The following is a 72,089-nucleotide window of genomic DNA, read 5'->3' on the forward strand; positions in this document are numbered from 1 at the left end:
CCATACTCACTTTGTTGCCCATACTTTGTAAAAAATGTAAGCCTGGACAGACCTGCCATTTGGGGCAAAAAACGATCTGAGCCAGAAAGCTCTGACAGACAACAGTCTCTGCTCCTGTCATTTGATTTCCAAGAAAACATGTTGTGTGAGCACTGTGAAATATGAGGTTTTTCTATAGAAAAAAATCAATCCATGCCTACAGCCTTTTCTTAATTATCATTCTTGTTTTATAACGTGATAGATAACATGGGGCAACTGGGCTGCCAGGCATGTTCACTATTTCTGTGAAGAGCGACATACCCCTGAGTTGATCCTTCAAGCCTTCCTTTTCAACATAATATTGACATCAAATGCTTCAATTTTGAGGATAGCTCAATTAAGAAGGTACCTCCTTGAAGCTCGGTGGAAGTTTTAGTACCTGAGTTTAAAGGTTTAACATTCCATTGAATCAGGAAAACAGACTCCAATGTATTGAAGAGTGAGCTTAGCACTGCATTATACTAAGGTGTCTGTGCACATTGAACTTCAGAATGCAACATAAGCAAAAGCTGAAAACACTCATGAATAATTCAGATCACATCATGTATGCTGGACTAGAGAAAAAAAAAGTATTTTATCTCAAACATTAAAGATTATTTAGCATAAAAGGTCATTATGTGCACCCAGCACTGAACAAAAAGCATTTTAGAACACAGGCCCTGTGCTCAGACACCTGAAAGAACTTCTTTAATAATTTAAATTGACATGGCATGTGAATTAATGTCCCTTGCTCACTCCTTGTTCAAGAGGAGTAACACTGAGTCTCCAGTAAAACAACTGTACCAGACTTACCTGCATGTGTCAGATACACAAATGCTATAAAGCATGACCCCAAATCTCCACAGTGTTTGAAAAATGGTACAGATGAGCCGATTTGCAGGGTAGCAACAGAGACACAGATGTAGAGAGTAGACGTGTTGACACAGCAGGGAAATAGGTGGAGAAGGGGTCTGTGCTAAGTCACTTCAGTCACGTCCAACTCTTTGTGACCCCATGGACTGTAGCCCACCAGGTTCCTATGTTCCATGGGATTCTCTAGGCAAGAATACTGGAGTGGGTTGCCATGCCCTCCTCCAGAGGATCTTTCCAACCCAGGGATTGAACCTGCCTCTTTTATGACTCCTGCACGGATAGGTGGGTTCTTTACCACTGGCACCACCTGGGAAGGGGAGGTGGGACAAGTCAGGAGAATAGGATTGACGTATATACATCACCATGTGTAAAATAGATAGCTAGTGGGAACATGCTGCATAGCTCAGGGAGTTCAGCTCAGTGCTTGTGATGGCCTAGAGGTGTGGCGTGGAAGGAGGCAAGGAAGTCCAAGAGGGAAGGGATATGCATATACATATAGCTGATTCATGCTTCCCTTGGTGGCTCAGCTGGTAAAGAAGCCACCTGCAATGCAGGAGACTCCAGTTTGATTCCTGGATCAGAAAGATCCTCTGGAGATGGGATAGGCTACCCACTCGAGTATTCTTGGGCTTCCCTGGTGGCTCAGATGATAAAGAATCTGCCTGCAATGCAGGAGGCCTGGGTTCTATCCCTGGGTTGAGAAGATCCCCCGGAGGAGGGCATGGCAACCCACTCCAGTATGCTTGCCTGGAGAATCCCATGGACAGAGGAGCCTGGTGACTTACAGACCACGGGGTCACAGAGAGTCAGACACGACTGAGCACAGCAGATAACTGATACACCTCACCGTACAGCAGAGACTGACTCAACAGTGTAAAGCAATTATAATCCAATAAAAAAACCAAAAAACGGAGAACACAAGATGTTGTTAATCATGTAGTGCAGACCGCAAGAACTACTGGAGATGCAGAGTTTCCTGTGCCTCCAAGGGACCTGAGGGAACACTGATTTCTTGATCCTCACTTCTTTCTGCTTCAATAGGTCTTTCTGCCAGATCCGTTGTCCCAAAGTACAGCTCCAATCACATCACTCTTTCACTCAAAAACTTGAGTCTCTCCTGCATGACTCTCTGACATAAATCACAGCAGGATCCTCTATGACCCAGCTCCCAGAGTAATGGAAATAAAAGCAAAAATAAACAAATGGGACCTAATGAAACTTAAAAGATTTTGCACAACAAAGGAAACTATAAGCAAGGTGAAAAGACAGCCTTCAGAATGGGAAAAAATAATAGCAAATGAAGCAACAGACAAAGGATTAATCTCAAAAATATACAAGCAACTCCTGTAGCTCAATTCCAGAAAAATAAACAACCTAATCAAAAACTGGGCCAAAGAACTAAATAGACATTTCTCCAAAGAAGACAGACAGATGGCTAACAAACACATGAAAAGATACTCAACACCCTCATTGTCAGAAAAATGCAAATCCAAACCACAATGAGGCACCATTTCATGCCAGTCAGAATGGCTGCTATCCAAAGTCTACAAACAATAAATGCTGGAGAGGGTGTGGAGAAAAGGGAATCCTTTTACACTGTTGGTGGGAATGCAAACTAGTACAGCCACTATGCAGAACAGTGTGGAGATTCCTTAAAAAACTGGAAATAGAACTGCCACATGACCCAGCAATCCCACTACTGGGCATACACACTGAGGAAACCAGAATCGAAAGAGACACGTGTACCCCAATGTTCATCGCAGTACTTTTTATAATAGCCAGGACATGGAAGCAACCTAGATGTCCCTCAGCAGATGAGTGGATAAGAAAGCTGTGGTACATATACACAATGGAATATTACTCAGCCATTAAAATGAATACATTTGAATCAGTTCTAATGAGGTGGGTGAAACTGGAGCCTATTATACAGAGTGAAGCAAGCCAGAAAGAAAAGCATCAATACAGCATACTAAGGCATATATATGGAATTTAGAAAGATAGTAATGATAACCCTATAGGCGAGACAGCAAAAGAGACGCAGATGTATAGAACAGCCTTTTGGACTCTGTGGGAGAGGGCGAGGGTGGGATAATTTGGGAGAATGGCATCAAAACATGTATATTAGCATATGTGAAATGGATCTCCAGTCCAGGTTCAATGCATGGGACAGGGTACTTGGGGCTGGTGTACTGGGATGACCCTAAGGGATGGGATCGTGGTTCAGGATAGGGAACACATGTACACCCATGGCTGATTCATGGCAATGTATGGAAAAACCACTACAATATTGTAAAGTAATTAGCCTCCAATTAAAATGAATAAATTTATTAAAAAAAAAAAAAAGAAAATCTTTACACTGACATAACATTGGGCTCCCAGCCACCTTACCAGCACACTCCCATTGCTTGACTTACTCAGAAGCCTTCAGGGTCTAGGGAAGAAAGGAGAAAAGATATCTAGGCAAGATCCATCTATAAGCATTAAGATTATAACTGGAAAAAAATAATCTTATGCTGGTCAAACAAAATAAAACTGTGATCCACAGTCAACCTGCTGGGTCACACACCATACCCAAGGGAGATCACAGTAAGCTCTGCACCCGAATGCTGTTTGCTTGCCTTTCTCTTTGCTGTTTCTTGCTTTTCCCTCTTTTCCCTTGGGCTTCATGCTCATAAATCCCCATCTTCACCTATAAGGTCTGTCTTAAGTATGCTTCCTCTAAGAAGTCTCCCAAATCCCCTCAAACCAGATGCAATCCGTTCTTTAAAATTTCACAGCTATAGCATTTGTACAACTTGTTCTCTTAGCAATAAAATCTGCACACTTAAATTATGTTCTTTACTAAGTAGAAAGAAAGTTCCTTGAGATTAGGAATTGTTTTACTCATCCCTAGGTACATCATGTTAGGTGCTCAACACATTTTTTAAGCCATTTTTATTATTCTTTTCAAGTATATACCACTTTCTTGAAAAGTAAGTGTAAAGATCAGCTGGGTCTGTGCAGCCACCATGGCTGCAGAGAGGAATGTCAGGCAGTTTTGTTTCGGTCACTAGGAGGGCTGCAGTTACACATAGAATATTATTAGGCCAGTTTTTTAAAACTGAGAGTAAACAAAACAGGAAACTGTATGATCTTCATCAAGACTCCATTGGCATGTCTGAGCCCCTACTCCCAAAAGAGCCACTCATTGATAACTGGCAACTGAATTAAATTGCAACATGAGGGAAAATTTTTTAAATTAATACTCATGTTAGTATTGTCACTAACTATGTAAAGGAGGAAGTCATGTGCATATGAAATGATCTTTTAAATTAGTTACATGGCAACTAAGGAAATGCTAAAACTGTGTATATGGAAGTGTTGAGTGCGTGGTTGAGGAAGTGGTACATGTTTCAGAAGAAAGTGAGACCATCAAGGCCTGGGCTGGACAGGAAAGGCTTTGGGAGGTGGGATGGGGTGGAACTGGAAGTAGGTGTTAAAGGCCACCTAGGGTTTAGATATGGCTGCGGTGGTTGAGTTGCTAAGTCGTGAACGACCCTCACAACCCCATGGACTGCAGCCCGCCAGGCTCCTCTGTCCATGGAGTTCTCCAGGCAAGAATACTGGAGTGGGTTGCCATTTCCTTCTCCAGGGGGATCTTCTCCACCCAGGGATAGAACCTGCGTCTCCTGCATTGTAGGGGGATTCTTTACTGACTGAGACACCAGGGAAGCCCAGAGTTTGGATACAGAGAGTAACAAAAGCGTTTGAGGAAAGTTATGCTGTGTGACCTTGACAAATTTGCCTGCCCTCTAAGGGAAGGTTCTCCTCTGCATGATGGAAATATCTAATTAGATACTCTCTCAAGTCCAATTTCAACAACAGGAGTAAAGGCTTAGTTCATGGAACTATGTGTTTGTATCAATATGTCACACAGATTAAAGTCAGAAAGTCCTGTTTCCCAGTCCTGCTACTGCTGCTTCCCATATGCGTGACCCAAGAACTAAAACTGACTTAAGCCTCAATTGCTTTCATCTATAAAATGACTATAATACTAATAATGCATCCTCTATTGGATTGTCAGAGAAGTGAATGAAATTAAAGTGTTTGGTACAGTACCTAGGATCATTATATTTAGCTATTTTTATTAGGAGAAATACACCTATCTGAGAATTTATTTAAAAAATAGACTTTTCCTGTTTTCCCACAATTGGAACTAGAACTTAAAGTTAAGAACTAACAGTTGATAAGGATATTCTGAAAACTCTTGGAAGAGCTGATACGTCTTTAAAGCTTTTTGGAAGTATGTAATAACTAAGTCATCTCATCTACCTTACAGCTGGCACCTCATAATAACTGTCCCATCAACCTACACAAGCAGTGGAATGTGCAACGTGGGGGAAGGACACCCGAGAATGTGTCAGACATGTGAGTTATGGGCCAGGGCAAGAGTTTCATACTGTTTTTCCCCTCAGTTCCCCAAGATGGGGATACAGGGAAGCACAATTCTCCCTACAGCCCAGTGAGATTCCGCTTCATGAGATTCAGTCAGCCAGAAGGGTGAATGCTGTTCACTGCATGACTACACTTTGAGTCAAGTGTAGCCATTCTGCAGGCATCACAGGACGGCACTCCAGCCCCAAAGGCTACAGGGATGCTGCTTCATCAGAGACTGAGACAGGGTGGGCAAAGCAAGACCCAGAAAGGACTTCCCAAGAAGCCCCCCTCCACAGGGAAGCCCCGACACTCACAGCTCCCTCTCCCCAGAGCTAACACTAAGTGGCCTGAAACAAGGGATAGTGTTGATGGTGAGTTGGTAATATAGTAACAGGAATGACCCAGAGGGAAGGTCACACACAGGAAAAGGGGGACTCATCCTTGACCCCCTCCCTGGTCCTTAACACCAGAGGATTCCAAGTCAGGGGAGAAAGGGAAAGAGGACAGCAGGAACAGGCGGTGTCCCACCCTCCTCAAGATCCTGCAGGACAGAAATGGAGCCTGTGTTATGTGGAAGGGAGGAGATAAGACGAGAGTTTAAATTTGCACTAGATGGGACTTTTTGAGAACTAGAGGGGACAAGAAGTCATGGAACCTAATGGAACTGCCATTTACAGAGCTTTAGCTTGCTGAGGAAAGTGACCAAAGAACAAATTACGATTTCACATGTGTGCTCTCAATAAGGTCAGTTACAGGTATAGTCAGCCTAGAGGAATAATGAGAAAGACATCAGAAAGGTAAACTGCAACAAGATTGTGAGAATTTTGACTTATTTGCATTTGAAATTTATCTTGAAGGTAACAGGGAACATTCAGTGTTTGGGACCAGGTCTATACAGCCCTTTATGAGGTCTGAATGAGCTGGGGTGTGTAGTGTCGCTTAGAAGATGCTCCACCTAGAGATGTGGAGACTGGAAAGGAAGTTGTTATAATAATCCTGATGACTCTTGAGTCTCTGGAACCTGCACCAGTGATGCCTGTAAAAATGGACTATAAGAGACAGACAGTAATGGTGTTTTACATACAGAACTTAAAAGATCTTAGCAACCATCTAAATCTAAGGGGTAAGAACAAAGGATAACTAGCCTGATTTGAAGTTCTTGAACCTAGATCATGGTTACCATTGGCCATTACTCCCTCACACCAAACTTTATTGAAAAGAAAGAATAAGCTATGAATGGTGGTCACTTTAAGACAAAATATTGGGTTGGCCAAAAAGTTCAAGTTTTCCATAAGATGTTACAGAAAAACCCAAACAAACTTTTTGACCAACTCAATATGAAGCACTCAGTGTGGCCTAGAGTCATTTCCCCTTCCAACTCATCAAAAGCTTCACTCCTTATCCCACCACTTCCTCCCAAAAATGTTGTTCCTATCACCACTAGTCTTCCCCTCCTCTGAGAAGGGAGTTGGTGCATCGTAGCTGGTCCTACTGAATGTTGAGTTAGATGCCTGGCTCTCTGAGAGATCTGGCTGTGAGTCTAGAAGCATAAACAATAATCCAGATTTCCTGACTCAGATCAGAGGACACTGGAGCACATTCCAATAGTTGCTCTGTGGGTTCATCCTGAAAGTGGGATATTTGCGTCTCATCCACCCCACACACCCACTGCATGAACACTCCCAATATCACCAGCTGCAGAAACCAGCAGCAGAGAAATTTGTTTCCTTCATACTTTTTTGGTGGGAGGCTGGGGGGAGGGGAGGGGAGGCAAATTGAAGAGTTAAAGTAGAAGCACTCATAACCCTAACAATCACTGTCCTAACCTGAATGCCTTCCACTGGTAACAGGCTTGATGTATCATCTTGTTTCAATCAAGACGCTGGGTGAGCATGAAGAAGCCACAAGTCATCAATATTTCCAGTTTCTGAAGTTCAAAACTTCAGACCTGAACCAAAGCCATAGGCTCAGCCCTAGAGAATCTCATCAACTGCTGCCCCTCCCAATTTCATCCACAGATTTAGCCATTCAAAACATATGTATTAAAGACCTCCTCTGTGCTCTTAACTGGAATACAGTCATAAATAACATAGACCAAGGGGCTCATAGCCTTTTCAGGGATACATAAAAGACATAAAAGAAGACCGTTACGCTGAATGTAAATGAGCAGAGGTTGCTATGGAATTGATCAGTCAGCACAGACTTGGAGAGTCAGGGCATGCATCCCAAAATTCAGACATAAGCTGAAGCTGAAGAAGTCAACTAGGGGATATCAAGAAGTAAGATTCCCAGCAAGAAAAAAAGCTCCAAAGCAATAATAAACATGGCTGAGCGCAGATTCAGCATGGAAGGTCAATTAAGTATCACTGGAACCTAGAGAATGGAGGGAAGGGAGGGGTTGGCAGCAGTAGTGGGGCAAAAAACAAATAATACAAATGAATGTGTGTGCGTAACAGAAACAGACTGACAAAGAAAAACTGGTGGTTAACCGTGAGGATAGAAAATACGGGAGGGGCAAGTTAGGGGTAAGAGATACAAACTACTACGTGTAAAACAGACAAGAAACAAGGATATATTGTACAGCACAGAGAACTTTAGCCATTATCTTAGAATCACTTTTAAAGGAGTAAATTCTGTAAAAATATTGAATCACTATGCTGTATGCCTGAAACAAAAATAATACTGTAACTAAACTATACCTCAATTGAAAAATAAGAAAATAACTGATTGTAAAATTATATTTTGTGTGTGTGTGTTAGTCACTCAGTCATGTCTGACTTTTTGAAACCCCATGAACTGTAGCCCACCAGGCTCCCCATCCATGGAATTCTCCAGGCAAGAATACTGGAGTAGGTTGCCATTCCCTTCTCTAGGGGATCTTCCCAAACCCAGGGATCAAACCCAAGTCTCCTGCAATGCAGGCAGATTCTTTCCTATCTGAGCCATCTGGGAAGCTATATTTACTTTACCAGGGAAGTTATATTTTACAACTGCACAAAGGAAAAAGAAAAGATATTCCAGGACCCATACCACAAATGAAGATTTTTGTAAAATAATTTGACAAGGAATTCAAAGGCAACACGCAACAGCCAAGTTTATTTGGGGTCAGGTAACTTTATAGGCTAAATGAGAACGAATCAGAATTAGAGGAGAATATGACTGGCAGCTGGGGAAAAAAATAGGGAGAATAAGGATGGCTGGTGGTAGTAGGAATGAAGAGAAAGGAAAGGAACAGATTATGAAATTATTGTCAAGCATGATTCTCAGGCCCTGGTCTTAATTATAGGTGAGAAATGAAAGAAGGGGTGGAGCTACGGCATGCTAGTTCAGAGCAGAGGCTTTAGTTCTCTCATCCATTAGCTATGTGACCTTGGCCAAACTTCTTAATCCTCTGCCCCTTAGTTTACTCATTTGTAAAACAGAAGTAAGGATAAGACCCACCTTCTAGAGTGATTGTGCAAATTAAGTAAAAGTGTTCAACTATTTCCAGGCACCTATCAGAGGCTTGTATTAATTCAACATATGCTCCCTCACTATAACAGAATCCCCAAATTACAGTGTCTTAAAAAAGGCGGGGTATATTTTCTTTTAAATATCCAGATACAAACATTCCAATAAAGCAAACTAGATGGCCAAGGACTCTCTAAACTTGTCGCTTTACCATCAGTGAGATGATATATTTATCCACATGACTCAGGCCATCTCCATTAAAGCTACTGGGGAAAAGAAGAGAGGTGAAAAGTATGTAGAGCTAAAACTCAGGAGTTGTCATTGCAGAAAAGGAGAGGATGCATATCAGGAGATAACAGCTAGCAACATTTGATGTATGTTAGTATTATATAAAGAGAGCAATTAGCTGCTTGAGTGACAGAAGAAAAGCAGGAAAAAGATATATTTGGTGGGTGAGACTTGGTAAACTTAAAATATAAAATATTTCCATTGTTTTACTGAGGGAGAAGAATTTAGATGAAACTATATTATGAAATTAAAAGACATTTGCTCCTTCGAAGGAAAACTATGAAAAATCTATACAGCTTATTAGAAAGCAAAGACAACATTTTGCAGAAAAAGATCCATATAGTCAGAGCTATGGTTTTTCTAGGAGTCATATACGGATGTCAGCATTGGACCATAAAGAAGGCTGAGCACTGAAGAAATGTGCATTAGAACTGTGGTATTGGAAAAGACTCTTGAGAGTGCCTTGGATATTAAACCAAAGATATTAAACAGTTGATCCTAAAGGAAATCAGCCCTGAATACTCATTTGAAAGACTGATGCTGAAGCTGAAGCTCCAATACTTTGGCCATCTGATGTGAAGAGCTGACTCAATGAAAAAGACCCTGATGTTAGGAAAGATTGAAGTCAAAAGGAGAACGTGGCAGCGAAGACGAGATGGTTAGACAGCATCACCGACTCAATGGACATGAATTTGAGTAAACTCTGGGAAATAGTGAAGGACAGGGAAGGCTGGTGTGCCACAGTCCAGTCCATGCAAAATGTTAGACAACTCAGTGACTAAACAAAAATAACAAAAAAGAACCCAAAGGATTTGTTCTCCACATAATAGGGATATTGAGAGAATTAAAGTATCTGGAACAAAGCTACAATAACCCCCAAACATTACTCATGAGCTGTTTTCAAGGAGAGGGGAAAGTGAAAGTGAAAGTCGCTCCATTGTGTCTGACTCTCTGCGATCCCATGAACTGTAGCCCACCGGGCTCCTCTGTTCACGGAATTCTCCAGGCAAGAATAATGGAGTGGGTTTGCATTCCCTTCTCCAGGATATATTCCCAACCCAGGGACTGAACCCAGGTCTCCTGCATTGCAGGTGGATTCTTTACTGTCTGAACCACCAGGAAGTCCTGCAAGAGAGGAGACATGTATTCTAATATTGAGAGAACCTGAGAAGCTCACAATGGAGTTTCAGTGGAAAATGCTTGCTCCTTGGAAGAAAAGTTATGACAAACCTAGACAGCATTTTTTTTTTTTTTTTTCTTTTCTAGAAGACAGGCGCGGCAGGAGGATGGGAAGCATATTAAAAACCAGAGACATTACTTTGCCAACAAAGGTCCGTCTAGCCAAAGCTATGGTCGTTCCAGTGGTCACGTATGGATGTGAGAGTTGGACTATGAAGAAAGCTGAGTGCTGAAGAATTGATGCTTTTGAACTGTGGTGTTGGAGCAGACTGTTGAGAGTCCCTTGGAGCACACAGAGATCAAACCAGACAATCCTAAAGGAAATCAACCCTGAATATTCATTGGAAGGACTGATGCTGAAGCTGAAGTTACAATACATTGGCCACCTGATGTGAAGAGCTGACTCATCAGAAAAGACCCTGATGCTGGGCAAGATTGAAGGCAGGAGGAGAAGGGGATGACAGAGGATGAGATGGTTGGATGGCATCACTGACTCAATGGACATGAGTGAACAGGCTCCAGGAGTTGGTGATGGACAGGGAAGCCCGGCATGCTGTCTGTAGTCCATGGGGTCGCAAAGAGTCAGACATGGGTGAGTAACTGAACAACAACAAATGTGTGAAATTGTGGAGGGAAATAGTAATGATTTTCTTCTACTCCTAGGATGCCATCTAAAGAAAAAAGTCATGAGTGTTCATGCCAGTGTAGGAAAACTTGCTTTTAGGTAGTTCATTAGATATGTTGCTATCTCATCTGAGAGTCACAGGCCCTTGAAGCAAGTAGCAAAGGTTTGCTGCCCCCGTGTGGCAGTGCTTTGTAACTGCAGGGGTCGCTGGTCTTAGTTCACTTCAGTTGCTCAGTCGTGTCAGACTGTGACCCCACGGACTGTGGCACGCCAGGCTTCCCCGTCCTTCAGGCTTCGCTGGTTTTACACTGCCCTAAACTTTGTATCTTCAAACCCCAGACCCTGATCCAAGATCTCTGCCCATCTCTCATGCAAAATGGTGAACCATCAGTTTAGCTTTCTGACCTTACGGTTATTTGTTTTTAAATCTGACCCTCAGTGAAGTCTCTATAGAAAACCTCAAAAAAGATTTCCCACTCCTCTGAGTAATGGAATGGAGTCTCTAGCTCAGAATTTAGCTAATTTTCATCTCTCCACACCACATGGGTCACTTTTAGCTCTTTATGGTTTGGCCAAAAGCAGTCAACAATGCTAACTTCCTATAGTTTAAACAGTAGGAGATGTATGGCTTTTGGGGGACCGGGCACTTTCCCAAGCAAGAATACTTTGCATATCAAGCACAGATAAAAGCCCTGGTGGAGCAGGGTATGCGGGCTATTCCGACCCCTGCAGCAGGGTTAACACAAGCCCAGCATTCAGCCTTCAGATCTAAGAAAGATAAGCCAGCAGCTGATTTTCAGATGGATTCTTCTACCTACTTTCTTTCCTTTTTTAAAAAATAACAAGCCCTCTTGTTATTAAAGAACCATAGGCTACCAGTTCGAGTGGATCCTGGCTTCAGTTTTCTGTTGATCAGTTCAAGCATATGATATAATTGCTCTTCCAATGGATCCTGAGGTGGGAGTGCATTGAAATGTCCTCCACCCGACCCTGCCTGCCTGCAAATACAGCCAAGTGGTCAGTGGAAATCTCTGGGTATCAGAGAGCAGCAACTCGGTCACTTTCTATTCCTAGACAGATTAATGTGATAAAGATGTGTAATTTAACCTTCAACAAGGAGGGAAAGAGTACACTTTCACAAAATAACGTAAGGGCTATTATTTTACAGAAAATAGGATACACATCATGTTAATGGGCAGAAAGGAAATCAGTCTTCACAGTGCCAAGGTGTGTTTTTTTCTTAAGATATTTCAGGGAAAAAACAGCCATCATCCACAGGACCAGAGTGCTCCCCCACACCACCCCCACTCAATTACTCAAATTCATCTGAGAGTTTTTTCCAGAAGATAAGTCCACTCACTTTCAGCAGATGTCTTGATGCTTTGAAATTATAAAGAATTAGTTGTAAAGTCCTTTTCACTAATCCATAGAGAAGGGGGGGCACAAAGAAAGAGAGGGCAGGATATGGTCACCGCTGAAGGTGTAAGAAGGGCATAGGTAATGGGAGCAATTTCATCAAAATCAAACATCATCCATGTTGGACCTAATATGTAAAAATTGTATTTTATGGCAGCTTTAGCTTTCATTCCTATTAGTATGAGAGACAAGCACATTTTCTCATGTTTACTGTTCATTGTTAATTTGCATTTCCTCTTCTGTAACTCCAGTCTGAAGACAAATAATAGTAATGAGAGTGGACATCTTTCTCTGTTTCCTAAATTTACTGGAAATTCCTCCAGCATTTCCCCATGAGGATAGTTTCTACTGTTAACTGCTATAAAAGAAAGTGAAAGTCACTCAGTAGTGGCCACTGTATAGTCCATGGAATTCTCCAGGCCAGAATACTGGAGTGAGAACACTTTCCCTTCTCCAGGGATCTTCCCAACCCAAGAATCGAGCCCAGGTCTCCCACATTGCAGGCAGATTCTCCAGCTGAGCCACAAGGAAAACTCAAGAATACTGGAGTGGGTAGCCTATCCCTTCTCCAGTGGATCTTCCCGACCTGGGAACTGAACCAGAGTCTCCTACATTGCAGGCAGATTCTTTATCAACTGAGCTAACAGGGAATTCTGATAGCTATAAAAACAAACACCTTTCAAAGTAAGCATATTTCCTTTAATTTCAAAGTTACTAAAGATATTGCCCAGAAACCGATGTTGAACTTCATCAAATGCCTTCTAGCATCTATCATATACTTTCTCTCCTTAATGACTAATGCAGTGAATTACCAGTGGATTTCTTAATGCTAAACCACCTCTGCATTTATGAAATATGGTATAGCATTATTTTAATATTCCTCTAGATTAGATGCTTATTTTTAATATTTTTGCTTCTATGTTCATTTATGAAATAAGTTTGCAAATTTCTTTTTTTGTGGAACTACTAGCATACCACTTTCATAGCATGAATTGCTAATTTGTATATCTTTATCTATGCTTTATAATAGCTTAAAAATCTCAGTTTCTTATGCTTTGAAGTTTGTATTGGATTTACTTAGCAAACATTTTAATCTTGTGCCTACAAATCAGAGTGGAGGTGGGGGAGAGAGCCCTTTGACTATCTTTCTTTATAGTTTCTACCTATTCTTGACTCCAAATTGCTATTTTTTCAGGAAGTTTATTTATATCTTTTATATTTTCAAATTCATTGGTACAAATGTAGAGCTAGTATTCATTTTAAATGGTGAAATTATCTCAGTAAATGCCTCATTACTGAGGTTGTATATTTGTATTATCTTAGACTTTTCAAATAAAAAGCTCTGATAATATTTTTTATTTCCATTTCATTAATTTCTGCTCTTACCTTCATTAGTTTCTTTATTCTTACTTCTTTAGTATTTCAATTTATCTGCCCTCTCAGAATGTACAGCTTGTATATTTTGATTTTTCTTTCAAAAAATAATATAAAGTTTTAAAATGTTTTGTCTTTACTATCATTTATTAATAAATATTACTCTACTATTATAACTGTAATATCCTAATTTCAGAATAACTAAAAATGACAACTGAAAAGTGTGTTTTTTTTTAATTACCCTTGTCTACCACATAGTTTTTAACTTGCCATTTTAACCTGAGCTTTAAGAAGAGTTTATTAAAAAAAAATAGTTTCCTTGTGATTATTTTACTGTTCACTTGCGCTTTGCTGTTTCATTTTTACCATCTTTCAGTCATTGATTTTTGCCCTATTGCTTAGTAGGTTCAGGATTTACACTTTGGGGAATTTACTCACATTTTCCCTTTGCCCTAATATGTAAACAGCTTTCTTGTGTGAATGTTTCATAGTCAACTTACTTTTAAGTGGATCCAATTTTTAGCAAATTTCTATATTTACAATTCAAAAGAAAACAGACAGGTAAATAGAAACATAACATTAGATATATATTTTTAAAGCTATATCAAGAAAAACACAAAGTAAGATTCAAAATAGATTTTAATGGATCATTAAATTACAGAGTTCAGTGTTTCTCAAAACCTGAGACTTTATCATTCCCTGACTTTCCTCTAGAAGGAGGAAAGACACCAGGGACCTGTGCACAGAGAAACAGTGGGAGGTGGCCATCTGCAAGACAAGGAGAGAGAATGAAGGAGAATCACACCTGCTGAAGCCCTGATCTTGGGCTTCCAGTCTGAAGAACTGGGAGAAAATAGTTTCTGTTGTTTATGTCTGTGATATTTTATTGTGGCAACCCTAGCAAACTATTAACATTAATAGCACAATCACCCATAGCCCACAGTTCCCACCACACCTTCACAACTGAGGCCAAGTGTATTTGTTACCCATCAGTCACACCTCCTCCACCTTTCCCGAGGTAAAGACATCTTTCTCAAATATCTTTTTTAAATGTGGAAAAACAAAAAGTCCAAGTCTGATCACTTTGCTTGTTTTGTAACTTGTCTGTTCCTAGTAGACATGAATTCATTTCTTTCATTTACTTAACGTTTTCTCTCTGCTTGAATTTTACCACACTCACATCTGAACAATTAGTTAGCTGGTCCAAGGTTACGAAATCAGGTCTCCTGATTCTTGGGTCAATGACTTTTCCTACTCTTTACACTTCTCATTTCACAGGTTCAAAGATTTGCCTGGAGAATTTACTTTTCCCTCCATCTCTACAAATAGAATTACATGATAGTTAAATAACTGCCCTTCAGCTTTTGTGAAAATGGCCATTTCTGAAGTTCATCCTAGGGGCTGATACCTTTTCATCTGGAAGGAATTAGGATTGCTTCATGGTAAATAATATAATCTAGGAGGAAAGTATTCTTCATGAATATCTATACCTAAAATTCTGCAGGTCAAACCCTCTTTTGGTGAAAAAGAGAATTTCCTAGCTCTGAAATATTTAAAGATGTAGTCAAGGCAGAGAGAATACTGAAAGTTTAAAATTGAAATTGAGTTGCTGAAGGAACTGCTTGAAGTCTGTATTACCTTTAATATTTCTTTGAGTGAAAACCATTATATAATTATGCAGTAAGTTTTTGCACTATATATCAGTGAAACTCATATTAAGAGCTTTCCTTTGAAAGGACTAAAATGAGGATGGGACTGAGAAAAAGTGAACAGGGGAGAAAGTATTTGTTAATTTTTCTTCTTTAAAATAGCTTTTATTTTTTCCCTTCTTCTAGGTTCATTAAAGATAGCATAAAAAAGTAAAAAGGAAGAAAAGACCCATCTATCATCTCAGCATCCCCAGTAATAATATTGCTAATTCAATCTACATATTTCCAATCAGATTTATATAGATACACAATTTTCAATTTAAATTCTGTTTGAATTTGTTTTTAGGTTGGATTTCCCTACAAGAAGACCTTCAGATAAGGATTTGAGTGGTAGTGGTTCATTTGAATGATGTCAGGAAACCCACATAGGAGCGTAGAAGAGTGAGACAGAAAAGGAAAAGCAGCCAGTTCAGAGGATGTTACCAGGAAGTGACCACTGTGGGCAACAGGAGCTGATTCCAGGAAGGAACTCGGACTCCCACGGTCAGTATATATAGGACAAGGGCCTCAAAGTTATCTCAGCAGAGGGGTGTGACCTGAGCTATTTATACATGAACTCCGTCAATGCTTGCCAGGGCTCACCCAGGGGCATCATTCTTCAGCATCTCTGGCCTGATAAGCACATGGAAGAAGAAAACTCAAGCAGAGAGAAGCAGATGCTGGCAACTGGAAGTATATCAAGCATACACCAAAAATAGTGAGGGTAAAGTTATACAGCTGTGGTACTCATAGCATCTACCATAATTGGAATATTATTTGGTAACTGCCTCATTGATTTATTTTACGTTGAATCTTTTTCAGGGTATTAAATTATCTAAGTATGCTATCGTCACTCCTTTTGGCTGCATTCTAATCTACTGAATGACTACATCAATCTTGGGTTTTTTTGGGGGTTTATACATTTTTTTCATTATAATATACAAACTGTGATACACATTCTTATATTGAAATATTTTGTACAATTAAAGTGAAAGTCACTCAGTTATGTCCAAAACCTTATGAGAGTTCATGGAATTTTCCTGGCCAGAATACTGGAGTGTGGAGCCTTTCCCTTCTCCAGGGGAATCATCCCAACCCAGGGATTGAACCCAGGTCTCCCACTTTGCAGGTGGATTCTTTACCAACTGAGCCACAAGAGAAGCCCAAAGAAGTATCATTATTAAAAATAGCCAGAATTTGAACTACTGAATCAAAGGATATGCAAAGTTTTATGGCTTTTGATTTGCATTGCAAAGCGGCTCTTTCAAAAGACTGCACTGATTACACAATTAGCAATGTGTATTATTTTTATTGTTTCCTGCTGAATTTTGGTCAGAGGAACAGGGCTGCCCTAAAGAGCCATGGGGGTGATGTTGCCACTTCACTGGGCTTGATGGGCAGAGCATCAAACCACAGAGAATTATTCTTGAGATTTATAGTCTAAAGGAATTCGCCTTGCTAGATTTGGGACTTGGTTGGGACCTGTCACCTCATTCTTTCTTCCAATTTTTTCATTTTTGGATGAGAATATTTATCCTATTCCTGTCCTCATTGTATTTTTGATGCACATAACTTGTCTGGCTTCACAGGTTCATAGTTGGAGAAGAATTTTGCCTCAGGATGAACTGTATATTGATTCTCATCCCTACCTGATTTAGATGATATTCAGATGAAACTCTGAACCTGAATTTTGAGTAGATTGCTAGAACAAGTTAAAAGTTTGGGGGATGTTGGGATGAAATGGAAGTATCTTAAATGAGGGGAGAACATGAACGTGGGTGGTGAGCACGTGTCGATGCAGTAAAATGAACTGTGTCTCCCCCAAACTCATACGCTGAAGCCTTAAGCCCTGATGTAACTGGAGATGGGGCTTTGAGAGGTAATTAGATACAGATGGGGTGCTGAGGGTGGCCCTTCACAATGGGATTATTGCCCTTAACAGAAGAAACACCAGAGACCTAGCTCAAGCTCTCTATCTGCCAGGTAAAGACACAGCAAGAAGGCAGCCATCTGTAATCCATAAAGAGAGCCCTCACCAGAACACGACCGTGCTGATACCCTGACCTTGGAATTCCCAGCCTTCAAAACTGTGAGAAACAAATTTCTGTCCTGTAACCCACTCTTTCAGGCTTCCCAGGTCTCTAGTGGTAAAGAATCTCTCCGCCAATACAGGAGACGCAAAAGACACAGGTTTGATCCCTGGTCTGGGCTGATCCCCTGGAGTAGAAAGTGGCAACCCACTCCAGTATTCTTGTCTGGAAAATTTCATGGACAGAGGAGCCTGGCAGGCTACAGTCCATGGGGCCACAACGAGTCAGACATGACTGAGCATAAGCCACACAGTCTACAGTATTTTGTTACAGCAGTCTGAGGAGACTAATACTGGGTTTATTTCCAAGTTTGAGGCGATGCCATGGACCTGCTGGTGCAGATCTACCAGGTGAGAATGAAGCTAGAGGCACATGGTAGGTGAACTGGCAGGAATGTGAAGACTTGGTGTTGGTGAACCTGAACAAATGCAAAGCAGAAGAACACAGGGCTAGGTAGATGCATCTCTCCCTTTTAACTCTCTTCCATAGACTACACTGAAATGTGACTCCTCTTTATGATCCTCCGAACAGTGCTGAATACCAAGTAAACATGCCCATTGAGCAACCTGCTGGATCTGTTTCCAGCTCACTGTGTTTCATGTCTTTCTTTGCCTCTCTTCTCTTTTTCCCTCTGTCTCACCACATGTGTATTTGCATCTCATTAGGCGGCATCATTTTGTTACCTGGGGCTCTGTTTTCTAGAGAACCCATAATAAAAACACAATTTTGATAAAGATATTATATTTTGATTATAATAGAAAACAAGTCCAATGAACTTACAGAAAATAAAAATATATGCAATATGTGATATATGCAAAAGTACTGAATTGGGTAATTTTATATTTGAGATGCCTATTGGACACCATTGTCTTTTAGACTACAAACATAAAGTTTCCAATTATATCCTTGTATAAAAGCATGGTCTGAATAATAAAATATACTTAATTGGATTCATGACTTTCAGACAACTATACCAATAATATGAATTAATGAAAAAGTATAAACTTGGTGGGAGGGCTCAAATATACAGTACTTGAACAAATTCATTTTAATGTTTAACACATTTATTTTAAAAGCTAAGTTGAATGTATATGTAATAGAAAATAGAAATATATATCATAAAAAATAAAATTTAAAATGATCATTTAAGGAACTCTTCTACACTGTTGGTGGGAATGTAAATTGGTACAGCCACTATGGAGAATGATCTAGACTTCTCTGGCGTCTCAGACAGTAAAATGTCTGGCTACAATGCAGGAGACCCGGGTTCGATCCCTGGGTTGGGAAGATCCTCTTTGAGAAGGAAATGGCAACCTACTCCAGTACTCTTGCTTGAAAAATCCCATGGACAGAGGAGCATGGTAGGCTACAGTCCATGGAGTCGCAAAGAATCGGACACAACTGAGTGACTTCGCTTTCATTTTTGTTTCACTATGGAGAACAATATGGAGGTTCCTTAAAAAACTAAAAACAGAGCTACAAAATGACCCTGCAATCCAACTCCCAGCCGTATATCTAGAGAAAAACATGGCACGAAAGTATACATGCACCCCAAAATGACCCTGCAATCCAACTCCCAGCCGTATATCTAGAGATAAACACGGTGCGAAAGGATACATGCAACCCAATGTTCACCGCAGAACTGTTTACAATAGTCAAGACATGGAAGCAATCTAAATGTTCACTGACAGAGGAATGGATAAAGATGATGTGGTACATATGTACAATGGAATATTACTCAGCCATTAAAATGAAAATAATGCCATTTGCAGCAACATGAATGGACGCAGAGAGTGTCATACTGAGTGAAGTAAGACAGAGAAGGAGAAGTATCTTATGACATCCTTTATATGCTGAATCTTAAAAGAAATGACACAAATGAACTTATTTACAAAATAGAAACAGACTCACAGACTTAGAGAAGGAACTTATGGTTATGTGGGGGGTGGGGGAGGTGAGAAGAAGGGATAGTTAGGAAGTTTGACATTGTTATGTACACACTGCTGTATTTAAAAGGGATAACCAGCAAGGACCTACTGTATAGCACATGGAACTCTGCTCAATGTTATGCTGCACCTGGGTGGGAGGGGAGTTTGTGGGAGAATGGATACATAAATGTGTATGGCTGAGTTACTCTGCTGTGCCCCTGAAACTATCACACTGTTAATCAGATACTCCAATATTAAATAAATAGTTTTTTAAAAAGAGTTCTATATTGATAACAATTTTCTGCCTATTCAAAGTGGAAAAAGCCAATAAGCTATTCTTATTTTTCCTACACAAAAGTGCTCAGTAGATCTCTTCTCAATATAACTATGGTCAATTCAGTCAATTTCTACACAGAGAATGTATTTAAAGTTTTTATTATGATCATTACCATTGTCATTACTATTTTACTTTTTCTCAACAATAGACAGTAATTTTCTTCCTCAATTTACCCCTTTTTTACCAAACAAATTTAAAAAATCAAATGTAAAAAAAGTGATCTCATTCCATAATGTGATACATCTCCATCTTACTGTGAATGTAAAATGTATTTTCAAGGTCAATTTTAACAAAGATTAATCTAAAACCTCAAATTTTGTTTCAGAAATTCAAAGGTACAAGAACTGGTTAGAGATAATAGCAGCAAAGATTAAATCTGAAGATTAAATCCATTAAGTCTTTAATCGTCAAAAAATTCATGTGAACACCTTAAAGAATCTAATCCAATCTCAATTCTGTTAACAGGACTACTCTGTCCAGATGACCCAAAGGAAATAGTCCATCATTCTCTGTTTTGTAAGCCTGTTTTTTCAGGACTATGTATCCAGCTTTGGGAGTCAATGAGAATTGGGACACTGTCAAAATAGTCAACATATATGAGAAAATTAAGTCTGAGAGATTAAAGATTTGAAAAAAAAAATCATATGAAATGTAAACGGTTGAAGGGATTAGGGATATTTAACATAAAGGAGCAAAGACTCCTGGAGAGTTTAATAGCTATAATCAAATTACTCAAGGGCTATTATTAAGAAAAGATACAGACTTACAGATTTTAGGCCATTGTAAGAAAGAAATTTCCAATGATGATGTCCATTCTTATGCAGTCATGACCTCTCTATGATTAGAACTATCCAGATAGAGGTTGGGAGACCATTTAATTCAGCTGTTATCACTGTGCATTGTGAGTAGAATAGTGGAACAATGTCCTCTAAGGTTCTCTTTAACTCCAAGTGACCTGCTGGAGGATCCTCAAAATATCCTCCTGTAATTTTGAAACTTCGTGAGGTTCACCTCAGTAAATTATTTTTTAGATAATGAAAAAAGTCCTGAACATCTTCAAAACCCAAGACAACTAGTGAAGCATTTCATAGAACTGAACAAAATATATTCTTTTTTAAAAAATGTGAAGGGCAACAAGGAAGCATTAATATTTGCGAAGAGAATATGCACAGTGCTGCATAACTAGCAGAACTGAAATTTGTCCCAGGTGGGGAAAATCATGTCTGAATTTTTAATTAGTTGGAAACATCATAGTTAGGGTGAGGATTTCAAGGGGCAATGGGACAGCATAGGTATTCCTCACCCGAAACAACAGAGAATGACAAAGCCAAGGGCATGTGCATAACCCAAAACCTTTGTATCAATATAAAACCTAGGTCACCAAAACCAGGAGTGGAATCAGAAGGATTATGCAATAGAAAGACATCACAAACAGCTATCGGAAATGAGATACGATGCCAAGACTCTGGCCAGGGAGATAAAAACAGAGTCTGGGTAAGAGCCAAGAATCATGTTCCCTGAATGCCCATTTAGATGAAGATTTCTGAACATGAGATTGGAAGTTCATAGCATGAAAAATGAAAAAAATCAATATGAGAGCAAGAAAGACAATTTGTTTTATAAACCGTTCTTCTCAAAGATGTCTCCTATATGAGATTATAACGTTTTGCCTTTTTTTAGGGTGGGGTGGGGTGGGGTGGGGTATTTATGTATCCTCTCTTTTATAACATAATGATAACTGCAAATTTTGTTTTGTTTAATGCTCTCACTGGCAATAGGAAATACTAACAGACCTGTGCCAATCTCTTGATATGTTTTCCTTTTAATTTCACCAGTCTGTGAAATTTAAAAATCTGGAAATAACTGGCTCAGAACATGAATTCGTGTTTGTAATTTGATGTGAGGCACTCAGGGTGATATGTTAAGTTTAGACTAAAAAAGAATCAATTCATCTAGTAAGTGAAATCAATAACTGTACAAATTATTTGCTATATGTCACAACTTTATTAATTTTAAATATTCAGATTTTTTAAATAACATCAAAATATTATAAAGACCATATAGGGTTCTTCTTTATTTTATTTAGTTTTACTGTGTTCATTAAGTACTTTGATGAATGCATGGTGACTAGTGTTATTGTGCTGTGAGTAGTACATGTTCATTTACAGCATTTAAGAGAGGGGAAAAAATGAAAGCTAATAATTTTCAGTACTTAAATTTAGCAGACAAACTATTAAACACTATTACCCACATATATTTCTAAATGCATATAAGAATTTCTTAATACTTTAGTCTCAAATAAAATGTATTTATGGCATAAAATTATACTTCGGATCATGCAACTCTGACTGATTTCTGCTGGGTACTTATTCCAAACTATGTATCAATTCTTTTGAAGATTAAAATAAATCATGAATATGAACTCTATGCATACTTATGTTGCAGGAAGGGGGACCCCTTCCAGGGCCCGAAACTGGGCTCTTGTCTAACACTCGGAAATGAATTGTCCGAGGAGACACATGTTGACAAAGCAAGAGATTTTATTGGGAAAGGGCACCCGGGTGGAGAGCAGGAGGGTAAGGGAACCCAGGAGAACTGCTCTGCCGCGTGGCTCGCAGTCTTGGGTTTTATGGTGATGGGATTCGTTTCCGGGTGGTCTTTGGCCAATCATTCTAATTCAGAGTCTTTCCTGGTGGCGCACGCATCGCTCAGCCAAGGTGGATGCTAGCAAGAGGGATTCTGGGAAGTGGACGGACAGGTAGTGTCTCCTTTCAATCTTTCCTGAACTCTTCCGGCTGGTGGTGGCTTATTAGTTCCATATTCCTTATCAGGATCTCCTGTCATAAAACAACTCATGCAAATGGTTACTATGGTGCCTGGCCAGGGTGGGCGGTTTCAGTCAGTGTGCTTCCCCTAACAACTCCCCCCTGAGAGACTTCACACTCAAGATGCTTCTTGGGAATTGGGGCGAAGGTCTCTTTCTTCTGTAACTTCTTCCTGCTGTGCCTGGGCGTAGGCCTGCCTAGCAGAGTAGAAGTCTCTCTCTACCTGATCTAAGTTGGGGTGTTTTATATCTGAAACCAGCTTTCACTCTTGTAATAACAGCGACTTAGTTTGAAACTGTCAGCGCCTCTCAGAGGTAAAATAGACAGGGGCCAAACAGGAGACCTAACAGGATGGTCATCACTGGTCCCCAGAAACAGGAGGCACCGCTGGGATGATTGGTGGGTGGTCAAGCAACAGAGCTGTGTTCTAAGAATCTTATGTTTAGTCTGAAGTTACCATCTTTCACCTGGGTGGGGGCTCTAGTTCTGTAGAAGAACTCAAAAGACATTGTTATGCATATATTTTTTTTGAGTCGGAACCAGGACCCTTCTCAAGGCTGTACCACCGTTTGATTGTTTCCCCTCTGTTTCTGTATTTTTTTTCTTCTCTGATTGGTAATTGTTTGAATCTACCCTTTGGAACTCAGGGAAGGTCAAGGAGGCTGAATAAAGCCTATATTTTACAGTACAGTAGATCTGTACTCCAGAGTCGCCACCCCGCGGAGTCCTGTTTAGTTTTATTTAGGGAACAGGGCAACTATGACTGTGATAACTTTTTGTCAAAATGGGGCACAGGACCGCCTCAGCTTGGAGAAGAGACACTGAATTGGAAGTATTCCTGAGTTCCAAGTCCTAGATTTGAGCCTTGTATGATTAAAATCTCAATCCCTTGGTCTGCCATTTTGTTGTAACATACCCAGTTAGTAGTAGCTGGAGAAGGGATAACTGGAGTTTTAATAGACAAAGTAAATCTCTTTCTTTTAGGAGAATAGGCCTGAAATCCAGTCTGGACCTGGCACTTCAGGGAGACTTGTAGCCAGGTGGCCAGTTGCCTAGTTTTATAAAAAGTAAGGTAGAAGTTACTAGCTTCCAGCAGACACTTTTGAGAATGGTAGCATCTAAGCCTGACAAGACTCAGAAAACTCCAGTGTTTAGCAATACAATGTCTAATCTGAAATTACACCCATAGTAACACCTGGTTATTTTCCAGGATGTCTGAACCATAGCTGAGTACTCTATTTTGACTTTTAATTTTAAAATTTTTTCTTTAATAGCCAAAGCAGATGGCACCATTAATGATGTCAGTGTTTCTCTAGGTATGAGAAGATGCAAGAATTGGGACTCATAAAATCTCTTGAAAAGATCTAACTATCTGAAGGCCTGTTCTGCCAGTTTTTCCCAGAGCACGGAGCGCCTCATTCCTGATCTTCACCCTGAACTCCTTTCAGGGCCGTTGAAAGTCAGCAGTTGCAGTGGCCATGATATAATCACTGTAGATGTAGATGGCAATCTTCAGTTGGCAAAGCCCCTTTTTGCTCACAAACTTGACAATGACTTTGAGGGGGGCATTTCATGACCATTTTATCCCATGGTGCTGAGAATGTCCATTCTCAGGTTTGGCAAAGATTTTGTCGACCAGCCTCTCAATGTGCTGTTACTGGATTAGGCCATAAAACAGTATCTAAAATTCTCTGGACCACCTGTCTTACTAGCCTCTGGTCCAGGAAAACATTCCCTCTTGTTGCTTTTTCTCATATCTAGAGTTACACTGTCATCATCATCGATTTCATAAGGAACTATATATTATTTTATCAGAGGCCTCAGTCACACATTTGGCAGTGTAAGAAACAGCAATTTTGTAAAACATGTGAAATACAAAGAACATAGCCAGCAGTATTAGTAAAGTCACGAGTAAGACTTAAGAGCTTCCATTAGATGTAGCCCAGTATATCCCAGGTCGTCTGACTTAGTCTACTCTGTACGAATCTTTATCTTTCAGGGAAATTATACATTGGCACCACCATCTATAAGGCACACAGCCCAGTTTTCTAGTGTTACTAGACTGGTTATCTTTAGTATGATTTAATTGTTTTTAACACAGAGACTTTAAACCTAAATTACCATAGCTTAGTGTTATCTACATAAATCTATCTCATAATTGTGGGAGACTTTTTTCTTTTGCTAAAACTTCTTGTGTTGCTCTGATTGAGCTTGAGGAATAGAAAAAGGCTCAAATTTATGGCCAGAGTCAGAGTAGGCATTATTAATTGGCCCAGTGAAGGGATCCCGTCTGGTAGTATCATAGTAACCTGAATATGACTATAATTTTTTCAAGTAAATTTCCTCAGGGCCAATCAGTTAGAGTCTTGTAGTAGAGAAATTTACCAAGGTAACCCAGAGCTAGACACAGATAATTGGCCACAAACCCAACAATTGGATTGATTTTTAAAACTAGCATAGTATCAGGCCTGTGATAGAAAAGCATTTGATTTATATGCAAAAGTCTAAGAAGTCAAGAAAACATTATAAATGATCATATGAATCAGGTCCAGCATCTTGGACAAGCTGTCTACCTCTGATGTTGTTGTCTTCTCATCCTGGTGTACTGTAGTTTCTCTTGTTTGAACATCATTTTAAGGTGAGATCAGGTCAGCTGTCTTCTCTATAGATTAATCCAGTGTAGGGGCCTTTGGAAGTGGGAATTAATCTAAGAGTTAATTTTCTTCAGTTTCATTGTGCAAGAGTTAGTTAAGAGTACCTGATAAAAAGTCCTTCCATCCACGTTGGAGACAGTCCCTTAAATTATGTCTTTTTCCAGTCCTGGTTGCAGGTCATGAGGCATCCAATTTTCATCCAAAGATAGATTATTGAGGTAAGCTTCAGAAACAAACTTAGGGTGTTCTTTAAGAATTTAATTAAATTTTGCATTAATATCACATAACAGCAAAGAACTATCTAAGAAATGAGTCTTACTACATGCAGACCTCCATGAACAAACTGGGATTTAACATTTTTTGAAATATTTTTTTTTTCCAAAGTTACCCTCATTTTTATCAAATATAACCAAATTAAGGCTATTTTGTTTGCAAAATAGGTCTGTTCTCACTAATTTTGGTCTGATGATTTATATAACCATAATTGATTATAGACTTTTTATTTTGCTGAAACACCTATAGAATCTCAGACTGAACTTTTAATATAAAACAGGGCTGGGAAACTCACACCAAAGGCTTATCACAGATTTTGAATAACAAATCTAGGTGAACTCTTCTCTTTTTAAGGTCTCAAAAATTCCTTGAGATTTTTGTACCTGTTAGTGAGATAACCTTTTTAGCTCATTTGATAAACTTACTGGAAACTTAAGAGTTTCAAATTTCTGGAGGAGTCAGATAGAGAGAAAATATAATTGTTTTGTTTATAACGTAATTTTACCAAATTATTTTCATAATTAGTTTGAGAGGAATGTTTTCCTTACTCCCGGAAAACACAAGATTTAAACCTGTAATTTTTCAGATAGAAACCATAAAAATTATAAGCATATTCGCTGGTTCATTCAGTCCTTTGTTAACTTTTGTGAAGTCATCAGGTTTCTCATTAGAACACCAAGACATATCAAAATGTTAAGAACTCCATATAATTTTTAGGATATCTGTATTAGTAATTTTACCATACATTATAACATGAGCAGATTTTTTTGCTCATTTGATAATCTTTTTCATGTAATTTAACCAACCAAATAAACACAGTTTAATATCTCTCTTTGGGATGTTTCAGGGGCCCTCTGAAGCACCCCAAAGTTAGCTAGAGGTCAATGGAACTTTAAAAGAATTCGATTTAGGAATTTTTATCGAAAAGATCAATTAAAAGCGTTTAGAACATTTGGTCAGATTTAGTCAATGTTGATGGCTGTATCATTTAACTTGTTGATATGTCACAATGGGCGTAAATACCAAGGCTCAAGGTCTAGTGAAAGTCAGCTCCGCCATCTTGGACCTAATTGGCTCTAAGCAGTTTTCTTACACCCATGTCATTCCTAAAAAAATCCACTTATCTAACTAATTGTAATCCAATTTTAGAAAATCCTGATTATGCATAACTCTTTTTAGTATTTTTTTCATACTTTTTTACTGAAATCACTCTTCCTGCTTTCCTTTAGCAACCAAGAGCTAACTTTTATATTAGCATTTTATAGATTGATGAACATAAATACCAGTGATAAATTCTAAAACCCTTGCTTTCTTAAAACATTTTAGGATGGCATCAAACATTATTCATTTATGGTCCCAAATCTCTTTAGTTTTTCTGTAAAAGGAAGTCAGTGTTTAGTAGTAAATGTTTTAAAATCTTATTTCATTTGGAAATGACCTAATTATTTAATAGACTTCTAATACTTAGTTTAGCACAACCCTTAGAAATTTAAGTTACGCCAATCTGGGGAGACTATTGTAGACAGATATTCTTAAAGAATACAAACTCATATCTCATTTACATTTTTTAGAAGTTTCTTCACTCGAGGTAATTTCCTTGTTGACAAACTTGTAACAGATATAATATTTAACTTATATTAATCCTAGGTTTAATCTTCTTCTTGATGTTATTTACTCTAAGACATGTCTATATTAGATAGGTCAACAAACAAACATTAATATCAGATATTTAATACTGAATATTTCCCAGTTCACCTGAACCTGGAATTTATTGTTTAATTTAGAATTATTTGATTTGTAAGCGCTTACCTTTTTTTTTAAGCCAATTAAATAGAGCTCATTTACAAATTAACCTAAAAAATATTACCCAGAGACAAAAACATACCAAGACATATTTAGACAGACACACTGCAAGATCTAGCTTCATTTTCTAAGTTTGGTCATGAATTAGATATTACAATATAAAATTTAAATAACATTTTAAAAGGCTTTTTCTTTTTTCTCTCAGTCTCAGGAGTTAGAGATGGTCTAGATAAGTGTTCCTGAGAGCCCTGGTCTCAAGGCACAGGGAAAGAAAATCAAGTTTTAACAAAATGGCGGCAGGTCTAAATGGTGGCTAGACAAAGCAAAACGGCCGTCACAAATCATGACACAGAACAGAGTTAAAACACACACATATAAACCTGGCAGTCCTCATCAGACACTCCCTTAAATACAAGAATGCAGTCTCTCAGAAAACCTTCTATAGAGACACAGAACTTGAGATGTCTTTAAAGATTTCAAAAGGAGGAAAGGAAGCCAGGTTGAAAGAAGGAGGAGGAGGAGGCGGGAAAGGGGGGCAAAAGGGGTGGCCTTACAGACGTCTCCTGCCACCTGCAGACACCCAGGCGTTACGGGACTTTTCCCTGGGCTTCCAGAGAAGGGAGGACTGGAACTCGGCCCTACCAGAAACAAGACCAGAATTCGAGTTCTCTGCCAAGAGGAGGTGATCAGTCTCCAATCCACAGCTCAGGCTGAGGCCCTTCGACCAGATTCCTGCGTCCAGGACCGGGGGACTAGAAAAACGGGAAGGATAGGAAGGGCTAAGGAGAGGAAAGAGAGAGGGAAGGGGAGGGAGGTCAATAAAATCTCTTGTTCCTTACCAGTCGGGGCACTCTGGCCAGTTGTCCGCGTCAGGAGGAGACCAGGGACAAAAGGGTCCCAGTCGCGGCCGCTGGGTCTGGTCCATTGGCAGGCAAGCTGGCCCCTGAGTACCCCGAGTGGTCAGGATGTCAGTCTCAGCGAAGAAGATGTCCCTTCGTGGTCACCATTTGTTGCAGGAAGGGGGACCCCTTCCAGGGCCCGAAACTGGGCTCTTGTCTAACACTCGGAAATGAATTGTCCGAGGAGACACATGTTGACAAAGCAAGAGATTTTATTGGGAAAGGGCACCCGGGTGGAGAGCAGGAGGGTAAGGGAACCCAGGAGAACTGCTCTGCCGCGTGGCTCGCAGTCTTGGGTTTTATGGTAATGGGATTCGCTTCCGGGTAGTCTTTGGCCAATCATTTTAGTTCAGAGTCTTTCCTGGTGGCGCACGCATCGCTCAGCCAAGGTGGATGCTAGCAAGAGGGATTCTGGGAAGTGGACGGACAGGTAGTGTCTCCTTTCAATCTTTCCTGAACTCTTCCGGCTGGTGGTGGCTTATTAGTTCCGTATTCCTTATCAGGATCTCCTGTCATAAAACAACTCATGCAAATGGTTACTATGGTGCCTGGCCAGGGTGGGCGGTTTCAGTCAGTGTGCTTCCCCTAACACTTACACTTGTAAAATTTAAGAGGCAGTATGTTAGCTATTAGGCCACAGACCAAAAGAGAAGCATTATTTTTCTGAGCTTGTTTCCAAATCTCATTATGAAGAAAAAAATGAGATAATATATGATACACAACTGTATTATTTTTATCACTGAAAGTTATAAATTTTCATATCATGTCACAAAGCTAAAGTAAAATCAAGCATAGTTTAATTTATAATATTCCTAAGCAATAATTCAAAATGCATGCCAAAGTCTTACAGTATTTTACAGTTACCTTCTGTCCTGTGTGTAAATACGCTGTAAAACAGAGCTGTAATTGATAGAATACTAGATAACACACTGCCTATTCTTATTTCTCTCTAATCACCAATATTATAGATATATATATCAAAAATTAAAAAATTAAAATGACATACAACATTCATATGAGCATAAAAATACCATTTCTGCAAGAGCTAATTTAGAAGCCTCAAAATAATGTGTCATTTTCTTATACTAATGTGTTCCAAATTAAGAAAGCAGCATGTTAAGTATAAATCTTAATTTATGAACTGCTTTTGGGAATGAAATAAATTCTGGGTGACTAAGTTACTTTAAAAATAACTTTGAATTTATTATTTTAAGAAATATAGAAGAAAACTTTCATACCAGCTCACCACCCTGTACTTTCAGCGTGATAATACAAGTGTCATCCAAAAAAAGCCACTTTATCATATAACATTTATATTAAATCATTTCATTTTCCACATAATTTTCCTACTAGTCTTCTGCCAAAATATGAGGAAGAAATAGGATCTTTTCTCTAAATAACTTTTCCCCAGCAGACTGCCATTGCCAACAGCAGTAGATTAATAATAGATGCTCAGTGACTCTTGCAGTCTTACTGGTTTCAGGCAGCACAAAGCCTGGGGTTAGCACAAAGGTCACTTGGGGTTTTTCTGCTCAAAAGACTTACAAGAATATTTTACTAGATCTCCTTTCCAAGAAACTTAAAAAATCACATTGTCTTCTCTTGGATTTATGAAAATGCCCGGGAGTTTATGTTTGCAAATTTGACTTCAAGCTTTTTCTCCCAATACTAAATCAGTTTAGAGAAGCCCTTCCATCTCCTGCATGTTGTTTTCATCTTGCCTGGTGCCAGTCAAAATAGGGAAACCAACAGTCATCCTTAGTTTCTACAAGATTCATTCACTCAGTATTTTGCGAACCTAGCAAATTCTGCTAAACATGTGAGATATCAGAAATATTTATATCACAGAAACACAAACAACAACATTTATCAGGCAGTCTCTTTTTCTCAAACACCTTCTCCTTCCTTAGTCTTCTTTCCCCTTCTTCTTATTACCAATTCCCAACTTTTAAAAAAAGGTATAATCTGGGCTCTAGCCTCCTGGCTTTACTATTTTCCCTCCATTCTAGCTTCCTTTTCCCCCCTCCTATGCTATTTCCCAATCTTTTTTGTCCCTCAGGGGAGTAAAATAGAAATAGCTCATTTTTTAATGCAAATTAGTTCAAATTCCTCTTAACAATACTGCCTATTACAGTGACTATAAAAGCAACAGCAAAGTAATTCTTTTAGAATTCAGAAGTGTTTCTTAGTTTCAAGGCTCCCATCTAAAATTCAAAATTACTTGGAATAATGAAACCTTAAGTTGCTGTGATTCAAATATCCCCTGCTAAATGACCTCGATGGGGAATAAATTCTCTGTATATGACTTCAGGCAAGTAGTTCCTACCAAAAAATGAACATCTCAGAGAGTCAGAGGCATAAGCCAATGAGAGGCACAGCATTTAAACAGAAATCAAGGTTCATGAGCCCTGGATGTGCTTGCATGTGTGTTCATCTGAATCAGATCTTACTTCTCCTTTACATGTGCAAGCCTGGGTTGTAGGGAAAATTAATTACTAAGACTATCCTTTAAAGTTCCAATGAGCTCTTCAGCAATTTACTCAGGTATATAAATACTACCTAAAAATGTCTTAAAGAAAAACTATCCATATATTAGTACATGTATATGCCTGGCTTTGACTGTGTGAACAACCTAAAAGACAGTTTCATTTAACCTCCATGCCACTCAGCAAGCTAAATACTAAAACTCTCTTTTTTAAAATGTGTAAATTAAGTAACTTAACCAAGTTCATAGACTTGAAATTCAAGCTAAGTTTATAACATCAGGATTTCATGGAATCATTAATAATTGTAAAAATTGTTAAATAAGTATAAATAAACAAACAAACAAGAAGTGTCCACCATAAAATTTTAATTGTGTTTAAACAAATGAAGAGCATCACACAATGCTATGAACTGAATGCTTATAGCCCAAATTTCATATGTTGAAATCCTAACCCCAAAGGTGGTGGTATTAGAAGGCGAGACCTTTTAGATGTGATTAGGGCTTGAGGGCAGAGCCCTCATAAATGGAATCAGTGCCCTTAGAAAAGGGACCCCAGAGAGACCCTTTGTTCTTATGCCAAGTAGAACACAACAAAAAGATGGCTGTCTATGAACCAGAAAGCCAGCCATCATCAGACGCTGAATCAGCCAAGACTTTGATTTTGGATTCCCCAGCTTCTAGAACTGTGATAAATAAATTTCTATTGTTTTTAAGCCACAGAGTCTATGGTATTTTGTTACAGGAGCCCAAGTGAACTAAAATGACTGACTTCATGAATTCATTAGTTACATATTCTAAACCTCATCATAAAGCAAAGATTTTACGAAATCATTTCAGTATAAAGATTCTGCCCAATTAAAGGAATGATGGTGCTGCCTATAAATGTCAGTTGGCTCTGCTCCATTTCAAAAATGTCTCATTAACAGTACCTAAAAGATCTCCTTGAATTCAGGACTTTATGGAAAATAAAAATACTTATTAATAGAGCTTCACAACCTCAGGGATGGAATCACATACAGTTTACTGACAGTTATATTAAACATAAATGTATACAGCACACAATTAATAGTTACAACTACTTATACTGAGTTTTTCATCCTTAGACCAGTGCTTGGCATATGGTAGGCATTTAATAAATCTCGTGGATGATTAAAACACTAAATGCAAGATAAAATAACATGCTCTGGTATTAAAAAACCAATTCTGTATTATGAGACTTTGTTGAAGGCTGCAGGTAAAGTGTGAGAGTCATGCCTGACTTGCAGCTCTGTCCTACCTTCTCTTTTTTTTTAGGATTCTAGTCATGTAGCTGTGTATTTTTTACCTATTTGCTTCATTTTTCCATATGGCTCTAAACTGAACATTCTGTCAGTTTTTTATATGATGAGTCAGTTTTTATATAATCAGTCTAGAGAGCTTTCTATGAAGTTTCTTATTCCTGTTTATGTATCACTCTTGCTACTTTATCACCTGGATGCACACCTGAATCACTCACATCAATATGACCTTGAGAAAGTCAAACAGCAATGTGGTGACAAGCACTTTATTCTTGGCTAAATTCTAGCAAGGCTTCTATCAGCTCAAGGTCGTCATGTCCCTAGGTTAATGAGTCCAGCTCCTTTGAAATGCCTGCCTGAGAAAGCTCAATGCTCCAGAAGAATTTGCTGGTAGTTTCAGTCAAGTCCTCACTATGAGCTTCTTATCTCCTTTTTCTTAGAGAATTTACTAGACAATTAACAATTATAAATCTTCTCTCTATCCTTTTGAGACAGATCTTCTGCAACCCAGGAACGTCTTTCTCAAGGACCTGGGAGCCATCTCTTTGAAATGTGATCATTGAAAAAGATAAGGCCCCTGTCTTCTAATTTCAGTGCTGGGTAGGAGCCTAACTTTTTTAGGTGCCAGTTAGCAAACACAGCTACCCTAATTACATTGACCAATCCACCCCCTTACATTCCATTAGCACACTCCAGGATTTTAAAAGCCTCTCACATTTTGTTTCAGCAAAGATAGCTCAGTTTACACTGAAGTCTCTCCACTGCTGCAGTAGCCTAAATAAAATCCGTCCTGCCATCTTTAAAAAACATCCAGCTCTGTTTCTCTCTTATCGTAGTCAAATGTCCTTCTCTCATATACAATCTTGCTTCCTACTTCACTCATAAAATTTATATTAACAGTGGTAATCAGCCCCAGCTTTCTGATTTATAATCAACATACTGGTGCACACTAAGACACACTTTTGGCCTTCTTTCTCCTGATTTCACAGGTGGCATCTTGCCAGTTCAAGGCTGACACATTTACATATGCTCTCTGGCACTTACTCATTTTTCTCTCAGCTGGGAACTAACTTTATCAAGTCCCCTCTTTTATATATTACCTCTCCTTTAAACTGGCTTCTTCTCCTTCTTCACTTATCAGTATATGTAGGGTCTTTCTTTCTGAAAAGATTTTAAACTCTCCCTGATCCTATGGTCTCCTATTTTCACTGTATTTCTTCTCATCTTATTCATGATTCTTCAGTGAGTCATCTCTACTTTTCAACTCCCATTTTTTAATATCCACCCCTTTTCATTTCACTGATATAGAGCTTCTCAATAAATATCATGGAATTGTTCTCACTAATTACTAAAAGCCTTGTAAATGCTGATCTCAAGGGAAAATTTTCAGGCGCCATTTATTGGGTCTCTGTATTACATTTAAATATGCAGAACATTAACACATTCATGACATGTTTCATTTACTTCCCTTACTCTATGAAGTTATACACTTTGCCTTCATTCTCATTCTCCTTCAAGGGCTCTTCTTTCTCCACATACATGTAACATATAACCTTTAAACTTCTAACTTTAGTCCAGTTATCATCCATTGAGCCCACTGTGAACAATATCACTAGTCTCATGGTTCTGTTGCTTATTGTAAAAAAATAAATAAAATGCAAACAGATAAGCCCCACCAAAAAAATTTAAAGAGAAAGAGTACTTAAAAAGTCAATTATATTTACCAAATAACTGACCTCATATATTATTCAGAAACAGAAATATTAAAATAGCAACAAAAAACAACTGAGAAACATCTCAACAGCATGTGACATCAAAGTCAGTGACAGCTAATCTTTGATCATTCTAGTTATGAGAAAGATTTTAGTTATTTAGTAGGTTTTAATTTAAAATAACATATAAGTATATTGATGGTTCTGGTATTCAGAATTATTTTTAGCTTTGAGCTATAGAAGACCAACTGATTTTGGTTTAATCGATATATCAGCTCACATAATTTTTGAAAAGTTAAAGATCAGATGTTGCTGAGTTCACGTTGTCAAAGTGTGCCATGTTTCTTTCTCAGATCACTTTCCCTATGTGATAGGGACAGAGTGAAGGGACAAAGTAGGTAATTAAATAGTAAATATCTCTAGGGGATTGTAAGTAAAGAGGAAAGTACAGGAGGCCCCTGTAAGTTGATGATTACTCAAGAAAGCAGGTTTGCTCAACCACAAAACTGTGCAGGCTTGCTCAGCAACAAAACCATGCAACAGAAGCATCAGACATGCGCCAAAACAATAAAACAATGTTGACATGAGACCCACACACTACCCAGTGAGCTTGGTAAGTTAATGATTGCTAGGGCATGCTCTCTTCACACATAAAAATACAGTGATTTATGGAAAGGTAACATTTCAGAGTGAAAGACCCTCATTGTATTTAAACCTGAAATAATTTTTCCATAGTGCCATGATAGTCCTCGCTTGACCATGTAGGGACAAGAAAACCCCTCTCCTGATGGAGGAAAAGCTGATGATGAAGCATGATGTCCACTTAAGAATGAGGAAGAAGGCAGTCTTTTTTCCCTCTTCACTTTTCTTTTGATTATAAAACTGTAGCCCACTAAGTACTCAAGACAGGGCATCCTTTCACCCCTCTCCTGTAGGATGCCTCACAAGCATCCTGTTCTAATATTACTTCTTATCTACCACTTTGGCTCCCACTGAATTATATTTGTGCTAAGATATAAAGAACCAGAGCTCCTCAGAGCCCTTGAAATACCACCAATATGCATAAACTTCATTTTCAGGCTGAATATCCTCAACTGCTAATCAATATATGGTCAACTCAAGTTTATATCTTACCAGCTAAGTATCTATACCTGATAAGAGTACAGTTCTCTCAATATATTTGATAGAAGTTTCAAGAAGGATTCTCAACAGCCTGGCCTATGTCATAAATCCACTCAAGATCATTTGCTATGACCAAGAGTCACAAGTTATTAGTTACAATCTCAGTCAAGGTCTGAGAAAATTGTTTGCATGGATTAAGGATAGTAGAGAATAGTTTCCCCAGAGGTAAATCAGGGTGGTGTGTTACCAGAAACCTGATATCTGGACAGTCTTTTTTTTTTTTTTAATCTTCTCAACAAAAGAAATTATTCACATTTTTTTTAAGGATAAACCAAAATTCAGACGGATTAAATGCAGTCACATAATAAAAAGTGGGATTGACCTTTAATTTCTATTTTTCATTCTAAAGTCAATATTCTTTCCACATTCCAATGCTTCCAATTCTCCTGCTCAACAGGAATGAGAGGCTACATTTTCAGTGAAAGAAAGTACTTTACTGAAAGCTTCAATTAATGAAAATGCAAGTATGCAGTTCTCAATTCTCATGTTCTCACTTATGATCAGATTATTACAATGTACATCAAAATAGAAAAAGGAACTAAGATAGTCACAGTCACTATCTTAAAGAACAGCTTTATACTCTCATTCTGGCTTTAACATATATATATATGTATATAAATATCTTCCTCAAATGGTTCTAAAATTGTTTTTATGCAGCTTATGCCATAAACTATAGGTAAAAAGCAGCAGCACCCTCTGTGCAAATCTTGATGTCATAACATCACCATGGCAACAATATCTCTGCAATGTGGAGATGCAATTCTTTCCTGAAAATTAATCAGCTGCAGTGACAACCATAGTTACTATCTCAGGTAAGTAGTATAGATCCACCTAAGACCTCTGAGAATCTTCCAGTGTCTGTATCCATTAAATAAGACTACAAGATTGTATTAAGAAAATAACTGTCTAAAATCATAATCCTAAACCTTCTATTCCTAAAGCATCTCATAGGACATACTCATTTATCACATGTGCTCTAAACTTCTTAAAAATTGCATTTAAAAGATGATACTTCCACATATTGGCTCCCAGATACTTTAATTTTTAACTGATTCCTTTAAAGGTTATTGGTTGCCTAAAGATTTATGCTTAATAAAAATGTCTTGAGAAAAAGGATGTGAAATAAGAAATTAGAAAAATCCATCCAAATTATATTTTGAAAAAGTAAAAATGCCTATTTTTCAGCCAAACCTGTGGCTGGAGCTCTCAGGACGCAGCTAAAAGGAATAAGAGTTGATTTTATTGAGAGATGCAAAAGTGTAGTGGAAAAAACACAACTCTGGAATGAAATAAACTTCTGTTTAAATCCTAGAGATATTATAGAGGTTTAATATATAAAATCACTAGTAAAATTTTCCACATAAAGTTAGAAAAAGAAAATGATAATACTGTGTCAACAGATAAGCTAAACCATGCAATAAAATCTAACATCTATTCAATAAAAATAAATTCTAGAAGAGAACTTACTCAAACCTGATTTAAAAAAACATATTTAGAAAAACCTACACTAAGCATTACAATAATAATTTTTTTTAAATTTCTTTAAAATCAAGAATGAGACAAGCATGATGGCAAATTTGCTGGTTTGAAAAGTAAGTCTTCCAAGAAAATAATCAATGAATCAATCAATCAATGGCATAATCTGTGATAATTTTATAGAAAAATTATAACACTTTAGTGAAGTACTGGGCTTTCTCAATGACTCAACAGGTAAAGAATAGCAGTGCAGTGCAGTAGACACGGAAGATGCGGGTTTGATCCCTCAGTCAGGAAGATTCCCTGGTGAAGGACATGGCAACCCACTCCAGCATTCTTGCCTGGAAAATCCCATGGACAGAGGAGCCTGGCAGGCTAGAGTCCATAGGATTGCAAAGAGTTGGACATGACTGAACAACTAACACTTTCTTTTTTAGTGAAGTACTAAAGAAGACATATAATGGGCAAACATATTCTGCTTATAGACAGGAAGGTAATATTTACAGATATTTAATCTTTCCAAACTGATCTATAAATTTATGTAATTCAAATCAAAATCCTAACAAGGTATTTTCATAGAAAATAAGCTAATTTAAAATGTTTCATAAAACAGCAAAAAACAAAAACAGAAAAATATTCCATAAAACCAATGATTAAAGAAAACAGTACCCAACAAAATAATAAGATTAGAGATCTGATAGTAATTCATTGATATAAATGTTGTATGTTGGTTTTTAAAAAAAAAGTAAAGCAGACCAATAGAACACAATCTAGAACACAGAATTTGACCAACACTCATAAAAAATGTGACTGCTAACAAAGATGATGTTGCAAATCAGTGGGGAAAGGGTAAACTATTCAGTAAATGGTGCTGGGGGAACATTCCATATAAAAAAGTGACTCTGGATCCCTATCTCACACTACACATAAAAACCAATTCCAACTATATTCAAACATGTAAATACAAAAGCGAAACACTCTGACTTTCAGAAGAGACTGTCATCTCCCTCTCCTGCTGTCTCTGAGTGCCATCTGTATGCTAGTTTGGTGCTGCCTGGCATCTCTTTGAAAAGGGCAGCTAAAACTACTCCAGCATTCACTTGGCCAATAAGAAGCCCATGTGTGGAGTTAGGACTGAGAATGAGGATCAAGCTAACTTGAAGTGGCAGAGCAGCCACTACAGTCCAGTTTAAAATCAAAATGTTTAGACCACTTAATAAACTAATGAAAACATATTGTGAACAACAGGACTTTTCAATAAGGCAGATCAGCTCCTGATTTGGTGGGCGGCCAATCAATAAAACAGACACACCTGCAGAGCTGGAAATGGCGAATGAAGATGTTGTCAGTGTATTCTAACAGCAGGTAGAGGTGTCTAGTAAACAGAGAAAGGGCTTGCTACTTTTCTCTACCTGTGCTCGCAAGTAAAGCAATGTATTCTAAATGAAAATAACCCTGATTTGGTTTCAACACACTCTGACTGTTATGTGGGTTTCTTTAGTCTTTTATTTCCCCCTTTTTGATTCAGTTTACTTGTACATAAATAAGTGATGGAAGCAAGCAGGTACACTGTTATTTTGTTTTCCAAAGAGACAATGAAATGCAAAACTGGGAATGAAAGGGGTTACTCAGCTCTAATAAATTCTGATGATGACCTTTACTCCTTTAAGCTTTTATAATTAGTCCCTTGCAAATAAACTATCCTAACTCGAGTGAGACATCTATTTTCTCGGACTCTGATTCATACACCTATTTTCCGCAAGTTTGGCACCAAATCAGAATGCTTGGTGGCAAAATCCATATGACTGTCCATTGGTTGGTGTGATCTGTTCTGACTGAGGTCTGCATCTGAATTCTTAATCCACAGAGAAGAGACCAAAATTAGATACAAGACCCTAAGTGTGTTTCTAGGAATTAGGAAAAGAAATAATGAAGTGAGTCTGGGGTAACCTCAGTTCTACACATTGGAACATAGTCCCACAAAAACTATATGTAATCCATAGAAAACAGAATGAAAGCAAGCATATTGAACACCTATTTATTCAGGTAATAAACTTCTTTCTTGCATAAACTTAAAATTTTAAACAAATATATTTTTAATCTGCTTGTATACGAAGACATTTGTTAACAACAGGAATTTATTTGTGGAGTAAAGTATAAAATCTTACTGCTTATATATTTTAATACAAAAATATGAGAATGAACCAAAAATTAAAAAAAAAATAAGATGATACTGTATTTCTCTGGTCTCAAGACCCCTTTATTTTCAAGCATTAAAGTTATTAGCTCTGCAATTACAAGGTCACAAGCAAGGATGTCAGACCCAGGAAGTTTTATTTCCGAATGGCTTGTAAAGTTAAAGATCCTTAAGCATGCTGATCACATCTGGGAGGATTCGTTTTGCTGTGTTATTTTTCTTTGCTGTCAGATCATTAGCAGTATTTAAATTGTATTTTTTAAGCCCTGATCTTCTCCAGTCTCTGCGTGCTTTCTTTTAATTTGTTTCTAACATAAATGACAGAAGACATTTCACAACCCAGCTCTAACTACTTTCCCAGTGTCACCTCCTATTTATCCACCTAACAACCCTTCTCCTGCCTCTCCCTACTACTGGCACAGCCATACCTCAATACTTCTATCTCAGGCCATGTGACTCATCCTTCCTTACCTGTGCAGTACATCAAGTCTCCTTGTCTGGAAAGCCCTCTTCCTCTTTTTCACTGAACCATTTTCTACCAGCTGCCCCTTGACGTTTTCTTCCCACTCTTTTTCACACGGAATTGACTTCAGGTCAGTTCAGTTCAGTCACTCAGTCATGTTCTAATCTTTGCAACCCCATGGACTGCAGCACACCAGGCTTCCCTGTCCATCACCAACTCCCAGAGCTTGCTCAAACTCATGTCCATCAAGTTGGTGATGCCATCCAACCATCTCATCCTCTGTCATCACCTTTCCTCCTGCCTTCAATCTTTTCCAGCATCAGGGTCTTCTCCAGTGAGTCAGTTCTTCACGTCAGGTGGCCAAAGTGTTGGAGTTTCAGCGTCATCATCAGTCCTGCCAATGAATATTCAGGACTGATTTCCTTTAAGATTGCCAGGTTTGATCTCCTTGCAGTCCAGGGGACTCTCAAGAGTCCCTTGAAGCTAAAGGCAAAGGAATTGTCTTAGGGCTTTGGTGTATGCAGGGACCAGAAACCCCCTCCTTCTTTCCTACATCATCCTGGGCACGTGTTGTCAACTCTGCCCTGAGATATCATATTGCTCCTAAGTCAACCTGCCATGCGTGTTGTGAGAATCAACTATAAGTGAGGTACCCTGCAAAGCTCTGGCAGTATCAAGATTGCCAGGGAGGCAGAGCAAACAGGTTAGGAGACAACAGGCATCCAGGGAAGACGCACATTACAAAGGCCTGTCCTGGGGGCACGTGTCAGGGCTGTGAGTACACAGGTGCTGCCATCGAAGGCCATGCCACATGGGCAGGAAAGAGTTAAAGACATGTCCTGCTGGTTGCCGTCTGTACCCTATCACTGCAAAGTCACATTCATACAGTTTCTGTTCATTTGGGAGAGAAGACCCAAAAAAAGGTATCTTAGAGCAAATAGAATATGTTCTGGTGGATACCAATCCTTCTGCAGCCCTTTGCAGAACACACAAGAGACCCTGTGGCCATAACAAATTCTGGACGACAGAGCCCATGACAACCCAGGTCTCTCTCCTTCCTAGCACGTGGTACGGCTGCAATTTTGAATTTTTTAAAACTTCATTGTTTGATGATTTTCTATAATGCTGAACTGTTACAGCCACAAAGCTAGATCTATGTTTATTTTTCCCATCTTTGTATCTTCAATACCTACCACAACGTCTGCCCTGTTAAGCATTTTAACAGAGATGTCTCAAAGAAGAGTCAATAAGTAATACTATTATCAGCTCAACAGCTACATACATTTGGGTACACTGTCTCATGTAATTCTTATAACAATTCAATTTTAAATAATAGATAATTCAGTCTTTGACAACTAGCAAATGGCAGGGTAAGATTTAAATTCAGATGGGAGGGAGGTTGAAGAGGGAGGGGGTATATGTATACCTGTAGCTGATTCATGCTGATATTTGGCAGAAAACAACAAAATTCTGTAAAGCAATTATCCTTCAAGTAAAAAGCAAATAAATTTTGAAAAAATATTTAAATTTGAGTTTGTCTGGCCTTGTTGCAACTACACTCTTAGTTCTACCATAAGAGGATAAGATTCATGCCCTTAATGAAAAAAGGAAAGATGGTTGATACGGCAAGTTTCCAGAAACAGCAGGAGCTGGAAGCAACAGACAGAATGAAGAGTCATTTTTAGAAAGTCCATCTGATACCACATGCAGAAAAGCTGAATTCCTGCCACCTCCTATTCTACAATGACGAAACCACTTAAATATTCAAAATAAGAAAACCGTTCAGTCAATTATGGTACATCTGTATGATGGAATATTATTTAATCATTAAAAGTCATGTTTTACAAGAATATGGAAAAGTGTTCAAGATAAATCATTAGGTAGAAAAGGAAGATTGTAAAATAGGCTGAATACTATGACTCAATTTTATTAAAGTATATATAGCATACGTTTTAACAGATGGTACACACACATATACACACACATTTTAGAACAATACACAGCAAATGATGAAGTGTTATGAGTAAAACTACAAATTGTTTTAACTTTGTCTATTTTTTATTTTTCCATAGTTTCTATAATGATCAAACACTTGCAATTCAAGTACAATTTATGATAAATATATAGATAAAAGAAACTAAGCCAAAATGTTAAATGTGATTTTTCTGTGTATAGTAAAATAATTATTTTACTTATAACCTTCTTATATTTAAAAAATTAAAGCAACAGAAAAGGTTTGTAAGACTGAAACAAATCCCCCCTCGATACGCTTTGATGATGCTCAAGATGCAAATACAAGTACTCCCTGCTCCCTCTCGCTCCTCTCTGTGGAATCCCACTGCCCACACCGATGTTCTCAGCAACTTCTACAACATATGTTCACAGTTGCATTACCTCCGGAGCTCCAATCATTTGTCTAACATGTTTATATATATCAAAAACATGGACCCTGAAATAAACAAATGGTTTGCCTCCAGAACATCGCTAACATCCCGGAGTCCCTAAGGAAGTACTCGGTTTATTTTCACAGCTAGCTTTTGTCTTTTGACTGCCCTGGGTCCTGGCTTCATTCCCAGATCAGGCCTTGGCTCCTGCTAGGAGCCAACCAACTACTGAAAATGCAGAGACTTAGAAATCAAAAGACCGGAAAAGAAGAGCTTGGAGAGCCAGCCCGCCAACAGGCTATATCTGGTTGGGGAGGCAGAACAGAGGCTCCTGCCAACCATCAGAGGGATTCCAGGACAGGCCTCAGAGCACCTGGGACAAGCTACAGGAGGGTCAGGGGTAGAAATGCTCTGAACCTGAATCCTGACTATAACCTAACAGCAATTTTTCTCATTTGATGTGTTCCAGAAGGTCCTAGCTTTAGTGATAGCTCCTGTCATCATCGAGTAATAGAAGTCATTTCTGCCTTATTAACTGCCCCAGTAGAATGTGAGTTGGCCCAGTTGCCTAAAAGTCTGTTTCCAGGGTAGAGGTTTTTATAGATTTTTATGAGATATTTATAGGTTCCTAATAAGATAACAGGATGGTCCTCAACCCTCCTACACACTCTGAAAACAAGGCCTTTTTAGAAAGCCCAAGAGTTTACTAAAATAAGAGGGTTGCCCCATAAAATAGCTTTCTTATGTTCACAGATGCAGAGTATTAAGCAATAAAAGAACAAGAGGCGTGTTGGGTAAATAACATATAGTTGTAGTTGTCATTTAGTCGCCAAGTCACGTCAGACTCTTTGGTGACCCCATGGACTGTGGCCTGCCAGGCTCTTCTGTCCATGGAATTTTCCAGGGAAGAATACTGGAGTGGGTTGCTGTTTCCTTCTCCAGGGATCTTCCTGACCCAGGGACTGAACCCACGTCTCCTGCGTTGGCAGGCAGGTTCTTCACCACTGAGCCACCAGGGAAGCCCCGTATAGACGTGGGGTACTGAGCAATAAAGGACAGAGAGCCAGCCTGTCCCAGGAACTGGAGGCCGTGGTTTCCGGTACAGCCTCCCCACAACCCCCATCTGTAAGTGCAGGAGGGAGGAAAATCTTTCCCAGCAGAATTACTGGGTTAATACAAGCATTTTGTTTCAAGAAGAGTTTTCCCTTTCAGAAGTATCCTCCATTTTGATGTATCGATATTACTTTACTCTAAATTTAGCCTAGGCCAAACATTTAAGTTTAATATTACTCCCCCTCACTTGCTGGAAATGTTCTATGTATTTAAAAGTAAGAAATCCACAAGGAATCCTTGTGATATTACAAGTGTTCAGTGTCTTGACTGTAATAGCAAATACATGAATTGACACATGATAAAATATATAGAACTTAATACACACTTACATACCAACAATTCCACGTAAAATTGGGGAAATCAGAATATCTTTGGACTGTATATACGTCAATATCCTGGTAGTGATACTATGCCATACTTTTTCAAAATGTTATCATTGGGAGAAACTAGGCAAAATGTACAAGACATACCTTTACATTATTTCTTAAAACTGTATGTGAATCTGCAATTGCCTCACATTACAAATAATCTTTAAAAATAAATCAAGCAATCTGCTTAATAAAATATATTCCATCACTCTAACCTTTGAAAAAATGTACATCATAACTACCAGAATTCCAGGTTCAAATTTCAAGTCCTCTCATTCTTGGACTTTTACACAGGTGTGCGGCTGCCCCAGGATCCCCACAGATCCCTGGGGTACCCATTCCAGGTCACCCCTCTTCTCACCTTCTTACCAGTACTGCACAAGAGGTCTAAAATGCACATTTGTGGCCAGCCTTCTAGAAGATCACATAATTCTGTTCACACCCTCCTCAGGCAGGACCTCTTGGCCACCTCAGGCAGGCTCTAAAAGCAGGCTCGGCGTCCTATGAATGGGAAATTCTGGGTTCTACATGTTCGGAGCTAGTCTTTGGGGTGGAGCAGGGGTGCTGCAGGCTCTGCATGGAGACATCTCCCTGGCCCTACTAACTTTTCACACCTTGCCCAGAAGCATAACCAGAAAGGGCAGGGGGCGGCTCCCAGGGCATTGGCCTCTTGTCAAAGTTTAAGCGCATGCTAATCATTATTACCGTTTATAAATAAGAAATTGAGACTTACAGGAATTATGCCTCTTGCAGCTGAAAACTGCCACTTTTTCAGCTGGTTGCCAGCTAGATTTGTCGGACTCCAAAGACTTGAAAATCTGAGTGTGACGTCCATTTTATTGTCTTTAAGGCGTCCACCAAGGGCCTTCCTATCCTTTCACAGCTGTTGTAGTCATGAGCCAGATATATAAGTTGCCTTTCTCAGGACTCGTGTCATTCATTTAATGGGACAATTATTGAGATTGAGTTCAACTGGCATTCATTGAGAGCCTACACCATAGTCCTTCAGATGCTGTCACTATTCACAGGGCCAATTCATTAATCTTGATTAATTCAAGGTGCCAAGGCTGCAACATTAAAAATAGACGCTAGACTTAAATAAATGTTATGCTGTCACCAATATAAAGACTAATGCTTTAGCAGGCATTTGTAAGACACTTTGAAGCAGTTTTCTCTTTTTTTTTTATTTCCACAAATTTGTCTCTAATTCCCAAAGAATAAACAGGATGATACAAAACACATGTCCTCCTTTCCCCACATAGGCAGACAGAAAAGGGACAAAGAGGAAGGTGGCCAGTGGAAAGAAAGAGGAGAAAAATAACAGCAAGTTTAAGAGTTTGAAATGCTTTCGAAATGGTCAACTCCAGCCATTCCAGGACCTGTCTATACTTTAAAAAATGTCAGATACCCCTACTCCCTCAGGTGTCCTCAATATTTCCTGCTGATAAAGCAGTTTTCACATTGTGAGACTGACTTCACCCTACATCAAATTGAGTGAGATGAGAGGCCCATTCTACCAGCTAGGGATAGATAAATTCTTCTTCTAACTCAGAGGCAAAATAAGGGAGACCTCCAGAAACAAAAAAGGGGGGGCACTCCCTGCCACTGAGCACCATGTTTGACTGAGCAGTACCCTATGGAGCCTTTCTGGGACAGACCACTGCACCCCTCCTCTCCCCATGTCCTCACCTGCCTCTTGTTTGTCAATCAGCTTTGGCCTCCTAAAGCCTTCCCTGGGTTGCAAAGAACAAATTTAACCAGGGAAGTGATAAAATGCAGAAATAAAAACAATGAAACAAGAAAAAATAATATTTTTTATTATCATTTAGTTTAGCCATTAAACAACATCAAAAACTTTTAGTTCCTCCCCAAGGAGGAAGGCATGGCAACCTTACTCCAGTATTCTTGCCCAGAGTATTCTGTGGACAGAGGAGCCTAGCAGGCTACATAGAGTCCATGGACAAGACTGAAGCAACTGAGCATGCATGCTCAGAAGGGCTTCAGATAATATTCTGAGTCATATCATTTGAGTTGTCTTGCAGATCCTAAAACCTCCACCAGGCAGAAGAAGTTAACTGTATGCTGCCCACACACACAGCACGTAGACCCAGACCAGTTGGAACTAGAAAGTTGATGATGTTGACTTCTAATTACCTTATCACCAACCAATCAGAAAAGTGTCCATGAACTGATTATATACCCCACAACCCTCTCCCTTACCCTCACACTGTAAACACTTTTCCCTGGAAAATCATAAGGAAATTCAGGTCTTTTGAGCATTAGTCACTCATAATCTTTGTCTTGCACCTTGCAACAAACTTTCCTTCATCACAATCTGGCGTCTGTAGATAGATTTTAGTGTGCATGGGCAAGGGGACCCAAGTTTGGTTCAGTGACACGTGGACATTTATCATATATCTCTTCTAATGGTCATTTGTGGAGATGAGACTGTAAGAAGGAAAAATGTGGACTTTAGGGCATGAATTCCAGTCCCTTTTCTGGCAGCCCCACAGGCATTTTTATTTTTTCTGGATTCTCTTCTGAATTCCATTTACAGGCATCTTTGGAGTCAGAATCTCCAGATAAGAAAAGTGTTACTTTAGTAAGGTAGAATCATACACATCTAGGAAATTAGACTTAGAATAACTTATTTAGTTGGCAAAATCCAGGAATGTTAAAACTATATGAAAGACGTAAAGAGAGGTCACCTGTAATGTTTTTCTGAGTATAAAATACGCTGGATGAAATCAGTCAATGACAGAAACTGGAACACAAAAGATTAAATGAGTGGAGAGAGGAATGGTACAATGTCTAGCAAGAGATCAGAGCAAAGGTCAGGAAGCAGGGGGGTTGTGAGTGATGAGTAAGAGTGAGGCAGAGATGAGTCTTCTAGATTGGATGGATGACTGCGATAGCCAACAGAGCTATAACCTCTTATCTCCACAACTGTCAGCTACCTCCTACTCTCAAACCAGTTATCAACCCCCGACCCCTAAGGGCTTTTTCCTACCTACTGAAAGGAAACTCTAAGATATCATGCCCTACAACCTAGTATGATCTGGCCTCTGGCTCTCTCTTCAATTACATTTTCTTTCCCTAGTTTATCCAATCATCCAGTTTGACCTGCTTGCTATTCCACAAATATCCCACAAATACTTCAAGCATGCTCCCACTTCAAGAACTCCACAGTCACGCTGCCACTTGCCTAGAATGCCCTTTCCCTAAATAGGTATACAGCTCCCTCCCTCAGATTCAAGTCCCTATTCAAATGTCTCCTTCATCCACGGAAAATGTCCTTAACCCTTCTATCCTAGATGGCATGTATATTCATCTACATTGCTCTCTTTCCTCCTATCTTTATTATTTCTCCACAGTCAGGGTTGCTAATGATACCATGTTGTTCTGTTTGTTTATTGTCTGAGCCCCATAATGGCTTTAAAATGCATGAAAGCATGGACTCTTTAGGTTGCCTCTGAACCCACGATGCCTACAGCAATCCCAACATATGGTACATCGAAACCCTTCATATGTTAATATTCCTAACCTTGATTTAATTATATCTAGAGATATGGTCTTCAGGAGATAATTAAGGTTAAATGAGACCATAAGGGTGGAGCCTTAATCCAAAGGAATGTGGTCTTATAAGAAGAGAAAAATCTTTCTTTCTCTCCTTCCCCTCCCTCTCTGCCCTTCACCCTCTTCTCCCCTTCTCTTTCCCTCTCTCTCCCTCTCCTCCTTCTTCCTCTTTCCCTCCATCCTCTGCTCCTCACTCCCACCCATTACCGTCCTCCCTCTTTCCTTTTCCCCATCCCACCTGCCAAGGTGGCCCTTTGCCACTAGGAAGAGAGCTCTCATCAGAAACTGAATTAATCAACAGCACATTGATCTTGGATTACTCAGCCTCCAAAACTGTAAGAAATAAATGTGTGTTGCTTAAGCCACCCAGCCTGTAGTAGTTTGCTACGGCAATGACTAAGTGAAAAAATAAACAAGAGTTTCTGCACTTCTTGTTTGTCATGGAGAAAAATAAAAAATAAAATAGTATGTTTTGTTTTTAGCATTATAAATATAAATATATTATATAAATATAAATAGTATTATTTATATTTTAGTACACTTAGGACCAATACACTAAATTCTAGGTGATATACTAAGTATAACCTAAAACAACAAGCTGTTGTACTGAATTCTGCATTGAATGAATAAAACTCCATTGGCCATTTCTTGCTGAGACTTTTTCTGAAAACAGGCAACTGCATATGTCCAGATGGATTGACCCATACCTTGGAAAGGGAGCCTGCTGTGATGGCATCTGCAATTTGAATCAGGATTTTCAAAAGAATTAAACTAGAAAAAGAAAACTACACTGGCATAGTATATAATTTGAAAAAAAAAATTGTTGAAACCATTTGAGCTTTTCAGAATCATTATCCAATTCTATTTAACTTTTTCTGGGAAAAATACGTTATTTAAAAAAATATGTATTTTTAATTGTTAAAATTTTCTAAAAGAGATATTGACCTTTAAGTAGGGAAAATTATACAAGATAACATGGTATCAATTGAAAGTAACTATCAGCCCTTCTAGGAAGAAACCTGCAGAGAAATAAGAGAGGGGAATCCATCCTAATTGACCAAAGTTGATTTTCTATAGTTCAGAACATGTAATTTGGGAGCATTTTGTTTCATACTCATAATTAAGTAGATACTAGGAATGCAATTTAATCAACTTTGTAGAAATTAACAGCAAAAAAGGGAAATATTAATCATTATTAAGCCCAGTATGTGCTTGTAAAAGGTGTACTACTTACAGGAGACTCTAAAACATATTCTTGTTAATTTAAATCTTATAGATGAATCAAGAAAATATATTTCATATACATTGAAATCTGTATATGAGGTATATTCAAAGAATCAGTGTATGTTCCATTTTACAGAAGACCCAGTTTGGATTAAGATCTAAGGAGAGCCATATTTTGGCTGAGCACTGTTCATCCAGCCACAGCGGTACACACAGCTACCTGTGCATGAGGCAGTCTGTGTCTCCAAGGCACGCTGTGCGTGATCTTAAGGAAAAGATCAATGATTTTCTTAAAAAATTTGTTTCTGATCAACATTACTTTATAAAGAAAAATATTCATATATTGGAAATAAGATAGAAGCTTTTAAAATTCTTAAATATTTATTCAAATTTGGAAAATATAACATCTGATGGACTACTGCTGCAACATCACTGAGTATATAAAGCCACACTAATATTTTACTTGGAGGAAAGCAGCCTGCTTAATGTTGTTGCTATTGTTATTTAATTACTCAGTCATGTTCGATTCTTTGTCACCCCACAGACTGTAGCCCACCAGGTCCCTCCGTCCATGGTATTTTCCAGGCAAGAATACTGGAGTGGGTAGCTATTTCTTCCTCCAGGGGATCTTCTGGACCCAGGGATCAAACCCATATCTCCTGCGTTGCCATGTGGATTCCTTACCAGGCAAACCTCCTGCTTATTGTTACACAACTACATATTCACTATTTTATATATTTTCATGATTCATCTATAAGATTTAAATTAACAAGAATGTGTTTTAGAGTCTCCTGTAAGTAGTACACCTTTTACAGGCACATACTGTACTTAATAAAGATTAATATTTTCTTTTCTTACTGTTAATTTCTACAAAGTTGATTAAATTGCATTCCTAGTATCTACTTAATTATGAGTGTGAAACAAAATGTTCCCAAATTACATGTTCTGAACTATAGAAAATCAACTTTGGTCAATTAGGATGGATTCCTCTCTCTTAGTTGTTGATATGATATGCTTCTTCCATCAAATGCATAATGATAAGTTAATACTTTTAATCATGAAATGAGAGTACAAATATAACCATAGATGATAATTCTTAAGAGTTCATCTCTCTATTATGCTTATCAAGGCATATCTGAATAACCTGTGAAATTTGGCTATGCAAAAAAAAAAAAATATACACATTAGGAATGGAATTAATGTTAAACTGTGACCCCTATCTTATTCGAGCTATAAAAAGTGTTATTCTACAGAAATATCTAATTGGAAAAAAAAAAGTCCTGTGCATCTCATTAAGGGATGATTTTACAAAGTGATTTTGCTGGTTATAATTAATAATTAGTTCAATATATTTAAGAGAATTTTGTGATCTTTTTATTTTAAAATAGTGATATTTTTAAATGAAAGGAATTTTTCTCCAAAATTTAAGTTGTCCATTTAAAAATACCTAAGGGCATTCGAACCTAAAGTATGAAGAACATTCCTATAGAGATTTTTAATTTAATTTTAAATGCAATTTATAATTCTTAAAGATTTATCACGAGATTATAGAATAAGATTCACATTCTTAAAAAATTACAGTAGTTGACATATGGGGGAAGAGGTTAATGAATGAAAGCAGGGAGACTGGTTGAAAGGCAGTTTCTCATCCTTTCCTGAGAAAGGATGGTGGTATGGACAGGACTGGGGTGGTAACTATAAGAATTGAGAGAAGAGCCAGATAAAAAACACATGTTAGAAGTAAAATCAACAGAAATTGCTAATGGACTTGATGTGGACCATGCACGTCAGTTGAATGACTCTTAGATTTTTATTTTCTTTTGTGTTTTGATTGGACCATTGAATGCACAATGGTGTTGTTAAATTAAGAAGCCTGGTAAGAGGGTGGAACTGAGAGACATCAAGAATTCTATTTCTACATATTGTATGAACTGCTTATGAGCTGTTTAGCTGAGCTTCGAGTAAGCTATTGCATATGAAATTTGGAACTCATAGGAGAGATTAGAGCTGAAGATATAAATTTAGATTCATCAATATCAGTATTGATTGATACTGATCAAATGCACGGAATTAGAAGAAACCATCTGTGGGGTGATAATAAATAAAGAGAAAACTTTTAACTTCACAGAGATACTCTCCTTAATGTGAGAGTCAGGTAGAAGAGGAACAGCCTGTGAGGAGACCAAGAATTGGTAGCCAGTGAAGCAGGAGAGAAATCAGGACAGTGTAAGCACCCCAGGGAGCAAGAAAAGAAAGCTTTTCCAGACAGAGTCACTAATGTGATTATCTGAACCATACCTTATCTTGGCCCATACCTGAAATGAGTTCTGTATAGCAAAACAGTTTTAAATAAAACCTATAACAGAATAATTTTGAAAAGGGAGGACAAAAAAGAAATAATTTAGATAATGATTAGAGGGACATTCTATTCCTTTATTAACCTGGTATTTATTAACCAGAGGTTAATCTGGAGCTTGTAAACTCGGGATCAAGGAAGAGGAAGCTGAGAAAGCTATTCCTGGATCTCTCAGCAAGTCAGGATCCTGAAGAAGAGACTGCTCTTCACTCGCAGGGTGTCATCACTTCAGGTCATGGCTTGGCCAATGAGTGCCAAGTTAAACATTCAGAAACTTGAGAAAATGGCAAACTGGGGAGAAAAAAGAGGCAGGGGTTGTGAGATAGGAGTAGAGAGGAATGTTCCCTCTCTTTTCATGACCCCTCTCCACTCAATTACCATAAACTACTGCATGAAGTAACCAGACTGTAAACACTGTAAGGACAAATAGAAATTAAATAAAAGAGGCTTATTTCCCTCTGTTGAAAATAAAGAAATTTCCCATTCCTCCTTTCTCTTTGATTTACTTTAGAATAAAGTAAATACTTAGAAATCTAAGTATTTTCTCCTCTCTTTGAAATGTACATAAGTCCCTTTGAAGACTAGACTGACATTTTGTCAGCTTTATGATCTAGGAATGTCTTTCTCAAGGACCTCAAGCCATCTTCTGAGATATTAACATCAAGGGAGATAGCCCCCCTATCTCCCAGTTTCTGGGAGAGATCAGTAGCCCAACTTCCTTATGCACCCACCTCAACTAGCAAGATTACCTCCTGTCATAATGAGAGGACATTTGGTTTTCCCCTGGATAAAGCTAATTCAATAGGACAAACGGTCACCCCAATTACCACATTAAGTTAGGATAAACAGTGTGTGACAAATGATGCTGTCAATTCCTTTTACTTGAGGATAACGTATTGTATATAAAGGGGGAGATTTCTTTCATCTGTGCAATCTCTCAGTGGATCTGAGGACAACATAGAATCTTTGTTTATATGAGTTATATTTATCAATAGTTAACCATATTAGGCAATAAACTGAGGATTTTAAAACATTTATTATTTACTTTAAAATAATGATAATAAATCAATATGTTTTAACATTAAAAAACAGAATATTTTCAATAACTGGTGGAAAACTGTGACATTGTTTTACAATTTTGAAAAATCCCTTAGTGTTCGGCTTAATAGAAAACACCTACACTCTGATTTTTGCTTCTGCATCCAATCTGCTTTAATACACTGTTTTAGTTGAAGTATATAGAAAATACCTAGCCTCACACAGAAATATAGTTGGAAAAGAAAATAGCACATTAATAGCCTTTCAGATAATTATAGATATTCTTCTTTGACACTGTACCAAAACTCAGAGATGGCAACTTTTTAGGCTAGTTGCAATGAGAAATATGAAGCTGGATCATGAACTTTCATACTCTATTGTGTTAAAATCCATTGGTCTCTCTTACATTTTAAACAGGATCTTTACTCATGCATGATTCTGTAATGTCACACTCTAGTCATTTGTAAAATATTGGTTCATGAAGCTATGCAAATATTCCAAATTGACACCTTTTATTATACAATTAAAAGAATCATATTAGTTATTAGAGCCAAGGATCTGACCAGGAAAACAGGTTTTGGGTAGCTGCCAAGTTCAGGTGATGATATATGCCGCAAGGTACTAGTAAGTTTTGATCAACTAAAGAACTGTTCAAATGCAATGTATTATTTCATTGTGCTGAGATCTACTAATGCTTATAGTTAAGGTATACCCAGGTTATAAGGGCTTCCCAGGTGGCTCTAGTGTATAAAGAACCTGCTTCCAAATGGAGGAGATATCCGATCCCTAGGTTGGGAAGATCCCCTGGAGGAGGGCATGGCAACCCACTCCAGTATTCTTGCTGGAGAATCCCATAGACAGAGGAGCCTGGTGGATTACAAGTCCATGGGCTACACTCCATAGAGTTGCAAAGAGTCAGACATGACAAGCAACTTAGCACACAGCCCATGTTATAATAATAGGAATAAGGATAAGGATCCTAATAATGTATAAGCTGATCTTGAAATGAACAAATGTCTGTGTTTTGCATTATTATAATTTAGAGGAGGGGATATAGTGGTCAGTATAGACATAACAAGATTATTCACATAAGTTGAAAATCATTATCACTGGGTGAGGGGTTCATGTAGGTTAATTATATTAATATCTACTTGTATTATTTACTTTGTGTACATATCTGAAATTTACCACAATAAATACTAATATATAGTTTCAACTCTTCAATGGAGTTATGGTTATTCTTTTGAGATGTAATTAAGAGCTAAAATTTTCTTTAATTTGATGGATTAGACAACTGAAAACTAAAAAGAAGATTTATCTTATAGTTGTTATGAATTGTTCTGGGTCTTAACACATTTATTTGTCCTACTCTTCTAAAGTAGAAAATTTATTTTGCAAATATCACCAAATAAGCTTTGTCTTTACCTTAAGGAAGAGCTCAGACATGGGGGAGGAATCAGGCAATAGTATTGTAGTTTACCAAACTCTCCTACACTCAAATGTTTTCCAACGATGGATTTTAATTTCAAACTTTATACAAGATATATTTTTTTCACTCGAGGAAAGTCAGAAATTTTCTCAAGCCCTTACATTAAACTAATGTGTTCTTTCCTACAACTCAAACACCACTTCTGTTCTCAATATAAGCAATAATTTCAACATGGTTATTATGTACAAATGAAGTCATTTGCCTTTTAAAAAATGGGTTAATTTATCTACAGTAGTAGCTCTTTTATTTGAGATTTACTTTCCACGGCTTCAGACCCAAGGCAGTGTGAAAATGTTAAATGGAAAATGCCAGAAATAAGCCATTTGTAAGCTTTAAATTGTGTGTCCTTCTGGGTAGTAGTGAAACCTTGTGAAGAAGCTGCTGTCACATTTCTGGCAGAGTTGAAGTTGAGACAGACCACCTTCACATAACTTTTTAATACAATATATTGTTACAATTGTTCTATCATTAGTTAGAGTTGTTAATATATTACTGTGTGTGATTTATAAATTACACTTTATCATTGGTATGTATATATAGGAAAGAACACAGTGTTATATAGGGTTTGGTTCTATCAGCAGTTTCAGGCATCTACTGGTCTTGGAACAGAATCCCATGGATAAGGTGGGACTACTATACTGAATTTCAAATAGTTGAGAGCAAATTTGAAAAGAGGACATCTCACTGACAAAACAGCAAAGCTTCTTTTTTTGTCTTATTGGAAGACTATTCCCCATGCCTTCTAACATTAATATAACTTGATAACTAGTCAAAAGGATCAGTAAAATGAAGTGGGATAGAGAAAGGTTACTGATGCTCTTTAAACATGTTCTCTGGAGGCATCATAAAGAACTTATACTTTAATACCTTTTAAAGTTCAAGTTTCACTGAAGTGCATCAAACAAAATTGAAGAGCTCTTCTTTATAATTTATGCACTCTTGTCTTTAAAAAAATGCTCTTTTGTCTCCTTTAAACTGCAATAATTTGCCAGCATGTTCATCTTTATAACGTTGATATTTTTAGAATCCAAATCAGTTGTTTTGCAAAACTTTGTTCAAAAGGCTAAAACAATATGAAAATGGAAAAGAGAAGTTACATTTTCATCCCATTCCCACTGTTCCCACTTGTGTAACCATTCCTAGGAGTTTTTAGTTTATAATTCCTGTATTTCTTTTAATTTAAAAGGATATTTATCTTTATTGTCTCTTCTTTCTTATATAAATGTTAGCATGCTATATATATTCCTCAGTATTTCTTTTCTTTTTAATTTACATCTGGAAACATTTCATATCAGATTCTTCAACTCTTCTTTCTTTTATTTTTTGACTATAAATAATCCCCTAAGTGCCAACATCCATTGGATTATGGAAAAAGCAAGAAAGTTCCAGAAAAAACCTACTACTATTTTATTGACTATGCCAAAGCCTTTGACTGTGTGGATCAGAAACTGTGGAAAATTCTTAAAGAGATGGGAGTACCAGACCACCTGACCTGCCTCCTGAGAAATCTGTATACAGGTCAAGAGGCAACAGTTAGAACTGGACATGGAACAACAGACTGGTTCCAAATAGGAAAAGGAGTACATCAAGGCTGTATATTGTCACCCTGCTTATTTAACTTATATGCAGAGTACATCATGAGAAACGCTAGGCTGGAAGAAGCACAAGCTGGAATCAAAGATTGCTGGGAGAAATATCAATAACCTTAGATATACAGATGTCACCACCCTTATGGCAGAAAGTGAAGATGAATTAAAGAGCCTCTTGATGAAAGTGAAAGAGGAGAGTGAAAAAGTTGGCTTAAAACTCAACATTCAGAAAACTAAGATCATGGCATCCAGTCCCATCACTTCATGGCAAATAGATGGGGAAACAATGGAAACAGTGATATACTTTATTTTTCTGGGCTCCAAAATGACTGCAGATGGTGACTGCAGCCATGAAATTAAAAGATGCTTACTCCTTGGAAGGAAAGTTATGACCAACATAGACAGCATATTAAAAAGCAGAGACATTACTTTGCTAATAAATGCCCATCTAGTCAAAGCTATGGTTTTTCCAGTAGTCATGTATGGATGTGAGTGTTGGACTATAAAGAAAGCTGAGCATAGAAGAATTGATGCCTTTGAACTGTGGTGTTGGAGAAGATTCTTGAGAGTCCCTTGAATTACAGAGATCCCACCAGTCCATCCTAAAGGAAATCACCCCTGAATATTCATTGGAAGGGCTGATGCTGAAGTTGAAATTCCAGTACTTTAGCCAACTGATGCAAAGAGTTGACTCATTGGGAAAGACCCTGGTGCTGGGAAAGATTGAGGGCAGGAGGAGAAGGGGATGACAGAGGATGAGATGGTTGGATGGCATCACCGACTCAGTGGACATGAGTTTGAGGAAATTCAGGAATTAGTGATGGGCAGGGAGGCCTACCGTGCTGCAGTTCATGGTGTCACAAGATTCAGACATGACTGAGAGACTGAACTGAATTGAACAAGTAACTCTGTTGTGTAAATGTCCCATAGTTTATTCAATTACTTGCTATGAATGGGCATCAGGGTTATTTACCATCTTTTGTGCTTCTAAATAATACTGAAATGAATAACATGCACATTTTGTTTCATATTAACAGAGGTATGTCTTCAGTGTAGATTCCAAGAAGCAAAATTGCTAGGTCAAAGGATACATTTATGTATGGTTCTATTAAACATTGCCAGTTCAGTTCAATTACTCAGTCGTTGCAACTCTTTGCAACCCCATGGACTGTAGCACACCAGTACTCCATGTCCATCACCAACTCCCAGAATTTACTCAAACTCATGTCCATTGAGTCGGTGATGCCATCCAGCCATCTCATCCTCTATAGTCCCCTTCTCCTCTTGCCCTCAATCTTTCCCAGCATCAGGGTCTTTTCCAATGAGTCAGTTCTTCGCATCAGGTGGCCAAAGTATTGGAGTTTCAGCTTCAGCATTAGTCCTTCCAATGAACACCCAGGACTGATTTCCTTTAGGATGGACTGGTTGGATTTCCTTGCAGTCCAAGGGACTCTCAAGAGTCTTCTCCAACACCACAGTTCAAAAGCATCAGTTCTTCGGTGCTCAGCTTTCTTTATAGTCCAACTCTCACATCCATACATGACCACTGGAAAACCCACAGCCTTGACTAGATGGACCTTTGTTGGCAAGTAATGTCTCTGCTTTTTAATATGAGGTCTAGGATTGTCATAACTTTCCTTCCAAGGAGTAAGCATCTTTTAATTTCATGGCTGCAGTCACCATCTGCAGTCATTTTGGAGCCCAGAAAAATAAAGTCAGCCACTCTTTCCCCTGTTTCCCCATCTATTTCCCATGAAGTGATGGGACCAGATGCCATGATCTTTGCTTTCTGAATGTTGAGCTTAAGTCAACTTTTTCACTCTCCTCTTTCACTTTCATCAAGAGGCTCTTTAGTTCTTCTTCACTTTCTGCCATAAGTGTGGTATCATCTGCATATCTGAGGTTATTGATATTTCTCCCAGCAATCTTGATTCCAGCTTGTGCTTCCTCCAGCCCAGCGTTTCTCATGATGTACTCTGTATATAAGTTAAATAAGCAAGGTGACAATATACAGCCTTGATGTACTCCTTTTCCTATTTGGAACCAGTCTGTTGTTCCATGTCCAGTTCTAACTGTTGCTTCCTGACCTGCATACAGGTTTCTCAAGAGGTAGGTCAGGTAGTCTGGTATTCCCATCTCTTTCAGAAATTTCCACAGTTTATTGTGATCCACAGTCAAAGGCTTTGGCATAGTCAATAAAGCAGAAATAGATGTTTTTCTGGATCTCTCTGCTTTTTTGATGATCCAGTGGATGTTGGCAATTTGATCTCTGGTTCCTCTGCCTTTTCTAAAACCAGCTTGAACATCTGGAAGTTCATGGTTCATGTAATGTTGAAGCCTGACTTGGAGAATTTTGAGCATTACTTTGCTAGTGTGTGAGATGAGTGTAATTGTGCAGTTGTTTGAGCATTTTTTGGCATTGCCTTTCATAGGGATTGGAATGAAAACTGCCCTTTTCCAGTCCTGTGGCCACTGCTGAATTTTCCAAATTTGTTGGCATATTGAGTGCAGCACTTTCACAGCATCATCTTTTAAGATTTGAAATAGCTCAACTGGAATTCCATCACCTCTATTAACTTTGTTCATAGTGATACTTCCTAAGGCCCACTTGACTTCACATTCCAGGATGTCTGGCTCTAGGTGAGCGATCACACCATAGTGATTATCTGGGTCATGAAGATCTTTTTTGTACAGTTCTTCTGTGTATTCTTGCACCTCTTCTTAATATATTCTGCTTCTGTTAGGTTCATACCATTTCTGTCTGTTATTGAGCCTATCCTTGCATGAAATGTTCCCTTGGTATCTCTAAGTTTCTTGAAGAGATCTCTAGTCTTTCCCATTCTGTTGTTTTCCTCTATTTCTTTGCACTGATCGCTGAGGAAGGCTTTCTTATCTCTCCTGGCTATTCTTTGGAACTCTGCATTCAAATGGGTATATCTTTCCTTTTCTCCTTTGCCTTTGGCTTCTCTTCTTTTCACAGCTATTTGTAAGGCCTCCTCAGACAGCCATTTTGCTTTTTTGCATTCCTTTTTCTTGGGGATAATCTTGCTGTCTGTCTCCTGTACAATGTCATGAACCTCCATCCATAGTTCATCAGACACTCTGTCTATCAGATCTAGTCCCTTAAATCTATTTTTCATTTCCACTGTATAATTGTTAGGGATTTTATTTAGGTCATACCTGAATGGTCTAGTGGTTTTCCCTACTTCTTCAATTTAAGTCTGAATTTGGCAATAAGCAGTTCATGATCTGAGCCACAGTCAGCTCCTGGTCTTTTTTTTTGCTGACTGTATAGAGCTTCTCCAACTTTGGCTGCAAAGAATACAATCAATCTGATTTTGGTGTTGACCATCTGGTAATGTCCATGTGTAGAGTCTTCTCTTGTGTTGTTGGAAGAAGGTATTTGCTATGACCAGTGCATTTTCTTGGCAGAACTCTATTAGTCTTTGCCCTGCTTCATTCTGTACTCCAAGCCCAAATTTGCTTGTTACTCCAGGTGTTTCTTGACTTCCTACTTCTGCATTCCAGTCCCCTATAATTAAAAGGACATCTTTTTGGGGTGTTAATTGTAGAAGATCTTGTAGGTCTTCATAGAACCGTTCAACCTTAGCTTCTTCAGCATTACTGGTCAGGGCCTAGACTTGGATTACTGTTATATTGAATGATTTGCCTTGTGAACAAATAGAGATCATTCTGTCATTTTTGAGACTGCATCCTAACATTTCCAAGTTCCTCTTTATAAGGGTTCCACTACTTTTATATGGGTTCCACTATTACTACCAGCAATATGAGTGTTTCTCTACAGCCTTATAGCAAAGGGCACAAACTTTTTACTTCTTGCTATTTGAAAATGATACGTTGGTGGTGTTTTAATTTGCCTCTCCCTTTTTATGAAGTTGAAAATATTTTATGTATTTAAAGACTATTTGTTAATATTTTTAAATGAACTTTGTATTCATATCTTTTGTGCAGCATTTCACAGGAAGGTTTGGTCTTTTTTCTTCTGTTTTTGGTCTTTAAAATTTTTCTAAATAAAATTTATACCTTAAAAATATATACAATTACCCTTTTACAAATATTATGTCCCATTGTGTTATTTGTCATTTTGTTTTACCTATGATTCCTTTTTGACATGAAAAGCATACTTTGGGATCACACTCATCTATCTTTTATTTTATCTGAATTTTTAATCATAGGGAAGAATTCATATTCAGGAGTTTATCTTAGTTATAAAATTAAGAAGAATCACTAGGGTTTTCTTGATTTCTATGATATTTTTTCATTGATACATTTGATCCACTGGAGTTTATTCTTGTGCATGAAATAAGGCGTAATCCAATGACCATCAAGTTGTCACAATACCATTTTTTAAAAGCCCATCTTTTTCCTCAGAGTTTGAGTGATCACATATATAATATACCTCTGTACAGACTTTGGTCTTTTTCTTGATTCGATATCTGATTTTCTCCCCATTAGTCTATCTACCATCCGCAACACCATATGTTTTAGTTATAGAGCCTTTAAGTGTGCTTAGTCGCTCAGTCATGTCCAACTCTTTGCAGTACCACGGACTGTATTCCGCCAGGCTCTTCTGTTCAAGGGGATTCTCCAGGTAAGAATACTGGAGTAGGTTGCCATGCTTTCCTTCAGGGCATCTTCCCAACCCATGAGAAAGAGGCTTTATAGTATGCTTTAATATCTGATGGGGTTTCCTTGATGGCCCAGCGGGTAAAGAAACCATTTGCAAGGCAGGAGACACAGGAGACGTGAATCTGATCCCTGGGTCAGAAGATCCCCTGGAGGAGGAAATGGCAATACACTCTAATATTCTTGTCTGAATTCCCATGGACAGAGGAGCCTGGCCAGCTACAGTCCAAAGAATCGCAGAGCTGGACATGGCTGAGCTCCTAAGCACAGCATTAGGCCACCTCATTATTCTTTCCTTTTAATAAAATAAATAAACAAAAGAATTTTCATGTTTTTTATGTAAATTTACTTTTTATATGAATCTTAGAATTTATCTATATTGCTCTAGAAATACTTGTAGTATTTCAACTGGGATAGTATTAAATGCATGTGTTGACATCCACATGTCACTGATACATCATATCCAAAAAGGAGGCTTTTAACTTGCTGAAGTTTATTGTTATGTCTTTCAAGACTACTATAAAGTTTCCCTCATATGTGTTCTGCATAGTTTTGTTACACCCAAGGATTTTCTTTTTATCGCTGTTCTAAAAAAATTTTATATTTTTGTATTACATCTGTAAGAAATAAAATAACCCTACTTTGGATATCAAGACATTTATTACATTTCTCTTGGTGGTAAAATAATTTTACTTCAGTAAAATAATTGTAGTATTTCTCCAGGCAGATGGATAGCAAAGAGCTGAGTAAACATAAAATTCACCTATATACTGAAAAAGGCAAAATACAGCATCTTTCTACCTTGACAGTTAGCTCACTTGTTTTCTAAGGGCCTTTTTAGATCATTTCTGTGTCAGATCGACACCTAGTGGCTCCCTCTGGTATAGTAATAGTAATAGTAATAGTAATAGAAAGACAGGTAATGAAATCTCTAATAGAGAATTAGGGACTGCATAGTTACTTTGCACATGTTTGCTAGATAATTTTATATATAATTAACTGTGTTATAATATATGGTAAGAACAAAAACCCAAGTTAATGTATATCAATATAAGAATCATTGCTAAAAAAAAAAAAAAGAATCATTGCTCTACACAATACAAAGTGAAAGTGTTAGCCACTTAGTCATAGCTGACTCTTTGCAACTCCATGGACTGTAGCCTGTCAGGCTCCTCTGTCCATGGAATTCCTAGGCAAGAATAATGGAGTAGGTAGCCATCCCCTTCTGGAGGGGATCTTCCTGACCCAGGGATCAAACCTGGGTCTCCCACACTGCAGGCAGATTCGTTACTATCTGGGCTACCAAACAATACAAGTTTTCCCTCTAAAATGAAGATTTATAAATTTTCCATTTCAAATGTTTTACTAAATCACAATAAGTCAAAGTCAATTTACTTTAGTTCCCTGCCTACTGTATGTAGCTGGCAAAAAGAGAAGTGAATATTATAGCCCAGGTTTTGGAGAGAGACAAACGAAGTTCCTACTTCATCAAATTACCTAAACTTTCTTAAACTTATATGGATTGGGTTTTCTATGGATCTGAAGCAAATGTCAAAAAAGTCAAGAGAATTTAATCAACATCTAAATCAGACAACTAAATTACCTGATACAGTAGATGTTACAGACACTAGAATTCTCTATCCATATGTACTTCCTTCTTTTTTGTTTTTTTTTTTACTTCCTTTTTTTTTTCTTAATGAATGAACTGTTATAAACAAATGAATTACATGTTATCTTTGGTATCATTTGCATCAAAGTACAAATTTTGGAATGTGGTAAAAACTTCTGATGAAGAAGCCCATCCTAATTTCTCATTACACACACAGACACAGACACACACATACACACCCCAGTTAAAGCCTAAGACAAATGAATCCTTAAGAGAAGAGGAAACTGGACCATAAGGAAAGGTTGTTAATTTTTGACAACAGAAAACACTGTCAGTATTAACAGAGGCTAATGAATGCGAAGTACCTATTGTTTTATTTGTGAGATGACCCTGTCCTGGGATTTGATTGTGAAATTCTGTCTATAATTGTTAAAGAAAAAAGTGTTAAAGTGTTAGTCTGACACTTGTTAGAATGGTAAGGAAGTCCTGAACCATTTATCAGCTACTGCAATAGCTGTCAAGATTATCACAAAAGAGGAGACAGGTTGGGCTCAACTCCAAATATACCAAAAACAACTGAAAATTTATAGCCAAGGAGCAGAATGAAGAGGTCAGTGGATGGAAAATTAACCAAAGGAATAAAGTGTAGCAGAACTCTTGCAAAATCAATTTAATAGGACTCTTGCTGAAGGAAAGTTAGAGTATCAGATATCAAGGGTGTGAGATTCCCGATAAACTGAGTTAGTAGGTTCCTTGCTACACCTGGACAAAACAGGCCAGAGACAAGGCCCAAGGAAAAGGCCTAGCTTGCTCCTCTAGTCAGACTAGAAGAGAGGGACTAAGTTTTGATCAAGGAGAGAGTCTTTGTCCACAATCAATGACTGTCACCATGGATGTCAAAGGGATGCTGCTCCAGAATTACGAGGACTCTTACATGATCTAGCATATAACAAATATTTATGCTTATTTGTGAATGAATATATTTTTTTATTTTAAAGAATATTTTCTAAAAAAAAGGGCATATTTTAACTCTAGGAGGAAGAAAAATTCAGTGTTGTGTGGAAAAGTGCCTTAAACAGGAACATGGACAAACATGAAGTCTTGAGTTTTGTCTCGAATCTTGCCTGACTCAGCCCCTATATTAAGGCATAAAATATCAACCGTTTATATCAGTTAAGTTCAGTCACTCAGTCGTGTCTGACTCTTTGCAACCCAGGGACTGCAGCATGCCAGGCCTCCCTGTCCATCACCAACTCCCAGAGTTTACCCAAACTCATGTCCATTGAGTTGGTGATGCCATCCAATCAACTCATCCTCTGTCGTCCCCTTCTCCTCCTGCCCTCAATCTTTCCCAGCATCAGGGTCTTTTCCAATGAGTCAGTTCTTCACATCAGGTGGTCAAAATATTGGAGTTGCAGCTTCAACATCAGTCCTTCCAATGAACATTCAGGATTGATCCCCTTTAGGATGGACTGGTTGGATCTCCTTGCAGTCCAAGGGACTCTCAAGAGTCTTCTCCAACACCACAGTCAAAAGCATCAATTCTTCAGTGCTCAGCTTTCTTTACAGTCCAACTCTCACATCCATACAAGACTACTGGAAAAACCATAGCCTTGACTAGATGGACCTTTGTTGGCAAAGTAACGTCTCTGCTTTTTAATATGCCATCTAGGTTGGTCATAACTTTCCTTCCAAGGAGTGAGCATCTTTTAATTTCATGGCTGCAGTTACCATCTGCAGTGATTTTGGAGCCCAAAAACATGAAGTCTGCCACTGTGTCCACTGTTTCCCCATCTATTTGCCATGAAGAGATGGGACCGTTTATATATCCACTATCCAAAATAACCTACTTAGAAAAGAAAGATTACTCTTTTCCTTGCATCCTAAGATGTTAGGGTGACACCTCGTGGACAGATAGGCCCAATACATCTAGCAAGATAGTAATTACCTATCACTTATTTAAAAGTTGTGAAAGAACAGAAACTTTAAAGAGGTTGGGCCTCAACTGGGAAGACAACACAATACAAAACCCAGACACAACTGTTCACAGTGGATCCTCATAATTGAATGGATCTAGAGATACCACAAATTCCATCAATGTTCATTTCTAAGAAGCAATATGATTATGAATGAAAAGAAATATATGTTTTTCATCTTGTCAAAGGACAGTTTTTAAAAGAGGGTATATTCATGACTCTCATATAGATATAAAAATATCCTGTATCAAATATTTTATTTAGCTCAATTTTTAAAATTTTTAAAATTGAGGTATAGCTGATGTATAATTCATATACATGAAGTTTACTTGGCAGCTTAGCAGTAAAGAACCCACTTGCAATGAAGAAGACGTGAGTCTAATTTCCTCCTCCAAGGAAAGATCCCTTGGAGGAGGAAATGGCAACCCACTCCAGTATTCTTGCCTGGGAAATCCCCTGGACAGATGAGCCTGATGGGCTACAATCCATGAGGTTGCAAAAAGAGATGGACAGGGCCTAGCAACTAAACAACAACTATATACATAGTTTCAGGTGTACAACAGAGTGATTCACAGTTTTTAAAGGTTATACCCCATTTATTTATTATATGGCTATATTCCCTGGGCTGTATAATATATCGGTGTAGCTTATTTATTTTGCATGTAGTAGTTTTTACCTCTTAATTCCCTATCCCTATCTCGCCCCTCCTCTCTTCTCTCTCCCCACTGGTAGCCACCAGTTTATTCTCTACATCCGTGAATCATTTTCTGCTTTGTTTTGTTCATTAGTTTATTTATTTACTTTTTAGATTCCATGTATAAGTGATACCATACAGTATTTTTTTCTGTCTCTCTCTCTGATTTATTTCACTTACCATAATACCCTCCAAGTCCACTCATGTTGCAGATGGCAAAATTTCATTCTTTTACATGGCTGAATAGCATTCCAATTAATGTGGGAACCAGTATCTTTTAATAATCTGTTCAAAAAAGAATTCAAAGAACACATATATGTAGTGAGACAAGAAATACTAATATAGAATTGATCAATAATCAGTTACATCCCACCAGACACAACTAATTTGCACTTCTATGGACAAAAAGCTTGTATTATTATTAATTTTCTTAAACTAATTGAGTTGTAAAGTTGCTCAAAATGCTGAAAAGCAGAGATAACCTGAAAAGGTACTCACTTCCAAGTCTTTCATTAAGTGTCTCATTAATTTTTCTGCCACTCTTCACTCAATCAATAATTACTAATTGAACACCTACTATGCAAAATGCCAGGCTAATTGATGGGAAAAGCAAAAAATATTACATACACTTAAGGAACTTAAAATACATTTGGCAAAACAAGGGCAGTGCCTCAAACAGATCTTTTATAATTTAAACAGATCCTTTGTAATCCTTTTCTTCCTTACTTACTTCCTTAAATATTTATGAAATGCCTACTATATATACTAAGCACTTTCTAGAGACTTGGTGTTCAGTGTGAAAGAGAGCCAAGTTCCTTTTCTCCTATGGTGTTTTCTTTCTAGTAGGGGAATGTAGACAATTAACAAGTAATAAGAAAAAAATCCAGATTAGTTAGTATTTAACACCTTGACATTACAATTCCTCAAAATTTTCAGAACAAATGCCTTTTCCTTTTATATCACAGAAGTTATTCAGAATTTCTTTTATGTCACAGAATTGAAAGTACGCTCCAAAGTAGTATAACATGCAGGTTCTGGTGTTAGTTTGGTTGTATTCAAATTTTGTCTCTGTCTTTGGCAGGCCAGATAAATTTAAGCAAGTTACTTAACTACACTGTGCCTATGCCTCAGATTTTTTTTCCTATTTAATGGGTATAGTAGTAGTTACCTCAGAGGACTGTGGCTAGGACTAAAGGGATATTACAATGTATCTTATGGCAAGAGTGTCTGATACATAGACAGTGTTCAATACATGCTAGCTATTGTTACTAATTGCCAGTAATAATGTTACTATCATTATTAGTATTATTATAACCTTGAATTTCATCACCTCTTGGATATGCTTGAATCTTGCAGATTCTTTCTTTTCATCTTGATTCAATATCAGAGAACATGTAAACATGTACTGTTCACTTATTCATTAAATATTTGTAAATGCTTATCATGTACATTATATGTGACACTGTGGATCTAAAGATAAGGGAGATGTTTAAATGCACAGTAATAAAATGCCTGATCAGTTTGTGGTGCTGCCAACAGTTAAATGTGATGAGAGCATAAAGTGCAAGATGGGAAGGCTGAATGAAAGGTCTATGCAGAGATAGCAAAAGAGACAGATGTAAAGAACAGACTTTTGGACTATGCAGGCGAAGGCAAGGGTGGGTGATTTGAGAGCATATCACTGAAACATGTATATTACCATATATTAAGTAGATGACCAGTGCAACTTCAATGCATGAAGCAGGGCACTCAAAGTCAATGTTCTGGTACAACCTGGAGGGATGGGTGGGGGAGGGTGGTGGAGGGGAATTCAGTATGGGGGGACACATGTGCACCTGTGGCTGATTCATGTTGATGTATGGCAAAAACCACCACAACATTGTAAAGTAATTAGCCTCCAATTAAATAAATTAATTCAAATTTTAAAAAAAGGAAAATCTATGCAGGATGACTGAAGTCAAATCATGAAAACATCTTCCAAATCACACTGAAGATGGAACATTTTTCCAAAGAAAATCAGGAATCATTGAGATTTTTAAGCAGAAGAGGAGATAATCTAATTTGTGCCACAGAAAATCAGTCTGGCATTCATAGAAACTCAGAGAGAGAAGACTAGATCCAGGGAGAAATGGAATATTTCCTGATATATCAATAAACAAGGATGTCACAGTCATCAGTGATTCTGGCCCTCCAAGTGTGAATTTCTGAGCCAGGAAGGCAGCCAGGAAGAACAATGTCTATTACAATGCAGCCGTCGAGCTGCAGTCACTCCCTCCTGCAAGCGCTGAGGAGCCGGGGAGAGGGGCAGGGATGTAAAATAATGCAGGATACTGACTCCAGATAGCCAAGAAGCATATGAAAGGAATGATCTCAGTAAGCCCAGACTCTTGCATCTTCCCATACATAGAAAAGCACTAAATTCCTTAACTTGAGATATCTGGTTTTCCTAAACAAACAACAATTTGGTGTTCAGACTACCTGCCCCTTGTTGCAAACGTCTATATAACCTGACTCCTGCCCCACTTCCTTGGAGCAGTTCTCTCAGAGTCACTCAAGATGCTGTCTCCTGGGTTTGAGTTTCTAAAAATTTCCACCAAATAAAACATAACTCTCAATTTTTAGGTTGTGACTAGTTTTTAAGTTGATGCAGGTTAAGAAGCTGGCACGGTAGTGCAGGTGAGAAAGGAAGTCAGCAGTGGCATGGGGAGGAAACAGAAGGAGACAAATCTGAGCGGTATCTAGGAAGACAGATATGTCGAAGCCTCACAAGCCTGTGAGTCATACACACTCATACTCTAAGCTTGCTAGCTCCAAGCCTCCCCTGCTTAACAGGATCTTCCTTTCTCTGTACAATCTCTCTAAAATATTTCTGCACATGCTTTTCTTTGCTTTCAAATCCCAGTCAGGGGAAAAGCTTCTGCCCTTTGCCCACACCCCAGCTGGAGGGAATGTTGGGAAACCAACATTTCTACCTCTACAGCGAAGGAGGGTCACAAGTTAGGCAGCTAAAAGGAATGAAAATATTTACAACAGTGATATTTCTCTTCTTCTTTATGCTGTTCCACATACCCTACTTTATATAATAGCTAGTATTACATTATATATATATATATATATATATATATATATATATATTTTTTTTTTTTTTAATAAACTTTTTACACTCAATTTTCTTTTTCAAGTCTTTTAACCAGGACAGTCTGGCATCACTTCCCCCTCTAGTGGACACAAAGAGGAATTACACAGGTGGATGAGACTCCTGATCTTTCTGGACTATACTGTTAAATATAACAGTATATTTCACTTCACTTAACTTAAACGGGGGCTGAGAGATAAGAAACATGATATACCAAAATGAGGTGCAAAATTAATAAGGATATCTTGATGTTGTCTTCCCTTTTGTTACTCCCATAGACTATAAAGGGCAGCATTATGGTATGATCTCAGGGATAGAATTCCTGCATCAATTCTTGCTTTTTTTCTTTTTTTTTTTTTTTAATAAAAGAAGATGAATGGGCTATATACTAAGCTTAATTCAGCATTTACCCTATTACCTGGCTGTGTGAACTTTAGCAAGTAATGTTATCTCTCTTTAACTCAATTTTTCTGTTGGCAAATAGGGGTAATAACAGCAGTTCTCACAGGGGCTGTTTTCAAGAAATGAATGAGTAAGCATTCACAAATAACTAAGAAAAGCTCACAGCACTTCATAAGCACTAAATGAATATTTGTGCAATAGAATGAGCAAGAAACAGGACAGACTTCTCATTTTAAACTGGGCGAAACTTTGCTGGCCCTCCATAAACAGTTCCATCTGACAATGGTAGAGTAAGTAGCTTGAATAGACCAACTATCCAAAGATTAAAGCTTTAAATTTTGAACAGAATTATTTAAAAGAAGAAAACCCTTCTGTAGACACTGGAGGAAAACCAAAAGCAGGAAGAAATTGGAAAGATGTCTACTCTGGAAAAACAGAAATTGCAGCTAGTGAGATTAAGGAATTTCTAACTTCTTGCCTGAAGACAACCCCAATCTGCATAGCAGCTTGGGACAGCAGAACACTGATGCCTTACTGCTCTGAAGCATAAGAGGCCAGTGTTCAGGGTTTGGAGAGTAAAGAGAAAACTACTGAGAAGAGCTTGGAAGGGAAGAGCCACATAGGGCACAAGTCGTAAAATATGCAACCAATGTGTGCCAACTCGCTTCAGCTGTGTCTAATTCTGTGTGGCCCTATGAACTGCAGCCTGCCAGGCTCCTCTGTCCGTGGGATTCTCCAGGTAAGAACACTGGAGTGGCTTGCCATGCCCTCCTGCAAGGGATCTTCCCAGACAACCAATATTGCCCTGAAATTTGGCTGACCATTAAACTAAGAGTCACAGGAGAGACCACAGAGATACTAGTTGGGGAAAAAAAAAATGGTGGAAATACACATCTGAAAGAAATGTCAGCTACTGACTGCAGAGGGACAGAGTATGTAGTATGAGTTCAGCCAAGTTAACTGTTGCTTAGGAATCTTCAATGTGTCTACCATGTATCATTCATGTCAGGTAGGCAGTAGAAACTCAGTAGATATCCAAAGAACAGAAACATGTAACCTATACTTAATAACAAAAGAAGTCAAAATAAATCCAAATTGATAGAATCCAAATGGTATAATATGCAGAGAAGATTTTTTTTTTTTTAACTAGCACATGTAAGTGAAAGGAAATACAAAATAAAAATTGTTCCTCTTGGAAATGCAAATCAAAACTACAATGAGGTACCACCTCACACCAATCAGAATGGCCATCCATAAAAAAGCTACAAATAACAAATGCTGAAGAGGATGTGGAGAAAAGGGAACCCTCCTACACTATGGGTGGGAATATGAAATTGGTGCAACCACTATATAGAACAGTATGGTGATTCCTTTCATAATGTCATATAACTGTAATCATACAGTGTAGAAGCTTTTCAGATTGGTTTCTTTCATTTAGCAATATTCATTTAAGATTCTACCAAGTCTTTTCATGGCAAAATAGTTCATTTCTTCTTATTGCTGAATAATGTTCTATTGTATGGATGAATCACTGGTGTTTATCCATCTATCTATTGAAGAACACCTCAGTTAACTTTCAGTTTTGGTGATTTTTTTTAATTGAACTGGAGTTAATTTCCAAAACTGTGTTAGTTTCAGGTGTAGAGCAAAGTGACTCAGTTATATGTGTATATATGAGTGAAACTCTTAGCTGCTCAGTCGTGTCCGACTCTTTGTAACCCCATGGAGCTCGCTAGGTTCCTCAGTTCATGGAATTCTCCAGGCAAGAATACTGGAGTGGGTAGTCATGTCTTTTTCCAGGGGATCATCCTGATCCAGAGATCGAACCCAGGTCTCCTGCATTGTAGGCATATTCTTTATCATCTGAGCCACCAGGAGAGCTGTGTGTGTGTGTGTGTGTGTGTGTGTGTGTGTATACATATTTTAGATTATTTTCTATTATAAGTTATTATAAGATATTGAATACAATTACCTGTGCTAAACAGTATATCCTTGTTGCCTATTTTATATGTAGTAATTTACATTGTTAATCTCATAGTCCTAATTTCTCCCTTCCCCCTTCATTTCCCCCTTTGTTAACCATAAGCTTCTTTTCCATGTCCATGGGCCTATTTCTGCTTTGTATATAGATTCATTTGTATTATTTTTTAGACTCCACATATAAGTGATATCATATAATGATTTTCTTTCTCTGTCTGACTTGCTTCACTAAATATAATATTCTTCAGGTTCATCCATATTGCTGCAAATGGTAATATTTTGTTCTTTTCTATGGCTGAGCCATATTCCATGGTATGTATATACCCCATCTTCTTAAGCCAGTCTTTTGTGGATGGCCACTTAGATTGTTTTCATGTCTTGATTATTTTAAATAGTTCTGTCATGAACTTAGGGGTACATCAATCTTTTGAAATTACAGTTTTCATCTTTTCCAAATAGATACCCAAGAGTGGGACTGTTGAATCATATGGTAGCCTATTTTTAGTCTTCTAAGGAATCAAATTGCCAACATCCGCTAGATCATCAAAAAAGCAAGAGAGTTCCAGAAAAACATCTATTTCTGCTTTATTGACTATGCCAAAGCCTATGATTGTGTGGATCACAATAAACTGTGGAAAATTCTGAAAGAGATGGGAATACCAGACCACCTGACCTGCCTCTTGAGAAACCTGTATGCAGGTCAAGAAGCAACAGTTAGAACTGGACATGGGACAACAGGCTGGTTCCAAACAGTAAAAGGAGTATATCAAGGCTGTATATTGTCACCCTGCTTATTTAACTTATATACAGAGTACATCATGAGAAACGCTGGGCTGGAAGGAGCACAAGCTAGAATCAAGATTGGTGGGAGAAATATCAATAACCACAGATATGCAAAGGACACCACCCTTAGGGCAGAAAGTGAAGAAGAACTAAAGAGCCTCTTGATGAAAGTGAAAGAGAAGAGTGAAAAAGTTGGCTTAAAGCTCAACATTCAGAAAACTAAGATCATGGCATCCGGTCCCATCACTTCATGGCAAATAGATGGGGAAACAGTGGAAACATTTTATATTTCTGGACTCCAAAATCACTGCAGATAGTGACTGCAGCCATGAAATTAAAAGATCCTTACTCCTTGGAAGGAAAGTTATGACCATCCTAGACAGCATATTAAAAAGCAGAGACATTACTTTGCCAGCAAAGATCTGTCTAGTTAAGGCTATGGTTTCTCCAGTGGTCATGTATGGATGTGAGAGTTGGACTATAAAGAAAGCTGAGCACAGAAGAATTGATGCTTTTGACTGTGGTGCTGGAGAAGACTCTTGAGAGTCCCTTGGACTGCAAGGAGATCCAACCAGTCCATCCTAAAGGAGATCAGTCCTGGGTGTTCGTTGGAAGGACTGATGTTGAAGCTGAAACTCCAATACTTTGGCCACCTGATGTGAAGAGCTGACTCATTTGAAAAGACCCTGATGCTGGGAAAGATTGAGGGCAGGAGGAGAAGGGGACGACAGAGGATGAGATGGCTGGATGGCATCACCGACTCAGTGGACATGAGTTTGGGTAAACTCCAGGAGTTGGTGATGGACAGGGAGGCCTGTCATGCTGCGATTCATGGGGTCGCAAAGAGTCGGTCACGACTGAGCAACTGAACTGAACTGAACTGAAGGAATCTCCACACTGTTTTCCATATTAGCTACACCAATTTACATTCCCACCATTTTAGTTACTAATATGGCTGCTAAAAACATGTACATGTAGGTTTATGCATGAATAAACATTTTTAACTCAATTGGGTAAACACCTAGGACCTATAATTAAAATTTTTCAATCTCGTCAGAAGACTGGTAAGGTCTAGAGCAAACAGCCAAAGTATTTCTAAAGTTTCTCTCTTTTGCACTGTCGCAAGATAAATGTGAGCTCTCCTTGATCCATATTCTTAACAGTTTTTGCGGGGCAGGTCTACTAGTGATAAATTTCTTTATTTTTCATTTTTCTGAGACAGTATTTCCTCTTCACTTTGGAAGGATATATTTACTGAATATAGAATTTTAGGTTAGTGTTTCTTTGCTCAGTTAACACTTTTCATGACGTTTCGGGTGGCTCAGTGGTTAAGAATCCCCCTACCATACAGGAGTAGCTCGTTAGATTCTTGGATCAGGAAAATCCCCTGGAGAAGGAAACAGCAACTCATTCCAGTATTCTTGACTGGAAAATTCCATGGACAGAAGGAACCTGGCGGGCTACAGTCCACGGAGTCACAAAAGAATAAGACATGACGGAGCAACTAAACAATGACGACACTTTGACTATTTTATTCCACTTTCTGTTTGCGTACTTTCTGGCAAGATTTCACTGTAATCCTTATTGTATCTTTAATGGTAAGGTGTTTTATACTTTGACTTCTTTCAAAAACTTGTATTTAATTTTATACCATGTGAATATGTTTATTTTTTTATATTTATCCTATTCAGCATCCTCTATATTTACTGAATCTGTGGTGACTTCTTTTCTGTCATTAATTTTGGACAACTTTCCACCATTTTATGTCTTTTCACTCTTTCTTCTCTTTCTAGTGTTTCTAATATTCCCAATTATGCACACATTACATGTTTTGCAACTGTGTCATAGTTCTTGGAGATATATATAGATATATCTATTTGTTGTGCAATGTTGTATGTTAATCATTCTGTCGTGTCTGACTCTGCGACTCTTTGAGCCCGCCAGACTCCTCTGTCTATAGAACTCTTCAGGCAAGAATACCTCAGTGGGTAGTCATTCCCTTCTTCAGAGGATATTCCTGATCATCCTGCAACTCAGGATGGAACTCAGGTCTCCCACACTGCAGGCATATTCTTTACCATCTAGGTCACCAGGGAAACCCATATTTCTATCTATATATCTCTAACTATCTATTTAATTCTTCTTTTCTTTGAATTTCAGTTTGGGAAATTTTATTGATTTATCTTGAAGCTCATGTATTCTCTCCTTGGCCATGTCTAGTCTGATGATTCCATGAAAGGTACTTTTCATGTCTGTTACAGTAATTTTGATTTCCAGCATTCTTTTTTGATTTTTACCTAGAGTCTCTATATCTCTAACATTACATATTGCATGTTTGCATGCATGTTGTCTTCATTTCCCACTGGAGCTCTTCACATATTAATCAATTAATCATTATTATTTGAAATTCCCTATATGATCATTCTAAAATTTATGTCATTTATGAGCCTGGTTCTGATGTTTGCTGTTTCTTCAGATTGTTCTTTTTTTGGTCTTGTAGGCACACCTTGCAATTTCCTACTGAGAGTAGGACAGGATATAGTGAGTAATGGGAATGAAAATGAATAGGCTTTAGTATGAGATTTGATGTTGACCTAGTGAGGAGTTTCACTCTTTTAAAAGTCTGTGGTAGCCACAGATGTCAAAGGCTTTGGTTTCCTCCGTTGTTGTTCAGTCACTCAGTCATGTCCAACTCTTGGCAACCCCATGGACTGTCAGGCTTCCCTGTCCTTTACCATCTCCCAGAGTTGGCTCAAACTCATGTCCATTGAGTCAGTGTTGCCATCCAACCATCTCG

At 38.1% G+C, this 72,089-nt stretch overlaps 1 pseudogene; it reads left to right on the plus strand.

Moving 5' to 3' along the window:
- Positions 1-17,740: 17,740 nt before the first annotated feature.
- On the plus strand, positions 17,741-37,696 carry LOC136172624 (small ubiquitin-related modifier 2 pseudogene; annotated as a pseudogene).
- Positions 37,697-72,089: the final 34,393 nt, after the last annotated feature.

This window comes from Muntiacus reevesi, chromosome 7, assembly GCF_963930625.1.
Source record: "Muntiacus reevesi chromosome 7, mMunRee1.1, whole genome shotgun sequence".
Classification (NCBI taxonomy): domain Eukaryota; kingdom Metazoa; phylum Chordata; class Mammalia; order Artiodactyla; family Cervidae; genus Muntiacus; species Muntiacus reevesi.